Here is a 72,089-nt window from a genome sequence, read left to right on the forward strand (position 1 = left end):
GCCTGTATCTCTCTACGTCGTAGTTGGTATCGCCACTGAAATGAACAATGATTTTGGATCTGGTTACAACCATGAAATCAAACGAGGTGACCTTTAAAACGACGACGGAACCCTAGGCAGACCTTTAAACGATGGTGGCAGTGGTGGACATCGATAAAGACGGTGGTAGGAATGACAGGAGATAAAGGGGAGTTTGTAAAAGTTGATGAAGAAGAAATTAGGTTTGGTGCAAAAATATGTAAAGTAAATATCTTACAAAAGGGGGTCAAATTAGATTGCAAAATGTGAGGAACACTCTACTAATATGTCCTTTATCTTCAAATTTGGCATGTGACATATTCATACACAAGGTTTTTAAAGTTTGCACTTAAAAGAAGGTTTGCATTTAAGTCTTCTCCTATATGTATATATATCATGTAATTACGTACCATACACATGAATCATATGAACTTATCTCCTTCAAGTACATAGATAAAAAATTATTGCACATAAAATAATGAATATACGGTTTCGGATAAGCGCACATATTAGTTATTATATGAGGATATACATATTATATGGTGACTTAGTACTCTTTATATTCTAAACAAATAATGCACGTAACATATGTATAAGTATAGATCACAAATTTGAGGAATCTTAATATACTATTAAAGCAATACAAGGTTTTCACATGATATTCAACTAGCATGTTTGCATAGGCTTCCAATTCATCAATTTTTCATTTATATAATTTCCATATGTTAATTTGAACATTAATTTTAAACATTAACTCCTAAGTTGAAGAAAGTTTCAACATAAATTGTTATAATTATCATTTATTGAGTAATAAAGACAATTAATGGTTTTCGTTGTTATTTTTTTTAAAATTTGAGACTTGTAATTTTATTTTATTTTTTTGGATTTTGAGAAATTATTTATGAACGTTTGAACTGGATGTATGGATGTTTGGATTGAAATGGTGGTTTAAACCATGAGGTTTGGATTATATTGTTGCTTTATTAAACGCGCGATTTAATTAAAATATAATTAAATCTCATTGTTATATTCATATTTTTAGCACTTACAAGAGGCCTTATTCGCTAAACATACTTAGCGAATGAGCCTTTATACATTAACTGTAAAGACTAAGCTACCCCTATCCTGTTCGAACATTTGCGGACACCAAATATGTGCACTTACAAGAGGTAAGGCTTTCTACATTTTACCCTCCCCAGACCCTATAATAGCTTTGCTATTGGTGGGATTTACTGAGTACGATGATGATGATTAAGTTTAATATATTTTCCGTCCGTGTGTAACATGGGATCTAACCTAGTCTCACAATAATGATCTTAGTCTTTAAGAGAATTAAGTATTAAGTGTTGGGGATATGATTCACTTGATCAAGATGGGTATGCTTGATAAGAATTGAGGAACACTGTTGCTAGAAAATGATAGTTATGAAGACTTTTGGTATAATTAGTGCACATAAGTATTATTGGGAAATGATGATACAAAACCAAATTATTGCTATTGAAGATAAAATGACGATGAAAAATACGTAATATTAAAGTGTCGCTTTTGGTATGAACTGGGTGTAGAAGTAATAGATGTTGACCAAAACATTTATAGAAGAAACTAAATTTGTAAATGAATTTGTTGAAGTTGACAACGATATAATTAGGAATTGTAGGAGATATTTAAGAAGCTAAAATGATATAAAGACAATTTGAATTGCAAAGAAATCAGTTGTAAATCATTTGCTATAAAAAAAACTCTAATCTAGGCTTATATTATAAATGTTATATTAAAGTTTGACGTCGCATGTGTCATCGTATTATAACCAAAGCCAAATAGTCTTAAAAGCATATCTTATGTTTCTAAACCAAATTTTTTTAGTTTTTTCCGGCCGCATAAATTTATTGACAATCATTTAAACACATCGCTTAACGACTAATTAAATTACCCGCCAACTGTTATTTACACAACGAGCCCTCAACTATTACCAATTTGAGGAACAAGAACCATAGTGAAAATGAAAAAATAAAGTAAAAAGCTTTAAAAAGAAATAAAGAAAAGATGAAAATGAAAATAAAAAAGAGGAGGGAGGGAAGGCCTGCTTTCAAAGTAGTCTCATTTCGTCTGCTTCAAATTCAAGCTGTCTTTTTTTTTTTTTAAATATTATTATTATATATTACTTATATATATACAACTTATTATTATCTCTCTCTTTGTTCTAGAATCTGTATATACCGTCATCTCCTCTTGCTCCCCCACTTTAGGGTTGGTTGGTTTGTTGTTTCGTTCTTCATTCACCGGCGTTAGGGTTTTACACTCTCCGATGGCGGCGGAGAAGCTTTGGGATTTAACTCAACCGATTGACGTTGCTCTGCTTGACGCAACCGTTGCCGCCTTCTACGGCACCGGATCTAAAGATGAGGTTTCTTCTCTCTCTCTCTCTCTCTTGCTCTATTCATACAAATTCAGAGCAATGTGAAGCCATTACGCTGTTTTTTACTTGTTATTTCTGTCAATTGCTTCTTGTTTGACCCGTATGTGTTGATACTGTTAGCGGATGTGTCGATGATGTTCGTACGCCTGTTTGCTTCGTTAGATTGGTTGTAACTTCATGTGCTGTATCAAGGATTGATAGTTGGAAGTGGTTTAGAGTAAACCTAGGGTTTGATTGTGGTTGTGATAGTTGCAAATGGCTCAATTCGGTTTTTGGTTAAGTTTTTTTTTTCATTTGTCTTTTTTTTTTTTTGTGAAATTATGGTGCTATGTACTGATTGCTGGTTGGTATCTTAAGATTTGCACTGTCTAAATAAGTAGCTATTGAAATTATTGATTTGCTGATGATTTAAACTGCTTGCTAATTGTTTATTGCAAGGTTTTGATTATTTGAGTTGCTAATATATGTTAATCTGAGGTGTTATCGTATGTTTTGACGGTGTACGTACATGATTTGTTTCATTAGATTGCTTATAAGTTCACGTATTGCATGAAGGATTGATAGTAGGAAGTGGTTACGAGCAAACTTAAGGTCTGATTGTAGTTTTAATAGTGTAAATGGCTCAATTCGGTGTCAGGTTGAGGTTTTATATTTTGCATATCACTTTGTAGTTGAATTAGGTTTGCGTATATTTTTTAAATTTATGGTTTTATCTCAAGATTTGCACTCTCTAAATTAGTGAAATTACTGATTTACTGATTACAGCTGGTTATACAGCAAATTTGAACTGCTTGCTAATTAGTTATTGCAAGGTTTTGATTATTTAAGTTGCTAATGTTTAGATTTGTCGATTTTACTGAGTAGATTGCTTGAATCTGAAGCACAACATATAAAAATATGAAAAAACATATAAAAAAGAGATGTGGTGGATTAAGTTTTCTAAATTGTGTCACTTAGTTGACTGGTTTGGTTTTGAGGTTAGGCTACATATAAAAAAGAGGCGGTGGATTAAGTTTTCTAAATGGTGTCACTTAGTTGACTGGTTTGGTTTTGAGGATAGGTTACATAAAATGTTCAAACCGTCAAGAATTGTATATTTGTAATTTTGGAAGGAGCAAGCATACCAAAAGCTTAGTAGAGAACTTATAGTTGTGTTTAATACTTTAATAAAAATGAGGAGATCAGCTAAATTGTGATGTCATGAAAGGTGGATTCCCAAGACTTTATAAAAAGCTTATAGCAGATGAATGTGTGTGAAACTAATGGGTCTATATAATCTCTATTTGTGATGATGTCTCATTGTTTTACTTGATCAAGTTCTGTTCACATTTTTCTCACTGTGTTTTAATGTTTGTATGCTAATATTATAGAGGACTGCGGCTGATCATATATTGCGGGAGTTACAAAACAATCCAGATATGTGGCTACAAGTGGTTCACATTCTGTCTAACACACAGAGCTTGAACACCAAGTTTTTTGCTTTGCAGGTAATTATTTTTATCTTCTGTGATCTCTTAGTCACATATACATGCGTGCATTACAAATGTCAACAAACATTTGAGAAGTTGTGGCTTCCCAAGTTGTTGTTTTTTGTATGTTTTCAAAGGAGTTTGCTTGATGATCAACTATAGTGTTTGATACATAATTTTTTATTCTCACTTTGTAGCTGTAATGTCAGATAGAATTGACTAGTTTTCTGTTTTACAGGTTCTAGAGGGTGTTATCAAATATAGATGGAATGTATTGCCTGTTGAACAACGGGACGGAATGAAAAACTACATATCTGATGTTATTGTAAATGTATGAAACTATGGATTGCCATCATGTTTTTCAAGATTCTTATTTCTTATGTTTAAAATATTTAACACGTTTATTAATATTTCATGTCTTTAGCTTTCAAGTAATGAAGCTTCTTTTCGACAAGAAAGGCTGTATGTCAACAAACTCAATGTTATACTAGTTCAGGTGAGTTGTTTGTTTTTTCTTCCCATGTTTTTTTTTCTGTCAGTTCATTTTTTATTTGGAAACTTTATTGAAATGACTGCAGGTTTTGAAACATGAGTGGCCTGCCAGGTGGCGAAGCTTCATCCCTGACCTGGTTACTGCAGCAAAAACTAGTGAAACATTATGTGAGAACTGTATGGCAATACTGAAAGTATGTCTAAATTCTTTTTTACTTGTATCTTACTGTATTGTTCTTGCTTGCATGGTTTAAATGTTGATTTGCTTATTTGCAGCTTCTAAGTGAAGAAGTATTTGATTTTTCAAGGGGTGAAATGACCCAACAGAAGATCAAGGAGCTTAAGCAATCTCTGAACAGGTAATGATAACTGTGATAAGTTTAAGAACATATGTGAGAACATATCTTTGAACATATAGCTTTTGTTGGTAACAGCGAGTTTCAACTCATACACGAGTTGTGTTTATATGTTCTATCCGCATCTCAAAGAACAGAGCTAATTAGGGCTACGCTGGCCACATTACATGCTTTTCTTTCATGGATTCCTTTGGGCTATATTTTCGAATCTCCACTGGTGTGTTCTTTCTTTTTCATTGAAACTACAAGTGTAAATTAAATTATGCTGTTTCATGCAAAGGTCGTGTAATTGAATCAATGTTGCTTTGTGTAACAGTTGGAGACACTTCTTAAATTCTTTCCTGTGCCATCATACCGTAATCTGACCCTTCAGTGCTTGACAGAGGTAACACTTACTACTTTTTTTGAGTATGATTGCAACTAACACTCACGTGCCATTTATTCATTGTCACAGATTGCATCCCTGAATTTTGGGGATTTTTACAACGTGCAGTATGCTAAAATGTATACAATCTTCATGGTTCAGTTGCAGGTATGTGAGAATTTCATTGATAGTGATATATTAAACTTCTACTAGTTGAGTGCCCGCACGATGTAGCTGGGAATAACATTTTAAGGTTGTTAGTGAGCCAAGGCTAGCTCGACTCGAACTTTACACCAAGCCGACTCAGCTCAGCTCCAAATTAAAGCTTCGTCTTGATTATTTTGATATTTATATAATTTGAATACTATTAATCATATTTTTGTAAACATATAAAATGAAAAAAAAAAGAATAGAGTTGAGTAATATTTGGATATACACAAGGGCTCAAAGTTTTACATTAAGGTAGTGTTTGGTATGAAGTAATGATAGGTGGAATGGAATGAATCATTCCAAAGGAATGAAATAAAACAAGTTTGGTTGTCATTCATCAATGGAATGAATCATTCCTAAGGAATGCAATTCCTTCCATATATAGCATTTTTGATTCCTTAGTAAAAGGTGGTTTTTCTTTCATTCCTTCAAGGAATGGAATGAAAAATGATCAACAATTATTATTATTATTACTTTTATCATCATCATTATTATTTTATTATAGTATTAAGTATTATTAAATTATAATAATTATTATATTTTTATTATTATATCGTATCATGTTATTATTAATGATGAAAATATTATGTATGTATAGTTTACTATTTAAGAAAAAAATAATAACAAAGTTATGATTCATTTATTATTATATTATATCGTATCATGTTATTATTAATGATAAAAATATTATGTATGTATAGTTTACTATTTAATAAAAAAATAATAACAAAGTTATGATTCATTTCATTCCTACGTGGTAACCAAACAAGACAATGAAATGGTAATGATTCATTTCATTCCTTTTTCCATTCCATTCCCTTGTTCATTCCATTCATCCGTTCATTCCATTACCCTATACCAAACAGACCCTAAATAGTATAATGTATTGATAAGTATCAATTATATGACATCGTGGAAACTTTTTTAATTGTAACAAGTTTATTTATGTTTTTTTAACAAATAGATAAGGGGTTAGATATGTAACTAATGGGGATATGTAACTAATGGGAACATCAAATTGTAAATATTTATCATTTAAAAAACTTGTACATTCATGCAGTAATAACTTGTACATTTCAAACCGTCCATCTGATTTGAAAAAAATTTATATTGAAACGTCGGCAAAAATAAACCCGTTTAAATTTGTAGGCTCGGATTTTTTTAATCATATTTTTGTAAAACATATACCATATACGATTAAAATGAAAAAGGATAAAGTGAGTTAAAAGTGGGTTAATATGAGGGGTCAAAGTTGTAACTATTTCTTAAATTAACAAAATTTGAGTAAAGTTGAGGTACCATAATTGTAATTATATATGTTGAAATCAAATAAACGTGGGTGGATTATGTTTAAAAGACCACTTTGTCCCTTTATACACATGTTCCTTAATGCATTGGAAATTGTAAATCCCTTAAAAGAAACTTCTTAATTTGCCCTTTACTTATGTATTATATATAGATAGTTATATCCTATATTCTGCCATTAATGCTTTTTCTAAATTTGTGTTTGTTATTTTAGACGGTGCTTCCGACTAGTACAAATATACCAGATGCATATGGAAATGGCTCTAGCGAAGAACAGGTGATTGTAGGGGAAAAAAGTGAATGTTATGTGGTTTTAAGCAAACTTAAAACTTTGACTCTTATTTTTTTTTCTTTTATCTGCTTACAGGCATTTATTCAGAACCTGGCATTGTTTTTCACTTCATTTTACAAGGCAAGTTGTATTTTTCTTTTCATGGCTATTGTTTCTCTGTATGTCTAGTTAATGCCTAAGTATGCCTATGCTATCTACTTCTAAAATTAAATAGAAAGTTGTATACTTAACAAATTTAACAAGAAATAAAATCAACTTGTTGACCAAAATCAATGTTACAAATATCTAACAATGTTTATTCGTTGGTGACGAAATGCTGCTTCTTTTTGGCCAACGAAAATTGTAGAAAATTGTTTTTTAGTTTTTCCTTTCCAGGATTAAGAGAATAATTAATCTAATAAATATCAGATAATTATTATGTTTAATCTGATGTAAACGCTCTTGATGCAGTTTCATGTTCGCATTCTTGAATCCTCACAAGAGAACGTTGCTGCACTTTTGATGGGCCTTGAGTATCTCTTGAACATTTCGTATGTGGATGATACAGAAGTTTTTAAGGTTTGATGTATTAACTTTGTTTCTTTCTCTTTCCAAATGGAATATTATACTTCTGTTTTATATATCATTGTTTATTAATATACGTGAACAGGTTTGCTTGGATTATTGGAATTCTTTAGTGTTAGAGCTTTTTGAGGCTAACCACAATCTTGATAATCCTGCAGCAACTGCAAGCATGATGGGACTGCAGGTAGATTATGCTTTACAATGACAATTTTTGTACAATTATGGTCTTAATCTTGACTTTTGTTTCTGTTAAAAAACCTAGACTCAAATGATTCCTGGTATGATTGATGGTCATAATTCACAATTGATGCAAAGACGACAACTCTATTCTGCACCAATGTCAAAATTAAGAGCGCTCATGATATCCCGCATGGCAAAACCTGAAGAAGTTTTGATTGTTGAAGATGAAAATGGGAATATTGTTCGTGAAACCTTGAAAGACAATGATGTCCTTGTTCAGTATAAGGTAATGATATTCATACTCATATATATGGTAAGATAAATACTTGAAAAGTCCAGTGAGATTTTTTATCGCTAATTATGTATGTTGTTGCAGATAATGAGAGAAACGCTTGTCTACTTGTGCCATCTTGACCATAATGACACTGAAAAGCAGGTATTGTTTTTTGTTGAAACCTTAACAGTTGTATTCACATCTTCTTTCAGTTTGTTGTATTAGTTTCTAAATGCAATTTTGTATTTTTTTTTATAATTACAGATGCTGAAGAAACTAAGCAAACAACTAAATGGCGAGGATTGGACATGGAACAACTTGAACACTCTGTGTTGGGCAATAGGGTCAATATCCGGGTCAATGATGGAAGATCAGGTAATCATACTTGTGGACAGCATATAATTTTATGTTTCACTTTTTATTAACGTCATCATATTTGTTTTTTTTGAGCAGGAGAATAGATTTCTTGTGATGGTTATTCGTGATCTATTAAATCTCTGTGAAATTACTAAAGGAAAGGACAACAAAGCTGTTATTGCAAGCAACATCATGTATGTTTGTCTGATGCTCTACTATGTTTACCAGCAGTTCAAGCTTCTGTCATACATTAGTTAGTTAACTTTAGTGTTCTACAGGTATGTTGTTGGACAATATCCAAGATTTCTAAGAGCCCATTGGAAGTTCTTGAAAACCGTTGTAAACAAATTGTTTGAGTTTATGCATGAAACACACCCTGGGGTTCAGGATATGGCATGCGACACATTCTTGAAAATTGTTCAGAAATGCAAGCGCAAATTCGTCATATTACAGGTAATGTTGTAATACATAATTTGGTTTATTTATAGGTTCCACAGTTTGATATCATTATACATTTAAATATAAAACGAACATTTTTGTTTCGTTGCAGGTTGGTGAGAGTGAGCCTTTTGTCTCAGAACTGCTTACCACTCTTCCAACAACCATTGCAGACCTAGAACCACATCAGATACATACATTCTATGAATCTGTAGGTTAAACTGCCCTATTACTTGATAATTGATACTAATGCAATTGTTTAGAATAGAATTTTGTTTTATGTCTACAACATGTTGTTGGAATATATTGTTTTGGTAGGTTGGTTGTATGGTTCAGGCAGAATCCGAGGCAGCAAAGCGTGAGGAATATTTACAGAGGCTAATGAGTCTTCCCAATCAGGTAGTATTTTTTTTGAAGGATGTAACTTAGTACAACCAGAATATTATGTTATATGTTAACCTTTTTATGCAGAAATGGGCTGAGATTATAGGACATGCACACGGTAGTGTGGATTTTCTGAAGGATCCAGATGTGATTAGGACTGTGCTTAATATATTGCAGGTTTGCACCTGTACTGAATGTTTGAATTTCTTTTTTACTCATTATCAAGATTAGTTGCGGTTATGTGTAATATTATGTACGAGCACTTTACTAATTTACATGGATGGTCTCTGTGGTTTGGTCCTAATTTTGGTTTTCGTTCTTAAAAGTTATAGATTTAGTTCTCAGTCACCTGGTTTGCTTTTATAATTGGTCCCTCATCAGGCACAATTACTATTTTGCCCTTTTAAAAGTTACATGCTAAATTCTTCACTTATTTACTTGTTTAGAAGTCACAGTTTAACCCCTGATTTTGGTTATTAAAAGAGTAAACAAGTAAAGGGGCTAAAATGTAACTTCTAAAAGCCCAAAAAAGTAATCTTACTTGACCCATGGACCATTTATGAAAGCAAACTAGGTGGTCGGGGACTAAATCCAAATTTATACCAAACCACAGGGACCATTCGTTTAATTTACTCTGTCCTGTCATTTTTTGTTTACTATTTTGTTTTCTGCAGACAAATACAAGTGCTGCAAGTGCACTCGGGACACATTTTTTGTCACAAATAACCCTCATCTTTTTGGACATGCTTAATGTCTACAAGTATGTTTCAAATTTTCATCACCTTTTTTACAACACAATCCATTGTTTCAACACAGCTAAAATACTTCATGAATTTATCATGCTTTAATCAGAATGTACAGTGAGCTTATATCATCAACTATAGCTGAAGGTGGGCCCTATGCATCTAGGACTTCTTATGTAAAACTTCTGAGGTACAAATGTTTATATCATTATATTAATATTTAATTACATGTTGGATTGTCTTTACTTATGTATCCATTTGTATCAAAGCAGATCTGTTAAACGGGAAACCCTGAAGCTCATTGAGACATTTTTAGACAAGGCTGAAGATCAACCGCAAATAGGAAAGCAATTTGTGCCCCCGATGATGGATCATGTGCTTGGCGATTATGCTAGAAATTTGCCCGATGCTCGAGAGTCTGAAGTTTTGTCTCTCTTTGCCACGATTATTAACAAGTAGGCTCTGGGTTCACAACATTTGTTATTTTTCTCATCATGGTCAAATGGGTCAGCAGTTAACCTTAACCCAATCGACCCATATTTTTTGTTTCAAATCTAGGTATAAAGCTGCAATGATAGACGATGTTCCTCGTATATTTGAAGCTGTTTTCCAGTGCACCCTGGAGGTTAGAACAGTTTGATTTATTGATAACTAGTGTTTTTCCCGGTGCGCTGCGCCGGGCAGGTCAGTAAAAGCCGGGCGGTGGTAAAACCCAAGCGTTGATATGGTAAGTCGACGCGAATTCGGTCGGTTTCGGTTCCATGCGTTATTGTATCGGAACTAAGACAAAAATAAAATTAATAAAATTATAAAAATTGGGGTGGACCAATGGTGTGGCGTCGGTCGGTACAACTCGATCGTTGGTAAAACCCGACCGTTATCGATACCCAAATTTGGTCCGGTTTCCGTCGCGCTCGGCATGGTACAGTAACTAAAAACAAAATAACAAAAAAAAGAAAACAAAATTCACATTCGGTAGGTTTTCATTACGTTCATTACGGGCCGAAACCATAAAGAAACGAAAAACAAAAACAAAAACAAAAACAAAAACAAAAACAAAAAAAATTACTGCCAATAGTGTGCCGCGAAGTGGCCCAATATGGGATTTGCGGCACCAAACTTGTAAATTGTTATATATAATATTAATATAATTATTGTTTTTATTTATTCATATTTAAAATTAGTTGAATTTGTGGCACATACAGATGATTACAAAGAATTTTGAAGATTACCCTGAACATCGGCTTAAGTTTTTTTCATTACTTCGGGCCATTGCTACCTATTGTTTTGGAGCTTTAATTCTTTTGTCGCCCGAGGTTTGTGTTTGGAAATTTGTTATCTAAATTAATTTCTTGTTTAACATGTATTATGTTTTAACTCGTTTTTACATATCAGCAATTAAAGCTTGTTATGGATTCGGTCATGTGGGCTTTCCGACACACTGAGAGAAACATAGCTGAAACGGGCCTTAATTTATTATTAGAAATGCTTAAAAACTTCCAGGTCGGTGGATTTCTAAAACTTTTATTATTTTATTTTTATGTTTATTTTAAAATCCTTATTTTCTAATGTGACAGACTTCTGAGTTCCGTAATCAGTTCTACCGGTCTTACTTTGTGCTGATTGTGCAAGAAATATTCGCTGTTTTAACAGACACATTCCATAAACCTGGTTTCAAGCTGCATGTTTTAGTGCTGCAGCATTTATTCTGTCTGGTAATACTTATTTTATTTTTTGCAGAAAATATAAGAATTTAAAATGCTAAACAGTGAGAGTTTCAGGTGGAATCTGGTGCATTGACTGAACCCTTATGGGATGCTTCTACTGTTTCATATTCTTACCCTAATAATGGAGCATTTGTTAGAGAGTACACGATTAAGCTTTTGTGTGGTTCTTTTCCCAACATTCCAGCATCAGAGGTAATAAGGAGAATTATATATTAGATGTAGATATATAGAGAAAGCAAGAATCATGAGAAAATTTAAAAGATACAAAAATACCATTTTCAAACAGTTTTTTTCTTTCATTTGTATATTTTTTCATTCTTTTTATATCAGATTAATCTTTGCCAAAAAAAATAAAAAATATAAAAAAATTGTGTAGTTAGCAATGCATATATGTACCTCATATAAGATACATATATTTAGCTTTGTGAGCTATATATTTTTCTTTATTTTTTTAATATATTATACATACTAATTGTAAAGAACTAAAAAAATTGATTGGCTGGTAGTAGTTTGCTTGTAATTTCTCATGAACCCTTCCATATATACGATTTTGAGGGTAGTCTTCGTTTATAATATGTATTATGATTACACATATGTAATTTGGTTATTATGCATATGTAAACTTGTGATTACGTATATATTATCACAAAATTACATATAGTAAATGACAAAATGACTTTCAATATGATTGTTAGGAGTTTTTTTTGACTTAAATTATTTAGAGTTCTAAAGAGATCCAAATCCTGTATATATATTAAAATCTTGAATACGTCATATTTACCCAACCTAAAATCCATATTATAAAATATTCCATTTTGACATAAATATCCTTCTCATGTAAAAATGCCGTTTACAAGAGAATGAGAAGGGTATATTGGTCATTTTGTATAATATATTTAATAAAGTAAGTAAATAAGAATTTTGAAGTGCTTTGAATGCTTATTATATATATGATATTAATTTTTTATTCAAGTTTGATTTAATAGGCATTAATAGTTGATTTGATGGTTTACTTGCTTTTACAGGTGACAAAGTTTGTTAATGGATTGTTTGAGTCAAGAGCTGATCTTTATACATTTAAGAACCACATAAGGGACTTCCTTGTGCAGTCTAAAGAGTTTTCAACACAAGTAAGCAACTTACAGTTTGAGCAAATTATGAATTTTAACAAGTTAATAAAATCAAATATTAATACAATAAATGTTTATGTTGTGCAGGATAACAAGGATCTTTATGCAGAAGAAGCAGCGGCTCAGAAAGAAAAAGAGTGGCAACAAATGCTTAGCATACCCGGGCTAATTGCACCCAATGAAATACAAGACGAGATGGTTGACTCATAAATTGTTATCCCGCTTGGCGATTTTGAAGCTCAAGTTTTTTTTTCTTTTTCTTTTGGGATAGTATTGATGCGTGTGGGGGTGGGTAGTTGGGTCACTGGGTGTAGAGTAATATGATAGATTTTTTAATGTGGTGACTGTTTGTGGTTCATCTTTTGACTTTGTAAATGGATGATAGAGAAAGTTACTTCTCTGGTTCTCTTATGGGATTTCGAATAGGTGTAATTATATCAAGTTTTCGGCAAATTTATTATAAACGCAATCGTTTGAAAACTAATGATCAAACAAAACTTTTTAAGGGGTTAAAATCAACCTGGTCTTCTGATACATGAGATTAGTTTGGCAAAAGTTCGAACTAAGCCTAATGAACCCGAACCTTGAGTAAAGGATTTACATATTTGGTATAAAATTTGTGCATGTTATTGTTATGTTTTTGGTCTCTGAATTGTATTGCCATGCTTCCGGTTTTCAGACTGGACGGGCGTTATAAGAGCATTCATGAACCAGCATATTAATGTTACATCATATTCTAAACTTTTTGTAGAAACGACCCTTTACTTTCTTTCATAATATCAAACATTTACAAACGTCATTAAAAAATTATTAAGGTTATATATATATATATGTTTGTGTATGAGAGAGATATGGCACCCACTTCTTTGTTTGAAGGTTTACAGAGACAAACCTCACTTATAAACAACCTCCACATTGCTAAAATTCACCCTTTCATTTGTTCCATGCCACCTCAACGAACCTTGCATTCTGGGAGCTATAACGTCAAAAAAAATTTATCTTTTCACCATGTATATGAAAAATAAACTTGATTTCTTATTTGCTTATAACCTTTTGAGAAATTAGATGTTCAATCTAATGGTTGTGTTCGTCTCAAAAAATGAAATGGATTTTTTTTGTTTAATGCTTTTGATATATATATATATATATATATATATGATAAAACAAGTATCAAATGATGTTAATATATAAAAAAAGTTAAAAAAATATTTGGTTTTTAAAAGTTCCTAAAAGTTCTTTAACTTTTTTTGAGTTCTTAAATGAAACTAACCCTATATATATATATATATATATATATATATATATATATATATATATATATCAGGATCACGTGAGAACTTTTTAGTAATTGAGAACTATGATAACCATTTTAAACGACAAAAAAACCCAAAAATAAAAAGAAATCATAAAACAAAAAAAAAACAAAAAAATAAAAGAAGTATAAAAACCAAAATTCTTATTTATCATCCCAGTTTCTTAAAAAAAACGTAAAAAAAAAAATTCTCGTTTTAGCTAAATTATGCATATATATATAATATGTACACACATGTTTTTTTCCTATATACGTATGTATAATTGTAAATGATAATGTACATATGTGTACATTACGTAACTAGAGATTAAATGAAAGTATACATATGTGTATAGGTATAATTCGAATTTAAAAGAAAAAAAATGGGTTTTTTTATTATGCATATATGTATAATATGTACACACATGTTTTTTTTCTTACAAACATGTATAATTTAAGGTAAATGATAATGTACATATGTGTACATTACGTAACTAGAGATTAAATGAAAGTATACATATGTGTATAGGTATAATAAGAATTAAAAAGAAAAAAACAATTTCGGTTTTTTTTAATGAAACCGGAATGAAATATAAGAATTTTGGTTTTTTTACTTTTTTAAAATTTTTGTTTTTTTTTGTTTTATAATTTTTTAAATATTTTTTAGATGTTTTTTTTAGTAGTCCAAAATGGTTCTCAAAGTTCTCAATTTGCCAAGGGTTCTCTTAGGATCCTTACCCTATACACACACACACACACACACATATATATATATATATCATCAATTTAACACAAAATGATCAAATTACAATAGAGAGGTGGGTAAGCGGGCAACAAGCCGCGCCTTCACCCCTTTTGAATGACAAACCCAATCCTACTAAAAACAAAATTATGGTTCTTTGGCGACGATTAGTTACCGTGCACGACCCGTTGCACTCTTTTCAGAAACGTAATAGCTTCGGAGGGGCAAGAGATCAAAATGCATCAAATGCAAAAGGAATGAATACGTGTTGATTCTCGGCACATGCTTTCTCATGCTTAGCATTTTTTCCTTTTTTTTTCCTTCAACACAACCTGCCTAACAATAAACCCAGTATCCCTAAGCCCGACAAGGGATGATACTCCAGTAAGGTCTATACAAACGTGCTTCCCCTGCCCATCCAAACACAAGAACGTCGACTCGGTATCCCTAGCCTCCATTGAAAATCCCCAAGAAATGGACCCCCATATACCACAATATCCTCGATTTCCTCTTGTAACCCGTTGTAAAAAACAGAGACGACATCCTTAACAAAGTTAACAAACATAGGCGCCAATGTTCGGAGACCGAATAACAATTTAGCAACCCCCATACAGGAGCGAAGCAAGAGGAGCTCACATTGAGGGTCACGCAGACGAGTAAGACATCTCAATAGGAATTGAAATTGGAAGGAATTGAAATCCAATTCCATTCTTGATGTGTTCATTTAACAAACGAGTTGGAATCTATCACCATGAATACCACCGCATCTCTAACCAACCCCACCGCGTTCAAGTCAAGAACCCGGGTCGCGTTCGGGTCAACATTTTGTTCGCGTTTGAGTCAACCAGCCGAGTCTATGGTTCGGGTCTACGTTTTGTGTAGTGTCACGTTCGGCCTTTTGTTCTTCGTATATGTTATTTTGACACAAATATTTTTGGTTCTTAAAAAGAAGCAATTCGAGAAGGTTCAATTGTCCGAAATGAATTTCTAAACATGTGCATTTATCGACGACATCAAGTTTTTTAAAAAGAACCAAATTCTTTTTAGTAATTATGATATAAAAGGAAATTATAAAAGCCTTTTTTTATACTATTTTTCTACGAGATGCCGATAATTCAACATCAAATTTTTAAAAAGAGCCAAATTCTTTTTAGTAATTATGATATGAAAAAGAAATTATAAAAGCCTTTTTTATACTATTTTTCTACGAGATGCCGATAATTCAACATCAAATTTTTAAAAAGAGCCAAATTCTTTTTAGTAATTACGATATAAAAAAAGAAATTATAAAAGCCTTTTTTATACTATTTTTCTACGAGATGCCGATAATTCAACAACAAATTTTTAAAAAGAGCCAAATTCTTTTTAGTAATTATGATATAAAAAAGAAATTATGAAAGCCTTTTTTATACTATTTTTCTAATAAATGCCGATAATTCACTATCAAAGTTTAAAAAAGAGCCAATTTTTTTATAAAATTATGATATAAAAAAGAAATTATAGAAGCCTTTTTTATACTATATCTCTACGAGATGCTGACAATTCGATATCAAGTTTTTAAAAATAACCAAATTCTTTTTTATAATTATGATATAAACAAGAAATTATAGAATCCTTTTTATATACTATTTTTCTACGAGATGCTGATAATTCCTTGTACAGTATTCCTAGCCATCTATGCTCCGTGTCGCATTTAGGCCGACGTTCCGGGTTGACGGTCTGGATGTATTCGGGTCGACGCTCTTGAACGCTTCCGGGTCGACGAATCGAGTCACATTCGGGACAGCGTTCCGGGGTCGCGTTTGGGTCGGTGATCTGGATCGCGTTCGATTTTACGGTCGGTAGTGTGTTCAGGTCATGTTCGTGTTGATGGAACGGGTCGCATTCGAGTCGACAGTTGAATCCAATGCGCTTTGACGCAGAGCATGGAATCCAAATTGACCCGGAGCGTCGAACCAAACACCAAATGACCCGGACTGTCGAACCGAACATGAACTCACCCGAATTCTCATACCGAACGCGAACTCACCCGAATTATCATATAGAACGCGAACTCACCCGTAACGTCGAACTTAACGCGAACTGACCTGGAACATCGAACCGAACAAGAACTGACCTGGAGTGTTGAACCATAGCGAAAGCGTTGAACCGAACCTTTAAAAGTTCTCTGTTTACTCCTCACCTCCTTTCAAGCCATCTGATTGCTTTATTTGTAAATGGAGACTTCTCATACATTTGACCCGAATTCATGGGTATGGGTCTCACCAAACCCACATAATACTTAAAAGGGTTATAACATCTCATCATATTAAAAATTAATCTCACCAAATATTTGATATGTAAATCCTTTATAAAATAGGGATATACTAAATATTAATTTCCTTTTTTTTAAAAAGATATTATATATAGTTAAGAAATAATTTTATAGTAAAAATTAAGCGGGCCATAGGTCTTATAAAATCCAGATATTTTTTAAACGAATTATAACATCTCATTTATTTGTGAAACTCTTTTATTATCAAACCCTGAGTATATTATTAAACTCCTTACAATAAATAAAACTAAAATCCAAAAAAAAGATATATAAATATTATAAACGAAAAATGTAAAACAATCCCGTAATACGGAGGATAAAAGCTAGTAAACTTAGAATTGTGAATAGGGGTGTTCAAGAAATCCAAAATACGAAAAAAACCGAAATTCGAACCGAAACCGAAACCCAAATAATATTCGGATCGATCCGAATATCTAATTCGGATATGGATTTCAAAAAATTTCGGATAGTTCGGACTATTCGGATATCCGAATAACTCGAAAATTTAACATGTTATTAGTGTATATAGCCAAGTCCATTAACATTTATAATAATTTTATAACCATAACTTCATTATTCATTCAATCAACCTAACCAAACACACCATAGATAAAAATGTCATAACACTTCATCGTTCGTTATACTTTCTAACACTACTTAACTTCCTTATTCTTGTATTGTTTTGTTTTATTTTCCAGTTTTATATGTTTATTTAACAAAACTTAAGTTTGTATATTTGTTATACGGATCATTCGGATAATTTCGGATGATCCGAATCCATCCGATTTCAATTCGGATCGAATTTCGGATAAGGTTCCAAAATTTTCAAATCCGAACAATCCGAACCAAATAACCCGTTATCTAATCCGATAAACACCCCTAATTGTGAATACTTATAAAATAATTAAATATGCTAAAAAAAACAAGAAAAGAAAATTACAGCTAGTTAAAACAAGAATGAAAACTAAAGAGATTTGAAGCAGAGTATATATAAATAAATATTCCCAGCAAGGTGATGTTTTAATAGAATGTCATTCGCAAATAACCGCAATGTAGAGATAATTTCTGTCGACATAATAACACATACATACTACGAATGTCACATCCTAAGACAGATTAAAAACTGTCATTCACCAACAGCAATGATTGGCAATCCCCTGGCAACACAAACAGTTTTGAGTGACATCAGTCAAAAAATAATTTACAGCATGCTGACCATTTTATAAAACAATTACCATCCTCCACGTCTTGAAAAATAATCATTGTCCAATGATACCGCGAGCGCCACGGTTACAGCTCTCTCCCACAGGGTTAACGGGCGCGCCACTTCAAATTCTTCAACCTAAAAAGCCATAATATCTATCAAACATACCCTAAATTTAAACACAAAATAAAACTCACCAATCAGACATACCTCTCTAGAAAGTTCTGTTACGCCTTCGTTAGCACTAGCACTCCCGAATCGGATTACATATTGACCCGCATCAGTAAACACCTGAATCGTTCACAAGTTGTTTTTTAAATATTATTATGTTCATAAAAATATTTGAAAACATCATAGTTGGTAAAAGGTAGGAACATATGACCTCAAAACCGAAACCTCGCCAGTCGCGATTAATCTCAGCCAGCACCTCATTGTTTATGCCCTTTAAGATAAATTCCCAGTGCCAAAACCCGGGATTATCGACCTCTGCAAATTGCTCGTTACTGCAAAAAAAATATATATATATAACTTTTCAAAATAGACATAATCGACAGAAATAATGAAAATAAATTTACCCCAAGTACAAATCATATCTCCTCCTCCATAGATGCCATCTTCTATGAACCACACCAACTACCTGAAATTCAATCGTATTATGAATTTGGTTTCCGGTTAGGTTCTTAACCGTATCCAAATTGTGAACCCGGTTTTCCATTCTATGAATCTCGCTTAGTATGGATAACCAAACGGAATTCAATTGAATAAACTGTATAATAACCAGCTTAATCGGATAACTGAAGCGAATAAAAATGGGTTTAATTGATTGCATTCAGTTCAGTTCGACACACTTCTAATTCAGATTGGTTCGGTTATCAGCTCCACAAATCTTGCTTATTTGGATAACTGAACCGAGTTCAATCGGATAAACTGAATAGTAAACGGTTTAATCAGATAACCAAACCGAAAAATCGATTTAATTGGCTGAATTCCGTTCGGTTACACACATACTCAATTTGGATTGGTTCGGTTATCGGTTAAAGCCAGAAATTCAAAACCGAATAGCCTAATGAACACCCCTAGTTTTACATGTATGATTATTTTAATCTCAATCTGCTATATTATATTGGCATACCTTTCCACCTACTTCTGCATAGATCGAGCTTGTTATCCACCAAAAGGGCCTTCGTACCTGGCAAAATGGGCATATCAGGTTGGTTCAAACAGGTTCTGGCAAAATGGGCAGATCAGATTGGTTCAAACGGGTACCGTCAAAATGGGCTCGGGTTAAAACGAGTCGTTTTAGAAAGGAAGTATCAAAACTGGTTCACCCGTTAGATTTGTTTTTATCAAGGCCAAGGCGACATAATACATTAATAATCAAAGAAATCTAAATAATACACACAAAGACATAGTAAAGCCAATAGAATAATGTATAATAAGCAACATAGAATAAAAGAATATATGCCTAATAGTCTTACCCTAAAAAGCTCGTTACCATACGCATCGGTTACAGTCACAACAAAAGGTCGCCTCAAACGAAGCAACTGAAAACAAATCAAGAGATTCATCAAATAATCATAATTAGCAACCAATATGCCCGTAAATGAACCGACCGTTCAATGAACCGTTCAGAGGGAAGTTTGTTTAATAACCAAGCAAACCTGAACAAAACTTTTTCATTTAGTTAAACAAACGAACATGAACACATGCCTTGTTCGTTCATTTATGTTCGCGAACGTTCATTTACATTCGTTTGTTTAATTTCATTTCTGTCTGTTAGTTTAAGTTCGTTAATATATTGATTTTAAGATTTTAGGCCCCTTAGAAATTAGTCCAGTTTTAATAACATTTTAGGCCAACACAATAATTGGTTTTTATCTCAGTTATGTTTGTTCATCAATTTTCGTTCGTTTACGTTTGAAAACCTTTCATTTATACTGGTAATGAACGAACAGAAAGGAACACGAACACACTCATTTTCTTAATGAATGAAGAACACGAACACACTCATTTTCTTAATGAATGAACGAACACAAACACGAAAACCGCGTTCGTTTAGTTGTTCGTGTTCAACTGTTTATTTGGTTTGGTTAAAAATAAACGAATGAACATAATTAGCAACCGATATGCAGATATATAACATACTTGTCTGGCAATGACATTGCTCTGCTCACGGATATAGCCTGCAGGCTGAAATGATAATATTATACACGCACGTTTCAAATTTACGTACTACAAAAAATAAAATGGATAAGGAAAATACCACTTGTGGGTTGCTGACATCAACTATTGCATATCTATTCTCCTGCAATGTAACACACAATCATTTTATACATATAAAGTACAAAACGATAAACAAAAATGCCATATTCTGATTATCTGTAACACAATGCTTTTACCTGCTCAAAACCAAATGTGAGATTAGCCCATTCTATGTCCCGAGTAATAAGCAAATTAGATCTTGACAGTAGAGGCGCAATCCAAGACTGAAAGAATAAATAAACGAAAATCATTCATATAGGCTTGTAAACAAATCAACGAACATGAACGGAGCATGTTTGTGTTTTGTGCGTTTAACATTAGCTGAACAAATGATTGAACACAGACAATTGGTAAAGAAAATGAATGTGTTTGTGTTTGTTCGTTAACAGTATAAACGAACGAACATGAATAGTAGAACAAACATCGGTTTCTTGCTCGCGTTCGTTCGTTAACAGTAAAAATGAACGAACATGAATATAAAACAAACATGGGTTTCTTGCTCTTGTTTGTTAAGAAAATTACGTGTTCGTGTTATTTCGTTAATGGTATAAACAAACGGTTCACGAACGTAAACAAACGAACATTGATGAACGGACCTAACTGAGATAAAACCATTTAAAGGTAAATGTGTACAACAATATGTTGGGCCTAAAAAGTTTATTAAAACTAGACTAAATTGTAATAGGCCTTAAAGTTCAAATGAATATATTAACGAACGTAAACAAACGAAATTTAAACAAGCCTGAAGTAACGAACATAAATGGATGCAAACGAATAGCCATAATAGATTATAAATGAACATACGAGACATGTGTTCATGTTTGTTTGTTGATTCATTTGAATAAACAAACTTCCCACCAAACGGTTTATGAACACTTGGTTAATTTACAGACCTAGTCCTAAATGCAAAGACCGAAAAGTTTCCTCAACTTACTTCTTCTGGTGAAGCATACTTCACCGACTCGGTAACAACGTGCCTGTAATCATAAGCTCCATTGTCAGTTACATGTAAACCTTCCAACGGTTGGTGTTTGGGCAGAGGGTCAACGGATTTTTGCTTCGTCTTCTCACGGGCCCTTATAATCTTGTGATCTTGAAGCCACAAGTGCACTCGAAAGTCTCTAGTCAAGTCGGGAGGCGTGTGGTCAAAAATCAAAGACGAGTTCACATAAGGGTAAGCGTTTGGTGGATGCAACAATGACCCGAGTGAGAGATTGGAAGTTGTTCTTTATCCAATTCATCGTTGAATTTGCTTCATTCAGTTTAGTTTAAAAGCAACATAAAAATGATAGATTCCGATTTTAGTTTTTGATCGAAGAAAGGAAGTCTGGTTCAATTGATTCAACCCAAGCAAGGGTGGGACATGTGTGAGTGAATGCATAGATTTTAAATTGGTGGAAACCAAGACTTAATAATGTCGTCGATGAGTTTTTAAGAGTTAGGGTTTTGGAAATACTGAATGAAGAAAAAGAAACCCTCCCTCCCTCCCTCCCCTCAAACTCAAAGCAAAGGCTGGCAGAAAGAAAGAATTGACCCACAGACAATACGAGCTATTAAATAAAAATGAGAAACAAACAAAGAATAGCTTGGTTTGATTTTTTTTTTAAGAGGATGGATATATTATTTTTATTACTATAATATAAACGACTGGATTGGATTACTTGATGAATTTTTATTTTTTAGTTCAGTTATCATAATAAACTTAATGTGAACCAATTGAACGCTAATTTTTTTTTGTTTTAATTTCGGTAACATAACAAACCTGAAAGAAACCGACCGAGTTCGCGCAGATTGCGGCCTTTTTTAAATCACATGACCGACAACACTCGGGTTTTACCAATGCTAAAGTTTACCGACCCCCCCCCCCTTAAATAAATAAAAAAAATTGGTCGTTGGTCCACCTCAATTTTTATACTTTTTTCGTTTTTTAGTTCCGGTACCATAATGCGCGTAACCAAAACCGACAGAATTCGTGTCACGTTACCTCCTCAATGCTCGGGACCACAACGCTTGGGTTTTACCACCGCCCCGGTTTGCCAATCAAATAAACATCGTCTTAAATATTTTGTTTTCTTATATGTTAATTTGACGAATTAATTTTTTGGATGTTAACGCTCAAATTTTACCAATGATATCTATATCGTGTAAGAAAAAATAATTGGATATGTATATTTATATATGGCCATCATTATCATTTATATAATAATAGATCATAATAATTAAATTATACCTTATTATTATATTAACTAGGAATTGTTGATGAACCATATTACCCTTTCTTGTTAATCAAGGGTTTCCTCTTGGGTGTATATAAATATATGGAGAAACTTATTAACATCATAAGAAAAACCTTAAACCTCACATAATAAATTCGTGACCCCTTTTATCTTCATATTTTCGGTTTCTCAAGAACTCTAATCCCCATCACTAATATACATCCCAATAGGGAACTCGACTAAGCTGACAATCATGTCGTCTGGATCATTATCATCAGCCGTGGCTACTCTCTCTGCTGTAACAGGTATGTTTTAGTTATAGGTTTATCATAACATTCATGTTTTCTATTACATACGTGAAGAACTGATCAACATGTCGTATCAGAGAGATGTTGATTAATCAGTAATTTATATTTTCCCTAAATCTGGATCTAAACCGGAAAACATAAACTAAAATCTGATAAACCCTAATTCTGCTTTTCATTATCATTAAATTTTTGAACTTATTGAAATCTGGTTGTATATAAACTGTTTAAAAATCTTATAACCAATTTCACATTAAAACCTGGTAAAAACTTAATGGTTTTTCAGTGGTGTTCTTTGTGTTCATCATGGGTTATTTGAAAATATTACATATTTTGGTTAAAATTCGGATTATTATTGTGTTTTTCATAAAATAATTGAATAAACAAAATCTTATTTTGTAAATTTTGAATAATTGTTGAGAATATAAATTTCAAAATTAAACAAATCTTGGAGATAAAATTAATCTCTAAGAATTTGAAACAAAATATTATTACCCTAAATAATTTGGATTTGAGTGCCCACCGAAATCTTGGTCAAACCAAGATCTCATAAAACCGAAATCTCATTAAAACCAAGATCTCATTAAAAACCGAAAACCCAATAAAAAAATCGAAAACTCAAGTGTTAACCGAGAACTCGTAATTTTTGATCCGCGTTAACAGTTGGTTTGTATTAATTAATTAATGTTTTTTAAGACACTTAAAATATAAATATATATTAATTAATTTTACAAAACATAGAAATGCTTAAACTTGAATAAATTGTTGATGTAAACTTCTGCCCAAAGGTATTACATCTAACATATCATTCAAGTTTTAATACAAGCCGTGTTAATTTAGTCTAACATGATTTAAATGCATCGCTTCTACCCAAAGGTGTAACATCTCGAGAAATACCCTATTTAAGTTTCGGATTAAAAACAACAATTTTGAAAATTAAAGGGGTTGGAAATAAAAATTTTAGTTTTCTAGACCCACCGCGCTACGCGATGGGTAGGATATGTTTAGCATCGCGCTACGTGATGATGTTTTCCAGAAAGTTACAAAAAGGGGGCGTCGCGCTGCGCGATGGTCCAGAAGGAAAGGGGTATCGCGCTACGCGATGACCCGGTTTAGTAACCTTGGAAGGGGGTTGTACGATTTGGCAAGTAAGAAAAATTAAGTCCACGTTTTATGGGACCATTTGAAGTGTTAGAACGAATCGATACTATAGCTTATCGCTTACGTTTATCAGAAGAAATGAAAAGTATACATGATACATTTCATGTTTCTAACTTACACAAGTGACTAGTCGATGAAACTTTAGCTATGCTTTTAAAAGATGATTGAATTAACAAAAAAAAATAATAAAATTTACGGAACAACCCTTACAAGTTGAGGATTTTCAAGCTAAGAAACTTAAACAACGGAAGCTAAAGTTAGTTAAGCCGATATGGAATTTCCAAAGAGGACCAGAATTTAATTGGGAGTTAGAATCGAAAATTACAAAGAAGTATCCACATCTGATCTAGCGAATCTCGAGGACGAGATTCATTTCAAGGTGGGGAGGATGTAACATCTCGAGAAATACCCTATTTAAGTTTCAGATTAAAAACAACAATTTTGAAAATTAAAGGGGCTGAAAATAAAAATTTTAGTTTTCTAGACCCATCGCGCTACGCGATGGGTAGGATATGTTTAGCATCGCGCTAAGCAATGATGTTTTCCAGAAAGTTACAAAAAGGGGGCGTCGCGCTGCGCGATGGTCCAGAAGGAAAGGGGGTATCACGCTACGCGATGACCCAGTTAAGTAACCCAGTCCACGTGTCCAACCACGTGTCAACATGTGGCACAATCTTACGTATTGCGGCGTCGCGCTACGCGATGGCCTATGGAAAGGCCCATCGCGCCACGCGATGGTGGGCAAAACTTTGCCTATAAAAGGGGGCTACGGGTTTGAAGCATTCACATCCCAAAAACACCTTTCTTCACACATACACAACCTTGGGAGGTGTGCCCGACCATTATAAGGTTCCGTGGTCCTGATTTCTCGTAATTCGTGCAAGAACTGGAGTTTTAACGATCCGTAGATGTGTTAAGCGAGCTGGAAGCGAGATCCTGACGATTTAGGTTTCAATAAGTGATAAGGGAGTAGAAATGCTGCCCGTGCAAAACTTAGGCAATTAAAATACCCGCATGAGGTAGGTGTTCTGCTTAAGTTATTATTTTATAAAGGCTTAGACTATGGTCGGAAGTATAGCCTGAACCTTGATTACTGATAACCTTGATTACTGATAAGCATAGTATACCTTTTTATAAGTAAAGGTTATAGTCAAAGTATTGTTTTCTTTGTGATTAAGAAATGTGAGGAATAAAATAATATTTCTCTATGATTAAGAAATGTATGCAAAGGTTATAGTTAAAATAAAGTTTCTTCTTGAAGAAGAAACCCAATATAGATGTTTCTTCCTGGAGAAGAAACATAGTATATGATTAATGAATAGACAAATGGACTAAAGGTCCAAATGTTTTAAAGAAATGATTGTCAAGGTTAAGCTATACGAAACAGACTATAGGTTTGAAGCTAGATCATTGATCTAGGTATTTATACAAAGGTTGTTCTCGTACTATAGGTCCGAGATAGAAAGAATGCATAAATCAGAAAGATACACTGATCAAGAACAAAGGTGAATACGTCCAAACCTTTTTATAGCGTGAAATATGTTATGACGTGAATACGTCCAAACCTTTTTATAGCGTGAAATATGTTATGACGTGAATACGTCCAAACCTTTTTTATAGTGTGAAATGTTTTATGACGTGAATACGTCTATGTACTGTATATTTTGAAAAGATATTTACTCTTTGAAACTATGGACTGTTATCCATATGTAAAAGAGTTATGGAAATATTTGCATGAGGGTTGGTTCAAATCCTCTAAAACGTTTTGATACAAGCTAAACACTCAGACTAAAATACACATGTGTCTGGATCCATACATATATGATTTGTAGTGGGCACACTACAAATATACTGACCATGAGGCAAGTGACTGTCTCTAGGGCGAGTGAAGTCCGATTATGTGGTCTATTGGTATTTTTATTTCCGATGAGATGGGATGAGGCCCACTGAGTCATTGAACACTATTGGTGTTATATCATAACGAAGGTGATTTTGTATATGATTATATTATGATGAATTATGGAAATCTTTTTATTGAGTCAGCGTTATTTACCAGCACATAGCTGACGTATTTTTCCCCCACATTTCAGGGAAACAGTAAAGTTAGAACAGACAAGCAAGCCAAATTAAAAGATTGGGGACATAGTCATTAGAGGTGATCTGATGGCTCATATGTTTTAATTAAAATTTTTGTGAAGAATCATATTTTAAAATGGCAGGTATTTGAAATATCAAAACGGGTAATAAATTCCCGAGATTTCATTATAATAATATTTTATGACTTCCGCTAAAAGAACGTAACTCTGATATATTTGCAAAACAGGTACCAACTATTGGTCATACGCCTAGGCCCTAGGCCGGGGTGTGACAAAAGGTGACGTGTTACATTTAAATCAAGCAAAACTAACTTGTGCATAAGTAAATTGATTGTTTCACTTCTGCCCAAAGGTAATGTGTTACAATTGTTTTGCACATATATTTAAATAAAATTTAATTCTGCTCAAAGGTGATTTATTTTTTATTTAAGTAGAACTTTTAACTAAAGTAGTCTATCAGTTTGATGTTAATAATAGACATATCACCTCTTCAATAAAACATAATGATCATCACATTAATGATCCTTCATTAATCAATGATCATAAAATTTAATCTGTCTTACTTAATTATCCCATAACATTACTTACTATGATTTCCTTCTATAAATTAGTATCGCATCCAAAGCATCCACTATAATCTTAAAACACAATATTAGTTTTGCCTCATAAAGAGTTTCAATAGCATTTAGCTCTTCTCAATTTTATTATCTCTCAAGACATTATATGACTATCTTACTGTTCTTTCTAATAACAATTATTCTATTGAAAACTAGAGCATAACATATGGAATGAGTCAATCATAATGTCTTTTATGATAATCAAGAACTTATTTAAATAAATGCTATCACAAAAGTTATTCAGATTTAGTATTTCCTAAGACTAATCTATTTTCTGTGAAATAATCAAATAACTTCTTAGAAAATAACTTCTTAGATACATGCAGTCCTTAAAATTCTAACTATAGGGTTAAATGGCATTACTGAATACATCATAATATACAATATCATGACATGAACCATAAAATTAAGGGCTCACACATAAGTACAATTTTCCAGTACATTAAATACTAAAATTTTTCAATAGTACAATTTGGTGCCTTAAGAATCAACTATAACACTCAAAAGTACCAAAGGAAAATGAGTGTGTTGATTAGCAACATATGTACAAGAAAAGAAATATCTAGTACTGGAAAGTAAGATTTTATTCAACTCACTACCACTAAAACCTGAAAGAGGATAATTCTAAGGTTCTGTTTTGGTTAAAAATCGGGCTAAGGATCAATGAACCAAATTCGTATGTGAGGATTGGTGCAAAAGTCAACAGAATAACCAAAGTAACGATTATAGGTAATGAACACGAAGATTTATACGAGGAAAAACCCTTGGTAACTAGTATCCCGCCGGCACAAAAACCTCGGGTAGTGAAAACTATCACTACCAATTATATTGAACTAAAAAAGATTACAAATGGTGGAACAATAGCTGATCGTGATTACAGGGTGTTTTTGCTAAGAGTTCTAAGTGTGCTTGAGTGTTGTGTATTGTGTTTGATCAGCTAGGGTTCAGTATATAAATACAAAGATCATAACGTAAACTAACTAACTAACTCCTATAATTCCGGCCACGTTTGTTTACTCCTTCAACCTGACCGTTTACGAGCTTGGACGAGAGGGGAGGACCAGGTAAAACACTTCGTCCGTAAGAATAGGAGTTTCCAGTAGTCACGTGTTTTATCTGCAAAAAATAGATTAGAATATAATTGAAATTGAGTGATGAGGATCCTTGAACCACTAAGGATCCTTAGTCCCGCTGATTGTTGCTTATGACACTTAATTTCCGAGGATCAAAGATCCTGGTCCCAACAGGTTCATAGACAAAGTACAAGTATAACTTTTAGCTTTAAGTTCTCTAAGTAGAAGCCTCACTGCAAATACATGTCATTATACTAGGCTTAAGCAACGAGATTTTCCACAATTGAAAAGAACTGTTGGCTAAAATCAGTAGTCACATATTCATGATATTTAAGTCTACTAATCCTAATATTCCAATTAACACATGTGAGTCTAGTTCTATACATTTTCCTTACAAAAATCAACAATTAACGAACATGAGTGTTATTGACAAATGTAAATGTTAAGGCTATTACATCCATAATAAACTGTCCTCTGCTTACGGTTTATGATACCTTACAAAATTCTGGAGATTATTCAGAACTCAGTATGTATACTTAAGCTACATTATGATAGTTGTGAGATTTGCCTAGCTAACAAAAGGTCACCCTTATCTTAAACTCTCATATTATTTGTTATCAATATTTGGATAGAACTAGATGATACTATACACTTTCACAACTTTTGTTATCATGCAAATGTGAACTTAACAAAAGACAAATGAGACCAGTAAATGTCATCCATTGAAACCAAAATTTCATGAGAAATCATGACATGGTTGACGAGGCTGATTTTTCATCTAATTTCATTCTAAGTGATTTGAAAATCATGCGTTAGATGACTTAAACATCACTAGGCTTAAGGAATACGTATGGGTCCACCGGAAGTTATATTTCAGTGACATTCGTGGAACTTATTCCAAATGGAATATTTAGACATAATTTATCATTTAACGATTGTTTGCTTGTATCTAATCTATCTTCTATGGTCCACGGTCTTATAGAGATCTATTCATATATACTTAATTTAATATGATTTCTTCTAAATATGTCCCTAAGTTTCTTATGACATATGGACGCTAAGGAAATCAAATCAATTCTAACGTATGAATGAAAAGTTCCTACGTCATGTACATCATTGAAACTTCTCATGTAGCTTTCCAAGAGATTCGAAGATTAGTGGGAGCATTAAGTGTCTTAATCATAACTTGCAAGATTTGCAAAAGGTGGAGAGTGAAAACTTGATATTAACTCAATTACACCTCTTGTATAAGACATTGCTCCATCACAAAACTGTTTCATCATAACTTATCTCCTTAGAATTCAATACTACTCTTACAGAAAGTTTCATTGTTACTTAAATTTAGGCATATTCAGATTTCTTACTAAACTAATCCTCACCAAGAGAAACTGCAACCATTTATATTATTAACTTGTTTCTTTATTAGAATCTATTGGTCTTTAAATATTGACCTTAAGCATGCCAATTTCCTAAAGGTTTCTAAGGTCAGTGGGAGAAGTAAAAGCCCTTATAATGACTTGTCAGAGGTATAAGAGGCAGGGGGAGGAGAGTCACTAAATTTTACTCCGAATTTAACTCCTATTACACCTCTTGTACACCATACTGCACCAACTCTTACACACTTAGAATCCTGAAAATGAAAGCAACCTAAACAAGAGCTAATCCATAAAACTGAAACTTCTAATAAACCCAATAATTAATTTAGGGGGTCATCTAGGTTTTAAAAACCTGCTGACTTTGATGATTATATAACCTTCTTAACTAAATTTGAAATAGATTATGAAAGTTTACTGATCCTACATTTTCTAATTAAACCATTAATATCAATCAATCTTCTGAATAGAATAAAGCTATTATTAGATATCTAAATTAAATTTTATAAGTCAGAATAATGTTTGGGATTTGGTTGAATCACCTAAGAGTGTTCATAACTAAACTAAATCCTAATATAACGTTAAGACACTAAGAAGCATGATTGATCATTAAAGGTTATATTCAAGAGGGAATAATCATCAAAGAATCTTCTTACCCATATTACAAAAGATTTTTTTGAGGATTATCATTGTTCAAGTAGCTTATAACATTTAAAAGCTACATTACATGAACATTGAAACAACTATTCCTAACTACTGACTTGCATATTTACATGTTCATAAAGCAACTTGAAGTTCTCAACTGAAGGTAAAAGAACACTTGGTCTGTAAGTCAATATAATCCATGTATGGGTTAATTCAAACATCAAAATGTGATGAAACCTTTATACAATAATTTTCATCAACAACTAAGTGGATCAATGTACCTACCTCAAGATGAGTGGGAGCAACTAAAAACAAACTTGTCCTTATATAGATGACATTCTTTTGTCAAACATATGTTACATAAGTCTAAGTATTGTTTATACATACTTTGATATGATAGATGTAACATCCACAAAATTTCGGTCCAAATTTGACAAATTATAAAGATGAAGGATGACACGAGGTCGAAGACTCGCGCAAAAATAAACCAAATACAACTAATTAGATAGTGTAAATGGGTGTCGAACATGAAGAGTTTGTGGAATATGCGTTACTGAGTAGCTTAAAATTAAACTAATATAAATGTAAATGACAGGAAGTAATTTTCAAGTTGGTTTTTTTATTAGATTTTAAGAACTAAATTAGCTAATACGAAAGTTGTAAACAATTGATCGAACAAGTATTTCTCTTGGAATTCGGGTTATCACGCAACACTCTTGATAAGGTTCAATGGATAAATCATAATATCTTGATTTTTTGTAAATGTGATTATTTGTGATTAATCAAGAACTAAGTACTCGGATTACTAGAACGCGAGGTTGTTACTTGTTAATCAATCAATATGTTCTTAACCCTAATTCCTTCTACTAAATCTCAATTGTCAATGACACCAAGAACGTATAGAACGAAACTAGGTTTAACATCAACAATTAGATAACCAATCCAATTCAAGAACAATATACATAAGTGTATCGTGAATAACCTTACATCCAAGAGAAACACCAAAGGATTTAGCCACACATGATTGACATCATTGATTCAATCTTTAATCCAAAAGCAATCAAAGATTATAGTGTTAATCTTCAATTAAAATCACCCAAAATATTGTTTTTCAAGGCACCAAAATCACCCACACAAATGTCTAGATCGGAATATCTTGAAAAGGATCTCAAATGCCCATTATAACATCAAATTGGAGTTGTAACCGTCACCAGCGTGCAGGCCCCACCGTAAGCTACGGTGGCCACCGTAGCTTACGGTGGATTTGAAAACCACTACGGTAGGTTCTAACTGTTTACGGTAGGAAGCTACGGTGGAACCCTACCGTAGCTTACGGTGGCTACCATAAGCTACGGTAGCCTCAGCTCCAACACACTTGATCTTCTTTGACTTGTTGACTGCCATCGCCAACTCTCGAGTCCTTTGCTCCTCTCCATCATAGTTCACTTGAATCGCCATTTTTAGAACTTGTACCTACAAACGCACGACATAGTGTAGTAATCCAAATTCATGAAATTAAACATAAACACATACGTTTTAACTAGAAATACTACGCTTAAGGGTGGTTCTACAATCCACCCCGTCACATTCCCACACTTCAATGTTGCTTGCCCTCAAGCAACTCATCAAACCAATTGTTTTTAAAACACCACCTCCACACAAACCACAAGCCCGGCTCGATCAAGGTCCTGAGTCATACCCTATTCCCACATAATCAGAGGTTTGCACTAGCTTACTTGATATTATATTTTAAAACATAGAATTCTAGTCAACCTTAATGTGCTTTCGGTCTTTACTCGCACATAACACACCGTCACTCATTAACTCACTTATCGGTGACCGTTCCAAATATCACAATCATACTCTATTCTCATCGCATACGCTTGTACCACCGTCAAATCTCCACCTAATCATGCTTTAACATAAATGCAAATCAAGAGGTCTTAAACGGGTTGTAATGAGGCTAGGGGTAAAGGTGTGGAATGTGGATATTGGAAGTGGCTCAAATGATCCGACCTGGCTTGTTACATCAAAACTAAATTAAACAGTAAAACACACTACTATATACATAACAGTTTTCATCACTAACTCGAACCACAAGGCTTTGAACAATGCCTCAACTTTTCCTTGTCTTTTTTTTTTTCATCAATTTTTTTTTCAAACTTGCATAAACAATTAACCACTACTCTCTATTGATTACTGACAAAACAACTACAATTACAAAGAACAACCTACTAAGCCGGATCGTCTCACTAATACATCGGGGTTAGATCAAATAAAAGAATAGGTCCAATAAAGTTTTCCAAAGGAACCAACCCCCCTCCCCTCTCATTATCCACGCTCATATATGTAATTTATGAGGCCCAACCCCCAAAACCCACACTCACACTCACCCGAGACGAGGTTTTAACCTAAGTGCCTCAATCACTTTTACATTTATGCTAAGCTAAGGTCTTGAGGTGCATTGGTGGCACAAGTTCTAACGGAGAATAACCATTCCGTCACCGCTCTTCGTTTTCCCAATACCCCAGTGACTGTGGGCATGTTATGTGATTAGATAAACCGAAAGCATGCTAACCTTGCCTAGATTACTACTCGACCACACTTTTAACATAGCTAAGCAAACTTGATTTTTAGGGGAATTATGACCATGACAGGGAACTAAAACTTTGCCCCAACAATCTTACCACTTTTTCGGTGTTTTTTTTTCAATTTTTTTTATTATATTATTATTTTTTATTTTCATCCTTCCTTCCCACACTTGAGATACATTGTCCTCAATGTAGGGTATTTAGGGTAACAAAAACACCACCACAAGCACGACCCTTAAATTCCAACTTGTCATTACTCCACCCAACCTCCCAAGAGCCAAACATAAACAGAAAAATATGATACAAAAATGTACAAGAGGACACCCGATTTGTTGCCGACGCAGCTCAATAGTAACGTGGTTGCGGTGGTCCAAAGATGGACGTCATCACGTCCGTGAATTCACCGAAACCAAATGCCCCCTGATCCTCTCCACCAGCTTGACCTTCTCCTTGAGTTTGATGCGGGTTCACCCATTTGGAATGATGCAATGGCGGCATGGGATAATTCACCATATCGTCGTATGGTGGCAATGTGGTGTAGTCGACGATCGGTGGGTCAGCCACCACAGGTTGACCAGAATGCCACGCTTCATGCATTCTCCTTTGACGGTCATCCTCATACCGATGATTAATTTCTCTTTGCTCAGCACAAGCGTGGGTCCGGTTCCACACTTCTTGGTGATCATACATTTTCTTTTGGGCCCGTTCCATGCTCGCGCCCATGAAATTTTGGTGATCAAATAATGTCTGAGTTGTCTCGGCCCAATTATAGTAGTGTGTTGGATTGGTGTTGAATATTACATCCTGCATGCTGCCATGGTGTGCCCAATTTGGGTCGAATGTTTGCCTCGAATAATCAAATGGTAAGGCACTTCCCCGTCCCCGTCCTTGCGCACTTGAATTACCACCTACTCCTTCACTTTCCATCGCAACCCGCTCACCTGGTTCATCATCATAATCATCCTCTCCACTCTCTCCCTCTTCATCATCACTCTCACTTTCATCTTCTTCTCCCGGTTGCAAAGGTCGCGCATCAACCTTCAATGCCCTCCATCTCTGTCCCTCACTTTTCAACATATGGTACCTGTCACTTGCTCGGTATTCCCAACCAACCCCCAACTTTGTCACATCGAATGACTTGTGTTTCTTCCCAAATCCAATATCATTATCTCCAATAACACCAAACCGCATCAACAATGCGGTAATCAACCGATAATGTGGAATAATCTTCCTACTCACATTATTCCGGCTTATCCAAATATTGTTAAGTACTATTTACCGGAATGAAACAAGTGGTCCTCCATGCATCAAAGAATATAGAATCGGGACATCGGGATACCGAACTTCTTGCATATCCCTTCTTCTTGGCATGACATTGTGTAAAAAAATGATGAGCAACATCTTTGGCTCAATCTTCAAATTCTTCCTCAATAACTTCCCGTCATAAGTGCCGGGTAAAAACAATGCTTCCAACATAATTCTCCACGTTGGATGCCTGTCGGGTTGATAATACAAGTCATTCAAATCCGGATATACGTAGTTGCTTTGAGGCTTACTGTCAAATCGTGCAATTTGCCTCAATGTTTCAAATGACATAGTGACCTCGATGTTGTTAACAGTTCCAACAAGCTTCATCCCCGAGGGTTTATTAAACGAAGGACATCTCAACGTTGCCATCCATTCCTCAATTTCATCGATGAAAACATACTTCTCGTTTCGATCATAACACTTGAGGGCTGCTTCCCAACCCAATGCCTTGAATCGATCAAAAACATCGAACGGACCAAACTCACGTTCCGGGACCACTTTCTCACAAATAAATGCGTCGTACTTCTTTGTCAATGTATTCATTTTCTCATGAAACAAATCTGGTTGCCATCTCAAGTCATGACCTGTTAGTGGTCCATGAGTCCAATCTGGTTTAACATACTCCACCTCTTCTTCCCGTTCTTGTTGTTGTTCTAACCTCCGCTTTTTTGTTTGTTCGGCAGCAGAGTTGCTAGATGAAACCGCAATCCCTTTTCCTTTATCCTTAGCAGAACGTCCCATCTAAACAATGACAAACATTAACCACGTTAGTATTCATCTCTATATACATTCCCACACTTGCTTGTTTCTATGGTTGTGAATAAACGAAAGTCATAAACCATTTTTCACAAAATTTTGACAGCATTTCGTTTAAATATAGAACATATCCCATTTTCAACTTTTGTCAAACTATCATTTTCCATACCATATTCACAAAAATAGCACAATTTCAAACTAACATCAAACTTTCTCACATTTAACAAGCAAGTGTAAGCAATGTACAACATGTAATCTTAACTAATGAGTTTTGTAGCAAACGAGTGAAGAGAAACATACCTTTAAGTCGAATTAAACCCTCAAATAACTCTAATCACTAGTCACTTGCAAAACCCACTTGTTGTTCAAAATTTTCGGACCAAAAACGTCCAAAATTGAACCCCAAAAAGTTAAGATTGATGGAAACCAAGCAAAGAATGTGATTCCTTACGAAAATCTAGTCAATTTAGACCCGAAAATCGTTGATTTTGATTAAGATTTGAAGAAGTTATGAATTGGGGATTAGGGTTTGGTAGAGAGGATATTAGGATGAAGATGATGAATGAATGAGGAGAAGAAGAAGGTAATTAAAAGATGTGGGTGGAGATTTTTCGGTTTTATTAAAATAATTTTTTTTAATAACCTGCAGGAGCCCGTCGCCCTATCACAACCACCGTAAGCTACGGTGGCTACCGTAGCTTACGGTAGGTCCTAGCGTGAGAAACCCAGCGTAAACAGAAGCTAGCCGACGTAGGGATTATCAAGTCCACCGTAGCCTTTGGTGGACACTGTAAGCTACGGTGGCACCTGATGGAAAACTTATTATTATTATTATTATTATTATTATTATTATTATTTTTAAATCAAACAAAATCATGAAAAAGTAAATAAAAAAAACTAGAAATTACCCTACCCCCCATGAAAAACCCGAGTTGTCCTCAACACGGTCAAGAGATTCCTGAGATTTCCTCACACTTGATTTGGACAAACTCGTAATGAGAAAGGTAATTTTGAAGACCAAATTTGAACAAAAACTAAACTAAATTATACAACAAACCTGGACCGTTTAATTGGTTATATCCTCAAGCGACCGCAACAGGTAGCCCACCTTGTCCACTTCACACATGTTAATATCCTCCAAGTATGGTTTAAGTCGGTGTTCGTTCACAGTTTGTCTTACTTGATTTTGCAAATGTTCAATTTCCACATCACCAAACTTACCCACTCTTGTTATCACGTATGGGCCCATCCATTTGCTTTTCAATTTTTCGAGAAAAAGCTTAAGCCGTGAATTATATAACCAAACCTTTTGCCCTTCTTCAAAAACCCGCTTCCTCAACTTGGCATCATGAACCTTTTTCAACTTATCTTTGTATGCCGATGCACATTCATATGCTTCATCCCTTATCTCTTCCAATTCCGCCAACTTCAACTTTCTCAACCCACCGGCTTCATTATAATCCATGTTCACACTCTTAATAGCCCACAATGCTCGATGAGCCAACTCTATAGGCAAATGACATCCTTTCCCATAAACCAACCGGTAAGGAGTTGTTCCTATGGGCGTTTTATAAGCGGTTCGATACGCCCATAGTGCATCATCCAACTTCACCGACCAATCCTTCCTATCAACCTGCACCGTTTTCATCAATATTTCTTTAATTTGTCGGTTGGACACTTCAACTTGTCCACTTGTTTGCGGGTGATACGGAGTAGCAATTTGATGATTCACATTATACTGCTTTAACAATTTCCCGAAATTGAAATTCTTGAAGTGCGTTCCCCCATCACTTATAATCACTCTCGGAATTCCAAATCTTGCAAAAATATTGGATTGAACAAACTTACATACCACGGTGTTATCATTAGTTCTTGTTGCTATGGCCTCGACCCACTTTGAAACGTAATCCACCGCCACCAAATATATAAGTACCCGCAAGAATTTGGAAACGGGCCCATAAAGTCATGCCCCATACATCGAAAATGTCAACCACCAATATGGGTTGTAACGGCATCTCATCCCGTTTTGAAATTCCACCCATCTTTTGACAATTAACACAATGGCGGGCATATTCACTTGCATCTTTAAAAATAGTGGGTCAATAAAACCCACTTGTAAGAACCCGATAACCCGTCTTTTGCCCACTAAAATGACCACCACAAGCGGACGAATGAGCATGTGTCAAAATCTCTTTAGCTTCCGATTCGGGAATGCAACGCCGAATGATTTGATCGGCACCAATTTTGAACAACTCGGGCTCATCCCAAATATATTGCTTGACTTGGGAGAGAAATTGTTGTCTCCTTTTCTTGGCCCAATGTTTCGGTATCTCACCCTTGGCCAGATAATTGACAAAATGCGCATACCATGGTGTAGTGGAAACGGCTAACAATTGTTCATCCACAAATTTCTCATTGATTTCATGTGAATCATCCACACCTTCCAAAGGAATCCTCGATAAGTGATCCGCCACCACATTTTCACACCCCTTCTTATCTCGGATCTCCAAATCGAACTCTTGTAACAATAAGACCCAACGAATCAAATAGGGTTTTGCATCTTTCTTCTCCATGAGGTAACGAACCGCACCATGATCCGAATAGACCACAACCTTACTTCCCCATATGTATGACCGAAACTTATCCAAGGCGTACACCACCGCGAGTAATTCTTTTTCAGTAGTGGTGTAATTCAATTGTGCCTCGGATAACGTTTTGCTTGCATAGTAAATCACCACCGGATTCTTATTAATTCTTTGACCCAAAACTGCTCCAATCGTGGTATCACTTGGATCACACATAATCTCAAAAGGCTTCGTCCAATCCGGCGGTTGCAAAATCGATGCTTGCACGAATTTTTCCTTCCAAACATCAAATGCTTGCAAGCAGTCATTAGTAAAATCAAATGCAACATCTTTTAGAAACAAATTGCATACAGGTTTAGTAATCACACTAAAACCTTTAATAAATCGCCGGTAAAACCCGGCATGCCCCAAAAACGACCTTACCCCTTTTACATTTTTCGGTGGTGGTAACGAAGAAATAACCTTAATTTTTGCTTTATCCATCACCATTCCCCGACTTGAAACTACATGCCCCAACACAATACCCTCTTGTACCATGAAAATGACTTTTCTTCCAACTTAAAACCAAATTAGTCTCGATGCAACGTTTTAAAACTTTTTCCAATTCATCAAGACATCTTTCAAAAGTTGACCCAAAAATGGAAAAGTCATCCATAAATACCTCAAGTGAATCCCCAACCATGTCCGAAAAAATACTCATCATACATCGTTGGAACGTGGTCGGGGCATTACACAATCCAAATGGCATTCGCCTAAAGGCAAAAGTGCCATATGGATATGTGAATGTGGTTTTGTGTTGCTCGTCAAGATGGATTGCAATTTGATTATATCCCGAGTACCCATCCAAAAAACAATAGAACCCAAAAACTTTTCAATAATTTGGTCAATAACAGGTAATGGAAAATGGTCTTTTGAAGTAGCCGCATTTAAGTTCCTATAATCAATGCACACTCGCCACCCGGTTACTGGTCGGGTGGCGATTTGTTCACCACTTTCATCTTTAATTACCTGAATGCCGGCTTTCTTTGGGACTACCTGTGTTGAACTTACCCATGCACTGTCTGAAATGGGATAGATGATTCCCGCATCCAACCTTTTGATAACTTCCTTTTTCACCACCTCTCGCAAATTAGGATTCAACCTTTTTTGAGTTTCCCGAGTAGGCTTTGCATCATCCGTGGTGATGATTTTGTGCATGACTATAGATGGACTAATACCCTTCAAATCGGCTATAGTCCGCCCAATCGCCGCTTTGTGAGCCTTCAAAACATCCAACAATCCCTCTTCTTGAGCCTCATTCAAGTTAGAGGCAATGATAACCGGCAACGTCTCACCTTCTCCCAAGAACACATACTTGAGATGACTTGGCAATTCTTTCCATTCTACCTTGGGAGGACAAATCAACGAAGGTTTGGTATCAGAATTGATCTCTGTTGGTAAACTCTCAACCTGATGAGTCCATGGTGGTCTTCCATCTTGCAATGCCAATACCTCTTGTTTCTTTTCCTCTAACTCCAATGCACAAATGTGAACCTGTTTAGAATCATCACAAACACAAACATCCAACATACCTTCCTCATACTCGTGTGGTACACACCCATCTATGATATCTGTCATAAAACATTCTTTACTAGCCAATGAATAAGCAACATTAGTAAACACATTTAAACGCATTTTTATATTTCCAAAGGCCATGTCAACTGTACCAAACCGGCAGTCAATAATAGCATGAGCAGTATTTAAAAATGGTCGACCCAAATTAACGTTTTGTTGTTGTGTTGGGTCAACCGACGAGTAATCCAGAACCAAAAAGTCAACAGGATAATAAAATTCCTCTACTTTAACAATAACATCCCGCACAATCCCGCGAGGAAGTTTGTGAGACAAATTAGCCAATACAACTGTGGTCTCAACTCGTTTAAGTGGACCAAAATCGTATTGGTCATACAAACCCCCCGGTAGGATACTCACACCCGGTCCAAAATCCAATAGTGCCCGTGACATTTGAAAGTCACCCACTTGAATGTTAATCAAGGGCGCTCCCGGGTCTTGAAGATTAGGTGGAAGATTACCCTTTAGAATTTCACTCACTCGTTCAGTTAAATCAACCCGTTTAGGAACCTTTTGTTGTCTAGTCTGAGTACACAATTCTTTTAAAAATTTTGCATATGCGAGTACTTGTTTTATTGCCTCAAGTAAAGGAAGATTAACTTTAACCTGTTTAAATACCTCCCACATCTCCTCCTTTTGAGGACCCCGTTTTAAAATCACGTTTTTCTTACCCGGATCGATCAAAGTTGAAGGAAATGGAATTGGAACCTCTCCCACTTCCTTACTTTTATCATTTAAAAGTTCATTTTGATCCGACTCTTTGCTTGAAAACGTGGATGGCTTAGGGGGTTGAATGGGTGAAGATTGTTCATCTTCACTTTCTACTCCCGTCACATCCTCTACCACACCTTCAACTAATTCCGGTGTAGTATTGATTTTATACTCCTTACCACTTCTTAAAACACTTACCTGATTAATCGGCACATTGCGAGAAGTAGTGTGAGTAGGGTTCACCTTGGTGTCACTCGGGAGTTGACCTTTGTTCTTCTTCAAATTGGATACTTTACTTGCAAGTTGGCCCATTTGAGTTGTTAATGATTGAATGGCCTTGTCACGAATTTCATCCTTTTGTACACGAGCTTCATCCAACTGATTCCTCTTTTGCATCTCTTGCTGCATCGACTTTGACATGTCCATCACTTCATTCCCACTTGATGAACCTTGACCCGAAGACCCACTTTGATTACCACCCGTTACTTGAAATTGACCTTGATTTCCTTGATTGAAGTATTGTTGACGGGGGATAAAGGTGGTTTGAGAAGTCCCTTGGAAATTCGGATTGAGTTGAGTTGCTTGATTTCCATAACGGAAATTTGGATGATTTCTCAACCCGGGGTGGTAAGTTTTGAGTTCATGTTGAAATTCCGATTACCACCCCCTTGACCTTGAAGTGCATTCACCTCTTCGACTTGTGCTTGCCCTACCGTACACACATCAGCCCCATGACCCAACTCATTATAATTGGTACAAACATCAATTCTTTGATTAGTAGTTTGTACCCTCACATCTTCCACGTCATGAACTTGCGGTCTTCCAATTGCCGGTCTCGCTCTTCTTGCAGTTTGAGCTTTTCTCTTTGAAGTGACCGACATCTGCTCCAAGAATGCCCAATCATCTTGTTCATAATTGGTACCAAATGTACCATTTGTGATTGACATTAAATCCCTCTCATCTTGTTCATTCAACCCCTCATGAAAAGCATTTAACAACTCTCAAAGAGCTATACCATGGTGTGGACAATTCTTGATCATCATGGTGAACCTTTCGAATGCTTTATGAAACATTTCACCCGATTGTTGTTGGAAAGACCTCAAACTTCGTCTCGCATCATTAGTCTTTTGGGCCGTATAAAATTCTTCCAAAAACCTTTGTTGCATTTTGGCCCAAGTGTAAATTGATGCGGATGGTAATGTGTAGAACCATCTTTTCGCCTTATCCTCCAACGAAAATTGAAACAAAACCAATTTCACCTCATCCGGTGAGGAACCTTGACCCCCAATCGTGTTGCAAATAGAGTCATATGCCTCCAAATGAAAATAGGGTTCTTCCGTTGCTAAACCCTTATACTTCGGTAAACTTTGGAGCGCATTGGTTCTCACTTCAAATGTTCTTCCTTGGTGGTTTTGAGGAATAACCACCGGAGATGGGTTATTGGTGATAATTGGTCGAAAATGAGCCTCTATTCCCCTAACAATTTCCCTTGCATGTCTTCTTGGTACCCCCAATGGTACTCTTGGTTGACCCATTTGTCAGTAAACAGGCCTTTGTTGCATATTCTGTTGAACTTGTGGTTAGGGATTTGGTTGTTGGAATTGAGGTTATTGATAATGCGGTTGTTGTGGAACTTGTTGCAATGGTTGTGGTTGTTGTATTTGATTGACATGTGGTCCACCCCATTACTGCACTTGTTGTTGCGGTTGAAAGTTGGATCCATACCCAAACTGCCTTTGAATCCTCAACTGATTCCCATCAACCCCACTTGCATATCCTTCTTCGTACTCTTCATACCCTTCATTGCCATCACCATACCGTGGCCCACCAAACAAATGCGGGCCCAATCTTTGACCCGGTGAAGTATGGATTATGGGTGGGTCTTGGGTAAACGTGTATGGTTGTTGATAAGGTGGATTTCGTTGAGATTGGAAGGATGATTGTTGTGGTGAGTTTGATGATTGTCCTTGAATAGGCATGACATTTGTCAAGGGTGGGAGGTCAGCTGGTGGCTGAAAGCTAAACGCAGCTGAAGTAGGTTCACTTGTGGAATTGGTGGTGGTAATGGGTACATTAGATGGTGGGTTTAGTGAATTAATGGGTGGTGGCATCTGCGGTAAGGTTTGTTCTGAAGCCATGATTGTAGTGTCAGTTTCTCGACTATTTGTGCTTGGAGACCCAATAACCTTGTTTTCCCTCTATAGAATCCGGTTCTGACTAAAGGTTCTCTCGATTTCAGGATCAAACGCTAACGGTGATGAAGACCGAGAGCGTCTTGTATGCATATACCTGTAAGTACCTGCACACTAGCACAACCCGCGTAAAACTGACAATAACAATTTAAACAAAAACTACAAAATTAACACACGTTTTGCACTACTCCCCGGCAACGGCACCAAAATTTGACACGAGGTCGAAGACTCGCGTAAAAATAAACCAAATACAACTAATTAGATAGTGGTAAATGGGTGTCGAACACGAAGAGTTTGTGGAATATGCGTTACTGAGTAGCTTAAAATTAAACTAATATAAATGTAAATGACATGAAGTAATTTTCAAGTTGGTTTTTTTATTAGATTTTAAGAACTAAATTAGCTAATACGGAAGTTGTAAACAATTGATCGAACAAGTATTTCTCTTGGAATTCGGGTTATCACGCAACACTCTTGATAAGGTTCAATGGATAAATCATAATATCTTGATTTTTTGTAAATGTGATTATTTGTGATTAATCAAGAACTAAGTACTCAGATTACTAGAACGCGAGGTTGTTACTTGTTAATCAATCAATATGTTCTTAACCCTAATTCCTTCTACTAAATCTCAATTGTCAATGACACCAAGAACGTATAGAACGAAACTAGGTTTAACATCAACAATTAGATAACCAATCCAATTCAAGAACAATAAACATAAGTGTATCGTGAATAACCTTACATCCAAGAGAAACACCAAAGGGTTTAGCCACACATGATTGACATCATTGATTCAATCTTTAATCCAAAAGCAATCAAAGATTATAGTGTTAATATTCAATTAAAATCACCCAAAATATTGTTTCAAGGCACCAAAATCACCCCACACAAATGTCTAGATCGGAATATCCTGAAAAGGATCTCAAAAGCCCATTATAACATCAAATTGGAGTTGTAACCGTCACCAGCGTGCAGGCCCCACCATAAGCTACGGTGGCCACCGTAGCTTACGGTGGCTTTGAAAACCACTACGGTAGGTTCTAACTGTTTACGATAGGAAGCTACGGTGGAACCCTACCGTAGGTTACGGTGGCTACCATAAGCTACGGTAGCCTCAGCTCCAACACACTTGATCTTCTTTGACTTGTTGACTGCCATCGCCAACTCTCGAGTCCTTTGCTCCTCTCCATCATAGTTCACTTGAATCGCCATTTTTAGCACTTGTACCTACAAACACACGACATAGTGTAGTAATCCAAATTCGTGAAATTAAACATGAACGCATACGTTTTAACGAGAAATACTACACTTAAGGGTGGTTATACAATCCACCCGTCAAAGGACCAAAAGTATTTATGAAATAAGTAATGGGAAAATAAGATAAAGAAATGAAGGCATTTTTATGCTAAGGAAATAGGTATGGAAATTCCATCCCACATGGAAAGTGGTAAAGAAAATAAAGCACTTTATAAGGAGAGAACATTTCATGGTAATGTTCTTGTATGGCTAACCACTCTCACTAGTCCTAACGGAGGGTGCGAAGCACCCGACGCGCACGTGCACGGACACGGACTCGGAGGATGGGCGTAATGTGGCGTTTTGATGGCGCACTTTGCACTTCGCACGCTTGCATCGCCGCGAGCCGCCTTTGTATTTTTGGATGGTGAGACGAAATCAAGATATGGCAAGTTACCAAAAGATCAGGGACTAAAAATGAACAGATTGGAAATTTTGCATCTTCGCGATACGCGAAGAATCTTAGTTGCATCTTCGCGATACGTGATGATGCAGGACAAATCATGGGACACGTGGTAGGCCGAAGTGACACATGGCGACACGTGGCAGCCTACGCGATGACTCACCTAAGCTAGTGCACCTTCGCGATACGCGAAGATGCACAAATTCAGGCTATAAATAGGCAGCCATGGGGATGAAGTCTCCATCACATCACCCACACTTTACCTCGATTTTCGTGCCATTACCCCAACAATTCCGATGCGTTAGTTGTCTAGAAGTACGTACAAGTAGAAGTGCTACCCACCCAAAGTTTAATCATTTCGTAGACAAGCCATACAAGGTTGGGGTTCTGCCCGATTATTTTATTATATATGGCTTAGACCCTAGTCGAGGGTATAGTCTATACCTTGATCAGATATTAAGTGAAATATAGCTTTCATAAGATAAGATTATGAATAAAATATTATTCTTTATAATAAAGATATTTCTTATGAATAAAGGAATGGGATATATATACGTTTCTTCATGATAAAGAAACGTAGTATATATATATGTTTTATAAAATGAAATGAATATCAAGGTAAAGGTTATGGAAATAGACTTAAGGTCAGTAGCTAGATTGTAGATCTAGTTATTTATATAATGCTACTCTCGTACTATAGGTCCAAGATAAAGATCAGACATCTGTTGGTGAGAAATCTTGAAATCAACAAAAGGTGAATACGTCCAAACCTTTTTATAGTATGAAATGTTTTATGACGTGAATACGTCTATGTACTGTCTTTTTGGAAAGATTATTACTCTTATAAACTATGGACTGCTATCCATATGTAAAGAGTTATGAAAATATTTACATGAGGGTTGATTCAAATCCTCTAAAACGTTTTGATATAAGGTAGTACTAAACACTCAGGCTAAAATACACATGTGCCTGGATCCTTACATATATGTACTGTAGTGGGCACACTACAGACATACTAACCATGAGGCAAGTGACTGTCTCTAGGGCGAGTGAGGTCCGATTATGTGGTTTGTGCGTATATTTAGTTCCGATGAGATGGGATTGAGACCCACTGAGTCGTTGAACGCTATTGGTGTTGTGTCTTAACGAATTGTGAAAACATTTTTGAGTCAACGTGTTCACCAGCATATAGCTGACGTATTTTGAAATTGTTTTCAGGTAACCAGGAATAAGGAATAGTGATGGATATGCCAGTGGAGATAGAAGAACGCTAGGCATAGTATACAGTTGGTGACTCAGCTAATTTTGTAATGATGCCTATGTAAAACTTGTTTTTTTTTAAATAAGTAATTTTGTAAAACAATCAAGGGTATTTAATTCCCTATGTTATGAAAGTAAATATTTTAAAATAACATTTTCCGCTGCAAACTTTGATAAACTGACAGAAACGGTACCAGCTGTGAGTCACACGCCTTGGCCCGAAGGCAGGGTGTGACAATAGATCATAAGAGATATCCCTTACGTGATAGATATTATAACATACTGAGATAGACCTGAAGAGACATTAGTTTTGTTCTATAAGTATTAACTTAAAAGGGTCTTTATACATGTAACACACAATAATGCTCTCCTTCAGAGGATAATAGGATCATTGAGATTATTTCCTTGTGCTTCATTAAGTAGTAGCCTTATGTAGGTACAAGTCTATACTCGTTCAGATATTACTCAAATTGCAATACACTAGATATGTCTAGATTAATGCGAAACATCTAAAAGAATATTGAAATCTCTTAAAAGGAAACGAGGGGCTATAATTTAAAAGGATAAGTGAGAATTCAAACCGGTTGATTACTCTAAACTTCGTCATATTCAAAAAATAAGAAAATGTAATTTTCGGGATATATTCTTATGTCAAAAGGTAATCTATCTCATGGAGGAATCATAATGAACTGATAACAACAATCTAAATTTTAGCGACATAATATGTTGATTAAATCTCAACGCAATTGTCAATAAATGCTATTGAAAATTTATCATTAGACTCATAAGTTTATTAACTCCATATAAAGTATATATTGAAGACTTATTGTGATAAAGTCAGCTACCATGTTTTCTCAAATAGTAATAGGTCGAGAGGTGTTGCGTTAAATTTTGATATGAAATAAATTATTCGTTTACGAACGAATTGAGGAAACTAAATTCTCATATCGAATACATTCATGATATGCTTAAGGATCCTATAACTAAAGGTCCATTACCCATAAGTCTTATGAAAGCGCTCATATCGAATAATATATCGTTATATGAATGACTAATTTTAATTGACTAATTATTAATTTTCCTCATCAGTTTTGATTTTATATGTCTCTTAATATGTTCTGCATGCATAATGACATATAGACAAATTAGTATACAAATAAAATATTTTGAAGGGCTTACTTGAAAATTTTGATCATAACTACTTAGATTTTAAATAAGTACTGCAGTATGATTAATGGGGGTCTTGAGCTGATGTTCAATTCAATGACTGTATTTCTCTGCTCCAGTTTGACTTTAAAGCTAAAGTGAGTGTTCAAGTCTGCAGACTAATCTAATGCTCATAATAAATGATTATTCTGCCAAGTGTGAGAATGTAAGAATAAATATATGGATATGTATATTTATATATGGCCATCATTATCATTTATATAATAATAGATCAAAATAATTAAATTATACCTTATTATTATATTAGCTAAGTAATTGTTGATGGACCATATTACCCTTTCTTGCTAATCAAGAGTTTCCCCTTGGGTGTGTATAAATATATGGAGAAACTTAAAACATTATAAGAAAAACTTAAACCTCACATAATAAATTCGTGACCCCTTTTCTCTCCATATTTTCGGTTTCTCAAGAACCCTAATCCCCATCACTAATATACATCTTAAAGGGGAACGCGACCAAGCTGACAATTATGTTGTCTGGATCATTCTCATCAGCCGTGGCTACTCTCTCTGCTATAACAGGTATGTTTTAGTTATAGGTTTATCATAACATTCATGTTTTCTATTACATACGTGAAGAACTGATCAACATATCGTAACAAACGCAGCCGATACTGATCAAATTCGTGTCGACTAATCGTCGTAACGCTCGGGTTTTACCAATGCCCATATTTCAACGCTGGGGTTGTGCCAGTTGTCCGACGCAACGCGTCAGGTAGAAAAACTAGTTACATACATATTTGGTATTCAGTATCCATTCAAACTTAACAAAACTTACTTTTAAAAAATAACCTATATACTCTTTACCAAAATGGAATTGGAATAGCTTTGACTGATCAATGGGGCGAACAAGGTAGGTTTCGGGTGAGATTAGGATTGTTAGAGGAAGGGTGTTGCGTTTTTGTTGACACGACTTAGTGAAAAAGGACCAACTTTGTTGCCTGTGAGCAAACTGTAAGATCTAAGTGTAACATCCTCATCCCGATAGTAATACAATTTATTTTAGTTATTGTGTCGTGAGACGCCATTTAGACTAATGAAATATTTAAAGAAAGGTTAATGGACTTGAGAGTGGTTATGGGCCTAAAAGCCTTTGGGCTTGCCTATTTAAACCCCTAAACCCTAATTTCCATCCTTATCCTCATCATTCCATCATCATTTTCATTCAATCCTAGATTTTAGAAGATTCGTTTAAAGGTTTAATTAGTCGAGATTTAATCAAATCCGTAAGGTAAACATTATAAGCATTCATTTTCATTTCATTCTCTTTTGTTACGATTAATAACAAACGAGCCTATAAACCGAGCTCAAACGGCTCTCATGAACCTTAAATGGACCATCCACGGACCAATCAACCTAAGACAAACCGTAATCGAACCTGAATCAAGCCATCTTAAACAAGGACCAATCAACCTAAGACAAACCGTAATCGAACCTGAATCAAGCCATCTTAAACAAGCACCGATTAAAAACGAAATCCTGTTTAAACGAACAGGATATAGATATATATAAATATACACATGTGCATACAAATATGAACAAACAGATACATGTGTGGCATAAACAGAAACTGAAGTGAAAACCCAACTTGAAACGGGATCTAAGTTCCGACAAGGGAGGGTCTCCGGTGAATGGAAAAATATAAACAGGACCCGAGATGGACCCAAACTTCAAACAACGGAACCTTAATGAAACCAGATCCAAACCCCACTGAACCTTTGCGACATAACCGGATCCAGTCGCACGTGCTCTGATGCGACTCAAACACATCATTCGCGTGACATGCGAATCATTCAGATGTGAAAACCTTAAAGCGAATGGATTAAGTTCGCATCCCGTGCGAAATCCGGGTATGCGAATGAACCCGTGCGAAATCCGGGTATGCGAATGAACTCGTGCGAATCCCGACACGAATGGAATGGTGCGAGATGATGTGACTTCTGTGGTGGCTGGAGGCAGTGGGGGAGACAGCGGTGTAGTGCCGTGAGTAAGTAAGAAAAGTGAATAAGGTGAATTAAAAGGATGAGGGTGGTGCTCAACTCAGCCTCCTGTGCCCCTGTTCCGTCGATATTATGGCCGGAAGGTGTGGCGGCGGCGGCGGTGAGGCGATGGGTATGAGGGAAGAAGAAGATGATTGAGAAGGAAGAAGGGAGGGGGGTATGCAGGTCATGTTTAAAGTGATTAGGGTTGGGGGGTGTTATTATTATTATAATAATAATAATAATAATAATAAATTTAAAGAATAATAATAATAATAATAGTAACAAAAATAGTAAAGATATTATATATGGAGATGAGGACTTGGACAAACCCGAACCCGAGACCCGTAACCCGCCTCAAATAAAGAAAGGAGATAATAAATAAGGTTAGCTTATAAGGAACGAATAAGAACCTAACCGAGCATGAGTCAAATGTGAACCCGGAATGAAGCCGAACTCGTTTAAGGAAATGTTAACCCTTAAACGCGTTAAGGATGTGAATCAATAATAAAGGAATAAGCATAACAATACATATATAAATATAATTATAAAATAATAATAAGAGATCCTTAAGAATGCAAACTAATGAAGTCGGTTCGCGAGTAAAATAAGGTTAAAGTATACTAAATTATTAAGATTGGTTTAAGAAGGCCACATGCCAGTTTGGTTAACTTAAAAGTTAACTTAAGAGAATGATTAATAAACAAATAAAGGAAATTAATATGTGTGTATTATTAACAGTTAGTCGTGCTCAGTTGAAGAAAGGAATTACTATTAATTCAAAAAAAGGAATCGTCTCCAGGTGAGTTCTAGCCCCTTTTTTCCTTTAAAACGTTTTTGGGGCTGTATGCATACTCGTATGTGAAAGAATAGACATGTGTAACTTTAGTTAAAGAAGTATATCTTGTAAGAACGTGTTTATATATTAATTTGCTAATATATATTTGAATGTTTGAATGATAGCTGATAGAATTGAAAGAGTTAGGGAGCAAGCCCTACTAATACTTGTGTAGAGTGTATGGACGGAAAAGCACATGCACGAACACAATAAAGGACTAAAAGCCTATACTGTGTTCGGGCACGTGTTGTGATAGTAATGTGGTCTAGTTACGGATACAATGAATAGGTGGTCTAGTTATGGATACAATGAATAGGTGGTCCAGTTATGGATACAATGAATAGCTGGTCCAGTTATGGATACAATGAATAGGTGGTCCAGTTATGGATACAATGAATGGCTGGTCCAGTTATGGATACAATGAATAGGTGGTCCAGTTATGGATACTAAGTACAGTAGCTATTAATTATGTGTGAACATGTAGTACGATTGCATGGCATGATAATTTTAAATGCATAGATATATGTTGTGTAAATGTATGGTCCAGCTATGGATACTAATTGTATGGGTAAAAGTCAATGGATAGAACAGAAAGAAGGTAGGGGACAAGTCCTATCAAATACACGCATAGAATAATAATATGGATATTAATGGGAATGAATGATTGCATGTTCATGCGTAGAGCCTTCGGGCCTCATGCACACGCAACAAGTTAGGATGGTAAATCCATTTTAGTTTGATATAGGTTGATTACGAGTAAGAATAGAATGTTTGATTATGAGCAAGTACGTATGAGACTAGTTATAGACGAGTGTTACATTGCGCATGAATAAAGAATGTGAGTTAATTATAATTCAAAATTTTATGAAAAAAAAGAATGTTAGAACTCACTCAGCGTGTATCTTACTTTTAGTATGCATGCATGTATTATTGATGACGTAGCAGGCTTGGGGCGCATACGAGGCTATCCATATTGAAGACTAGATAGAGAAAGAAGTTGTTTTATAAATGTTTTAAATGTCCACTGCGATTTGTATAGACTTCTGCTGTAACAAACTGAGTTTATGAGTAAATCCAACACCGAATGTAAGGCTACCGGGATCAGGACCTTACACTAAGGGTGTAGTTTCTCATACTTAAGAACAAAATCTATGAAAATGATACTACGTTTTAAATTATTCTTGTAAGAGGCAAGCCTAATTGTAACGAGGAACACAATTTTGAGTAGTGGAAATAGCCTCTTTAATGAAAGTGTAGGGATGCCTACATCAGGCCCAAATTGGTCCAGAAAATCCCACCATGTATTCGGATACTTGCGTACTGATTTTACCTATTTTATTATTAAACTAGGAATTGAACTAGGATAGAGACTGTGTGATACACGGGTGGTTAAAAAAATAAAACAAAAAAATTAACTTTAATAATATACATAATAGCATATCTTGTGAATCTATACTAATTAAGAAAAAAATAAGTTTAACATCAATTCATCAGTAAGAAAAATAAAACCCATAGGTGTCTTCTTGAGAAGGGTCAAGGGTCCTGTTCGGGTTTTCTTTTAAGTGTCTATTTTACGATCCCGGTCTATAACTAAATATTTTCCCGGTTAATTAACAACGAAATTTAGGGGATTCTAGCCTATGTAGTTTTCTCATCATCATCTGATTTAATCAACAAACTTGTGCTTTCGTTTAGTTTACTTGTTTCTTAAATTAGTTTTTAATAATAATTTTAAATTAGTATTTTAATTAAAAACCCCATTAAACAAATATAAATAAATAAGTCGTGTCTGTAGTTGTGTCTAATTAGCTAATAAACGTAGTTTAAAGAGTCTCGTGGTTCGATATCCGGACTTATTTAGCTTTACAAGAGTCGATCAGTTCACTTGCCTATTAGTAGTTTAGTCGAGTTTTAGAGAGTCTAGAGTATTACTTAGTGTCTAGATTAGCGTAATTTAGTTAATAATTATTAGACTACTTTTAGCACATCAAGTTTTTGACGCCGTTACCGGGGACTCTTGGCGATTGCGTTCATTAGCTTTGATTAGACTTGCTTGATACATACGTGCTATTTGTATTTTGTTTGTTTTTGAGTCATAAGAGTTAGGTTAATATAGTTTAATTTAATTGTTAGTTTTATTTAGGAGTCTTTTTGTAGAGTCTATATTCATTTTATGTAGGTTCCCTGGACGGATCACACGAGATATCTCGGTCTACTCAGGTGCGGAATCCCTGCGTAGATCGTTACGAGCGTAGAAAGCAAATCAAACAAACACACACGAATAAACCGAAACACGTTATATATTAATAACCGAACTCACGTGATATGAATCACTGATACAGACTCTCGTCAACTCGATCGACTCAAACGACTAACTTCTTAACCCCCACAAAACAAGCCGTAACCTATATATAAATACACGACAACTTCGCCTGATATGTTCAGGCGAAGTTGTCCATAACTTCGCTTGTTCAACAAGTTCGCCTAGGCGAACTTGTTAACAACTTCGCTTAAACAAAAACATAAATAACATTACAGACTCGATTACAGACACTAGACTATGAACTACTGACATTTATGCACCAACAGACTCCCCCTTGGCAGTAGCTTCATATCTTGATCTTTAAGCACTTGTCTCGTAATCTTCACGCATGCACTCCTTCTCTAACACATACTGTGACTACTCGCTGATACTTCCTCGCTTCGTCTTTCCAAGCAGGAATATAGAATATCTTCTTTTCATTCAACACTTGCAGATCAGCTTTCGATAAGTTAACAAGATGCATCGGATCATACACCCTCAGCACTTCTTGTTCGTCTTCGTCTTCCATCACGGCTTCAGCAGTCTGGCAATCAACATACCACCATTTAAGATTCTTCAACACATCTTGAGGCATAATCTTCATTGGAACCTCCTTAATGCATCGAATCGGTTTGTACTTCATTACCATCCATGGCTTGCCATCTGCTCTCATTCCCCTTTCTTTATCTTCCACTAGCTTTCCCTTCTGTGGCTTTAATAACTCAAACTTCTTCTCTTTTATGCTTTCTTTCCACACGATCTTCCCAATAACCCTTGCCATGTTGTCGTCGCTTCTATTGATCAGCCCCAATCTAGCCAAATCCTTCACCTCACATTCCGGCAATGTATTGAGAGATCTCAACGTTCTTTTAAAATACTGAATCCCATCAAAACGTTTCACCACAAACAACTTTATCTGTTCATCATATAGCCAACAAATAATTCCTTTCTTCGACTCAGCATAGCCTTTGATATTATAACTCTTCTTGAACATGGTTGGAACAGCAGGCTTCTTAGTTTTAATAAACCAATGAGCACAGCCTTCCTTCCACCTAGGCTGCTCCTCCCACTCAGTCTCATCATTTTCCATCTCAGTACCCATATCTGCTTTCTCAACATCTGGGATCTCGTGTTCAACATTTTCTTCAATTATTTCACCTTCTTCAATCTCATCTTCAATCACAATCTGTGCTCCAATCTTCTCAATCTCCTCAATAGGCAGCACATCATCATCAAACATCACATCATCCTCTAGCATATCATCATCTAATTCTTTCAAAGCATCAATCACATTATCTTCATCATCAACCATCACCACCTCATCACCACCAACTGCACCTGCAGACTCCCCCTGAGCTGTGGAAGTCCCAAGAGCTTGAGTAGTTCTTGGCAACTCACCACCTGCACCTTTCGGTGCATTGGGATCATCGTCTCTGTCATTTCTCTTCTTCGTCCTTAACTCGTCGCCTCTACAGCCTGTCTCCCCCTGAGATGCCAAGAACTCCTTCATAGCATCTATAATTCGCCCATGTTCAACCAAGAGGGACGACTGTAGTTGATTCTCTGCTACAAGGCGCTGAATAGCCTGGTTCTGGATGAAGTTTATCCTCGATTGCTCTGCCACGACCCGTTCAAGTGCAGCTATTCTCTCCGAGTCTGAGAGGGTTGCATCGAAATCAAACCTCATGTTAGATATGTCTTGAGTATACTCAGCAGGGATCTCGAATGTAACCGGGACATCAGAAGCAGTTGTGGACGTAACCGCAGGTGGTAGACTCTACAAATTGTGCCACCACCTCTGAATGAGTAAGCGTTGGAGGTGGTAACGACACAATCTCCAGAGTCTTCGTCTGTAGTGTGATGGATGGGATGCCGACAGCTGACGTAGCCACCACGGGAACATCCGCGGCGCTTGTAACCTGTACAGAAGTAGGAACAATCGACATACCTGACAGTGCGGATGGAGCGAAACGTACAACCCTTGAAGTCTCTCCAGCTCCCATACCTGCACCTGTCCTTTCACGTCTCGAACGTCTAATCAACTTGTGAATATCCTCTTCTTCTTCTTCTGACTCAGTATCATCAACTGTCCTCTTTCTCTTCCCAATCGTCCTTTCTCGTCTCACCAACATCCTTCTCGCCTCATCCATAACGTCATCAAGATCTGAGTCAGCCACCGTCGTAGCTGCTCTAGTAACATTCACTTCCCGAACCTGTGAAGCAGAAACCTGCACCTCTTCTTGTGGATCAAAACGGTCCATGTCGAAGAATCCTTGGCCGCCAAATGCAGCATCAAGGTCTACATCCTCCTCAGCCGACAACACAGGCACAGTAGGTACATCTCGAGTTGCTCCTACCTGTTGTGGTTGAGGGTCTCTGAACTCATCCCCCCGAGCTGGCACATACCCCGGGTTTATTAAGAACCCAAAGAGTGGAGTATGCCTTGGACGACGTTCAGGCTTGCTCCTCGCACTCGAAGTACGGCATTGAGCAAAGATACGTTTGCTCACACTCTCCACGTATCGTATTGGGCGTCGTTGTGGCAAATTTGGAGCCACATGGTTCAAGATCATCTGGATGAATCTTGGATACATTATGAACCGCTCACGAGCCATCGCCCTCCTCTGTCTGTCGATCTCATAAAAGACCATCTGACTAAAGCTATAACGTTTGTTATAAGTCAGAGCAGTCATTGCTGACTGCATGGTCGCACCCATTTCGTCAGTACCCGCCTTCCTCCCAGACATACACACAATCATGACGTGCATGAGGAAGCGCCACTGATCGAGCAGGAACCCCTTCCGTCTCTGGGTATCGCCCAAGGGACCAGAATATCCCATTCGTAGGAATGCTCCATCACGAAACGGAGCCACAAACTCTGTAGGGTCATTCCTAGTCTCCTCACCGAACCGTAAAGCCACCCGTATTTGTTCAGACGAGAACTGAACTTCTTGGTTGTTGACGGTTGCTCGCATAACCGGGGGCTCAACATGGCAATCGTATTCCACCGTCTGCCAGAAATCCTCGATATTGGGTAAGGATATTGGTAGAGTCGTCGTGATTGCGTGGAATATCCTCGAGCGAAGGAGGAATGTGATTATCTCGCGGTAATCCTCCACACCACTCGCTTCCGGGTCTAAGGTGATGAACATGTTGTGACCCGGGAAGAATTGTCTCTGATTATCTCCATCGTCACCTCCAGCACCTGCTATTGCAGCCATATCTCAAACAAACGAACCAGGTTAGATATACGTTAAGGTTTAACACAAGTTCGCCTATTACCATGAGCGAAGTTGTGATAACTTCTGTATAGGCGAAGTTAAAGTTGGGGCGAAGTTGGGAACAACTTCGCTTCATCTTTAAGTTCGTCTAATAATTAAAAAATTAAAAGGTCCAGGCGAAGTTAATGTTAACTTCGCCTCACCACAACATCGCCTCAGGCGAAGTTTAGACTCAGGCGAAGTTACGGATAACTTCGCCTAAACCTTAAGTTCGCCTGAATCTGAATCGGCGACAGTGAGATCGATTCAAACATCGAAAATCTGGTGTTTCGGCCAATTTAGACGATTAAGGAGACTAAAACACATGATAGTAAAGTAATCCGGACGATCAGTTTGTTCATGAACACGTAAAACAAGTTTTGAAATCGGGTATAGGTTTCGAACATCCGAGGTCGTTAACCGGGTGTCAAAACAACCTAGGATTAACAACATCGAACATCGAGTATAAGATATAGAAGCCAAACACACCTTGAATACTGATTGAAATCGGAAACAGATAATCGGATGAAAAACAGATTAAGTTCGCTGTGGTAATCGAGGATAAGTTCGCTGATATTTCAAATAATGAACTGATGACCTTTGAAAATCCTTATATAGGGGCGAAGTTATACAGGCGAAGTTACGGTTAACTTCGTCTAGGCGAAGTTATTCACAAGTTCGCCTGTTTAACAACATCGCCTATATTTACAAAATCAACCCTTATAATTTGAACATTTTGCAATTAACTTTTAAAACTTCCCTTTAAAAATTAAATAACACGATCAAGTCCAAGTAACCAGTTATAAAAGCATACAACTACATAAAAAGAAAACTTTAACAATTAAAGTATAAGGGATCAAATTTCAGTCTCGATAGGGACTACTATGTTTTAGAAAAGATCCGAACAGGAATCATACTAATTACGTGACTGTCACATAGATCCGTGTTTAGCTGTATTATGACATAAAGAGACAGGTTGTAAGCAGGTAAATAACTTAAGATGGTTTTCATCGTTTCTGTGATACGAGTTAGGTTCCATTATGCCTCAAAATTTAAGTGGGCAACAACTCAGAGATTATGATGCCTCCTATCTATTCTCAAAGCGTATTTGGCTTTTCCCAAGTCACCCCGAATTGACTTCGACCCTTAGTGTCTGATTAAGTTTGTAATTACTCTTCATCTCCTTCCCGTTCTCTTTCTTACTCCATGATTAAGAAGTCTTGATATGTTGAACTCTAAAATGTTTCAATAACTCATAAGTTGTTTTTTTTTTATGATAAACATTTACATAGACTTCAGAGTAGTAACCAACTGCAAGTCCCGAATCTGGATCACTGCAGTTTCTTGAAACGCTATCTTCACGGGAATCAGAACACTTACGGGCTCGTGTATGACTGGGTAATCGCTTTTCTGCCTATCATTCGGAAAGATATATATGAAGACATGCAAAACTCATAAAGAGTTTCCACGTAAAATCAAGTAGATTTAGTTTGTATCACATCTACTTTTACGCACCATAAAAAGTTACCATGACATACAATGACTGTCCTAAAGCCTTTTAAGCCTAATAACTTCACTAGTTAAGCACACAGAATCAGTATATCTATCATTTTCCAAGGTTGGATCAATTTTCTGTTAAACATAGCTAACGAACTTCTTACGAAGTAGTAGACTTGAAAAATAATTTCATTTCCCATAAAGAAAAATTTTTGACTTCAATCGCCCCGATCAAGTCAAGTCGTCAGGTTAACGGCTATCCCGAAGATCTAATGGATCAGCTGGACCGACCACATACTAGTATGTGTCCTTCTAACTAAGTACGATGATCGACTAATTTTAAGCGAAAGAATGAAAACTCATCATAAACCGCCCCGGTCACTTTCAGTCATCTGGTTAATGGCTATCCTCAAAATCTACAAGTAGAAAATGAGGACCAAAACATATCCGAAGACAAGTCCTTCAAACTGAGGTAACCGACATATTTTAAGCGATAGTGACGTTTTTTTTTTTTTAAAATATAACATGAAAAGCATGGTTACTCGGGATTGATCATCCCATTCAGCTCGATAAGGTTTTGAAATCTCGTTTTGTCAAACGCTTTAGTATATAAATCAGCGAAATTATCAAGCGTATCCACCTTTTCAAGCACAATCAGTTTCTTCTCAGCACAATCCCGTATAAAATGATGACGTATGTCAATATGTTTAGTTTTACTATGCTTCACGGGATTGTTAGTTACTGAGATAGCAGCTGTGTTATCAATGCAAATAGGTGTAAGTAAGAAATTCAGACCATAGTCGCGCAACTGTTGTTGAATCCAAAGAACCTGGGAGCAGCAGTTGGATGCTGCCATGTATTCTGCTTCACAGGTTGAAATTGCGACCGAAGTCTGTTTCTTGCATTGCCACGACACCAATCTGCCACCAAGAAACTCACATCCTCCAGTTGTTGACTTCCGACTCTGATTGCACCCTCCATAATCAGAATCTGTGTAAGCGACTAGCTCCAAGTCTCCTCCTCTCGGGTACCACAACCCCAGCTTCGGTTTGCCCTTGAGATACCGCAAGATCCTCTTCACACCCTTCATGTGAGATTCCTTTGGGTTTGCCTGAAAACGAGCACAAAGACAAACAGCAAACATTATATCAGGCCTAGAAGCAGTTAAGTACATTAAAGAACCTATAATAGCCCGATACTGAGTTGGGTCCACATCTGCATCACCGTCTGACTCAGCACCCAATTTGTGATTGACGCAGATTGGAGTGTCGAATGGAGTGCTGTCCTCCATCTTGAAGCGTTTGAGCACATCATGGACATACTTGGTCTGATGAATGAACATCCCATCCTTCTTCTGATCAACCTGCAATCCTAAAAAGAAAGTTAGTTCACCCATAGCACTCATTTCAAACCTTTTCTTCATGACGTCCTCAAACTCCTGACACATGGAGACTTTAGATGCAGCAAAGATAATGTCATCCAAGTAGACTTGCACCAGGAGGAAGTCGCTTCCTTCTCTCTTAACGAACAACGTGCTATCAATCTTCCCTCTTTCAAAACCATTTTCAAGCAAGTAATCTGATAAAGTTGAATACCAGGCACGAGGTGCCTGATGTAGTCCATACAATGCCTTGCTCAACTTGTACACGTGATCAGGAAAGTCTGGGTCAGGAAAACCCGGAGGTTGCTCAACATACACTACCTCATCAACTTTCCCATTCAGAAACGCACTCTTCACATCCAACTGAAATACCTTCATCTTCTTATAAGCAGCGAACGCCAAAAACAATCTAATGGCTTCCAACCTTGCGACAAGAGTGAACACTTCATTATAATCAATACCCTCTTGTTGATTAAATCCTTTCACAACTAGCCTCGCTTTGTTTCTTATGATAATCCCTTTCTCATCTCTCTTGCACTTAAACACCCATTTTGTGCCTATCGCATGCACATGCTTCGGTTTTTCAACCAAAGTCCAAACTTCCATTTTCTTGAATTGAGCCAACTCTTCTTGCATAGCTTCGACCCACGAGCTGTCCTTGAGAGCCATTTGATAATTCTTCGGCTCAATCTGGCTGATAAAGCAGGTGTACAAGCATTCGTTGATTATCCCTGTCTCCTTGATGCTTGTGTAAACACAGGTGTGCTCATTCAAGCTACGTCTTGTTTGTACACCGGAGGACACATCACCAATCACATTCTCCAAAGGGTGATCTTTATGAATTCTCGTGGTCGGAACAGAACCGACATGCAAATTGTCTTCCAAGTTAGAAGAGAGCTCGTCAATGGTTATTTCATGCTGAGAGTGAAATGGATTGAAAAATTCTTCTTCAGTCGAGGTAGCAGGGGTATCGACAGCATTTGATGAGGATGGTTGACATTTATCGATCAGCTGTCTTTGCAATAGGTTTTCTTCCTCATTAAGGATCATCTTCGTAGCAACTCTCTCTTCTTCTTCAGCAATATCCAAATACGGTATGTTAAAAGACTTAAAAAGTTTAACATAGTCGAAAAACTCAGCAGGTCCGTTGCTTGGTTTTGGCGGTTGGTAACTTGTGATATCGGTGTTACACACCACCTCAACCTTGCTGGTCGATGTATTGAAGACACGTCTGTTGGGAGTCCCAACAACATAACCGACTAAGATTCCTTCATCGGCTACTTCACCAAATTTAGAATTTGTCTTCAAAATCGAACAAGGGGACCCGAATGGTTCAAGACCACTCAAGTTGGGCTTTCTCCCATGCATAAGCTCATAACAAGTTTTACCAAGTCTTTTAACAGTTAAGACTCTATTCAGAACATAACAGGCTGTAGCAACAGCTTCAGCCCAAAACACCACAGGAAGCTTCGAATCAGCCAGCATTGTTCTGGCTCCTTCAATTAATGTTCTATTCTTCCTTTCAGCCACTCCATTCTGTTGCGGTGTATACGGAGCGCTGTATTGGTGTTCAATCCCTCTCTGAAGGCAGAAGATCTCCATCTCAAAATTCTTGAACTCCGTTCCATTGTCACTCCTGATGAACTTAACCCTTTTATCCATAACGTTCTCAACTTTGGTAATCAAATTCTTCACCATCTGAGCCGTTTCGTCTTTTGATTTCAGGAAATACACCCACGAATATCGTGAGTAGTCATCAGTGATCACCAAGCAATAAGAAGTTCCTCCTAGACTTTTTGCATTCACGGGACCGAAGAGATCCATGTGAAGCAACTCCAGAGTACTGGCAATTGAATTGACTTTCTTGGTGAGATGGGATTTCTTGTGCTGCTTTCCCTTCTTGTACGCTATACATTTATCTTCAAAATTGAAATTCTTCAAGGGAACGCCCAGCACAAGTCCATTCCTGACAATGTGGTTCATCTTCCGAAGATGAATGTGCCCCATTCTCCTATGCCGCAATTCGGACTCTGATTCACTCGCTTTTGTCATAAGGCATGATTCTGCCGTGGCCATTTCAGTTGATCTCATATCCATAATATATGTATTTCTTTCACGTGGAGCCTTCATCACAATCCACTCCTCTGGTATCTGAAAACCAGGTTTCAACACAATCGCCTCATTCTTTGTGAAATGAACGGTGTACTCCTTATCACAGATCTGCGACACACTCAGCAGATTGTGCTTCAATTCTTCTACAAAGTTAACCTTCTCCAAAGTCATCTTTCCGTTTGACACCGTTCCCATTCCAGTAATCTTGCCACCACTTTCACCGGCAAAGCTCACTCTCCCTCCTTGAACAGGTTTCAAATCGTGTAACAAGTATTTGTTACCCGTCATGTGCCGGGAACAGCCGCTATCTACAACCCAAAGATTGTTGGCAGCCCTGTTCAACTGTTCCTGCACAATAACTCAAAAGATTAGAATTTAGGGACCCAAGACCAATTGGTCTTGGATCTATACATCCCAAACTTTGGCTTTCCAAAGTTAGTATCTCGGTAATTCCTGTAAGTCCCATTAGGATATCTCATTGAAGATTGATTGTGAGGCCTTCCAAACCGTTGTGAATTGAAAGAATTATAGCTTGTGGTTTGGTTATTAGCAGTGTAAAACTGAGATTTGTTTCTATGAAAACCTGAATTAGTCACATTTTTTAATTTTAAATGGTTTTCATTTTTAGCAGCATGATAATAACTATTAGGCTTATTCTCAGTTTTAGTAGGCCTCACACCTCTGAATCGCTGCTTCAGAGGGCAATTTGCAACAAGATGTCCTAATTGATTACATCTAAAACAACACCTATGCTCAACTTTTTTATCAACCGGTGTTTTAGATGTCGAGGCTATATTACCGCCCGTTCGTCTCACATATGGTGGGACGTACGGGTTTAGTGGAGTACTCCTTTTATTTGTTTTATCTTTTTCTCCACTCTTGGGTAACACAACCTCCTCTTTTGCCTTACCAGACTCGGATGACTTATCCGAATCTGACGAGACTGGACTTTGATCAGAAATTTCAACACTTGAAACAGGCGAACTTGTTTCGCCTCTACTAACATTCGGTTCTTTAACAGTTACTTTAATTGGCACTGTCTGAGCTACCTCAAAATCAACAGATTTCTGAACACTAGGGTTAAAAGTGTAATTGTGATTATAAGGTGGTGGAACCTCATGATAACCGATTCCTCCTCTCTTAGCAGAGGAACCTTGATCACTAACAAGGTGATCAAGAATAGCAGAAGAATTTCTGAACTGTTCCAGTTTTCGATTCAGTTCCACCACTTTCACCTGGTGGTCAGCAATCTGTTTTTCTCTCTCAGCAATTAGTTTGGTCTTTTCTTCCAAAACTTCATAACTTAAATCAATCACTTCAATTTTTTCAGCAAGTTTTGTTTTTAGACTTTTAACATCTTTTTCACAAGCTTTTATTTTAATTTTATAATTATTTTCTCTTGATTTAATAAAGTGATGATCTTCTTTTAAGGTTTTAATTCAGCATCCAACCTAACATACTGATCGGTTATGGTTGCTAGTTGCTCAGACAAGTTCTCACATTTTGAACAAGTTGGTTTAGAACATACCTCGGAGAGCTGGTCATTAACGTCTGCCATTAGAGCTTTTTCCTCTCCGGTAACCTTCTCACTTTCTTCAGTTTCTACCTTTGCCAAATTTGCCTGCTCAAAAGTTTCTTTAGAAAGCAGGTTCCAGTTGTATTCACCATCTTCTCTAGACATCATGGCACTATAATCTTTTCTACCCTCACTTTGCTGTGGAAACCTACCCTGACTTCGTTCCACACGCTCATTCCTGCATTCTTTTGCAAAGTGACCGTTTTGTTGACAATTGTAGCATCTCACCTTTGTCTTGTCAAACCCCGGCTTTCCACCGACAAACTTCCTTCCCGTCTTTCTCATAAACCTTTTTACTCTTCTCACGATCATGGCCATTTGCCATTGTAAATCCATTTCTTCCATATCGTCAGCATCAATCTGATCGTAATCTTCATCCAACATAGCTGGATCAACAATCGTCCCTTGAATGTAGTTCTCATAGGAAGCAATGAAAGAAGCATAGAGACCAAACTGCCCTTCAGCAGACTTGACACTCATAGGCATCTTGGAGTAGTTGTTGCTGGGAGAACTTGGAGAGCAACTACTCTTGCTTACCTGGGGTTGAGAACCACTCGATCCAGCTGCTACATAGCAAACATCCCCATTTGTGTTAACTGACACATGCCCCTCATGTGATGAGTTGGGGCCCGACTCTCCCTTTGTGTAGTAGGCAGCAAATTTAGTCTTCGATCCTGAGCTAGTGTTGACTTTAGCTCCATACATACCTGGATCTTGAACCTGATCCATAGGTGTCTCTTTTCTGACCATGTTAAGCTCAAAGGTTCTGAGCTTGTTGACTGCCGTTTCAAGATCATATGTGGGAAAGTCCTTGTCTTCCCTCATCAGCACAGTGTACATCTCCCATTTTGGTGGGAGAGCATCTAGAAGCTTCTCAACTATTTCTTCTTCTCGGTAGGAAATTGAATAGTTGCTCAATTCAGTCATCAGATGGTAATATCGAGTGATAATATCATCTAAGGATTCATTCTTCAAATACTTGAAGACTGAGAACTGGGTTTTGAGCAATTTTATCTTTGAAGCACGGATTCCTACATTCCCTTCAAATCTGTTCTCAAGAGCTTCCCAAAGCTCTCTTGCTGACGTATACTTTCTGAACGTATGAATGATCTCTTGAGGAAGAGCCATAGTAATAGCAGCATGAGCCTTACTTTCGGCCTCATACGTCTTTTTCTCTTCTTCTTCCATTTTACTATACTTTTTAATTTGATCACGACCTTCATACTCCATAACTGGTGGAATATAACCATCCTGGATGCATACCCACATCTTCGCATCCTGGTATTTGACGTATTGTATGAACCGATCCTTCCATGCAACGAAATCGGTTCCCTTCAGCAATCTTGGGGCCTTGGTAGCTGACCCTGCTTCAACTTCCATCTTCACTAACTCAGAGATGTTGATTGACGACATCTTTCCCGAAAAGTAAGAAACCTGAAAAATTAAGAGTTTTTTTTTTTTTTTAAAGTACTGTAGGCGAAGTTACGGATAACTTCGCTTGAAGTAGGCGAAGTTGTAGAGAATTTCGCTGAAGAACTTCGCTGATAACACTGCTGATTAACTTCGCTGATTCTTAACTTCGCTTGAGGTAAGCGAACTTAAGAGGTAGGCGAAGTTGTAGAGAACTTCGCTTGAGTTAGGCGAACTTGAGAAGGTAGGCGAAGTTGTGAATAACTTCGCTTAACCTTATATCTTCGCCGAAACCCTACGAACAGTGACGGCAACTTCGCCTGATGAACACGAAGTTTCTGCAGATCTGTAAATCGGATTTTAACGAGGTTTTTGACGGTGTAAAGGCTTGAACACGATGGTAAGAGGTAAGAATGATCAAAAACACAGAAAACACGTCCCGCGAATAGTCGAAACGGGACGATTTCTACACCCGCGAGAATATCCCGAACCACACAATCGAGCAAATGCTCTGATACCAATTATAGGTTCCCTGGACGGATCACACGAGATATCTCGGTCTACTCAGGTGCGGAATCCCTGCGTAGATCGTTACGAGCGTAGAAAGCAAATCAAACAAACACACACGAATAAACCGAAACACGTTATATATTAATAACCGAACTCACGTGATATGAATCACTGATACAGACTCTCGTCAACTCGATCGACTCAAACGACTAACTTCTTAACCCCCACAAAACAAGCCGTAACCTATATATAAATACACGACAACTTCGCCTGATATGTTCAGGCGAAGTTGTCCATAACTTCGCTTGTTCAACAAGTTCGCCTAGGCGAACTTGTTAACAACTTCGCTTAAACAAAAACATAAATAACATTACAGACTCGATTACAGACACTAGACTATGAACTACTGACATTTATGCACCAACATTTTATTTTGTTTTGAGTCGTAGGAGTCTAATTGTCCGTGTCTTTTATTTCTTTTGAGTCTCGCAAATATGTTTGAGATATTTTACGCTTATATGTCTATAATATGTGGGGTGCTTGGCACATTATTATACTAACCCTCATGTGCAGCCGCAAAATAATATTTTGCAGGGGCCTCCTTTGTATTATTATGATGATTTGTATCTGCAGCCTCAGCATAATCAGGGTCAATTTGATGGTCAATATTCTAATAGCAACCTTATTGAGAGTAGTGTTTCCGAGAAGATAAAGAACTTAGAGAAGTTGGCTCAATATATGGCCTCAGATACCAAACAGAAGTTAGCTGAGCATGATATCATCTTGAAAAATCAACACAGTGTTCTTACAGATCTCCAACGTACAGTAGAAAACATTGCTAGGAGACTAGATGAAGAAGAGGAAAGAGAGAGATTGAAGTTATTGGAATATGTAGAATCAGATGAAAAGATTATTCAAGTAACGGAGATGAAAATGGATGATGAAGTCCCACCTCTGGTGTCACAAGTTACTATTGATAATTACCGGAGTTACTCTGATGATGAAATAAATGAAAAAGAGAGGGATGATTATCAAAAGTCGTTAGTGAAGAAAGAAGAGATAGAGGATGAAGTGGATTTGGGAGATTCACTTGAGTTGATGTTTGGTGTTGAGGAAGAGGTTGAGAATAAGTTGACTGAGGAGGATGAGTTTTTGGGTTTGGAGTTAGAAAGGTTACCTGAGTACGATGAAATAGGTGAGTTCGATTCATAGGGTGACTTAGCATTTTTTAAATCCCTACTAAAAGATATAGAAGTGGTGGTACTGGAAGAACATCATAGCTAGCCCGCGACACTTATAATAAATGTCGCTCATAAATTAAAACCACAGGAGAATGTGAAGAGAAGAGTATATGCAAACTGAAATAATTTGCAAGTTAGAAGATGGTCTACAGGAAAGATGAAGCCATTGAAGTTCAAGAACGACTAGTCTTCTCGATACATGTCATGCATCCGGTTCATGCCAGGTAAGTTTAAATTTTGGTGGTCTGACCCGTTAAAGAGTTTTAAGACATTTTTACATTCCACCGATGAAATTTTAATGTTTAACAAGTACCTGGTGAAACTGAACGGGTTAGGTAGGGTCCAAGTCAAAGAAAAACCTCATGGTTAAGTTTAGGTGTGGGGAGGTTCCACAGAGTTTGTATAATTGTCGAGTCACTAACGTAGTCTTTTGTAGTTTTTCTTTGTTTTTAAGTTTTGTAGGTTTTGAGCTAGAAGAGTATCCCTATAAAGTATAATGCAAAATTCAAGTGTGGGGATAGAGCAGCGGAGCCGTATACTTTTTGTTTATTTATTTGCTGTTGTTATTCATGTTTATATTTATTGGCTGGGTTGGTTGGGTTTGTGAATGTTTTTAATTGCATAAATATCTATCAAATGGTTGATTTTCTAAGATAAATTTTTAGATATTGTTTGTTTTGTCACTTCCGTTCGTATACGAGAGAAATGAGATATTGGTTGTTGAGGACATTCGGAGTTGAAGGGCATTAATAAAAGAAGACTTTGGCATCATATTTCATGCGCATATTACCAGTTAAGTCTTTTCCATTATCTAGCTTGTTTACTTTTTATTTTTAAGTTTTTGTATTTTGTAATCCGACTTTATTTTTATTTTTTGTCCTTATCCTTGCATTGAGGGCAATGCAAAATTTAAGTGTGGGGATAGGATACTTGAGTCATAGTTAATTGTTTGGTTTTATTATTAATTTTTTTTTTTTTTGAAAAATGTCTTTTGAAATTAGTTTTTTGCATTTAAATGAGAGATGGGGATACTTATCGAGAATCGGTTTTTCAAACTACTAATAATAAGATATAATTAAAGAGCCCGCACTTAACTTGGGATGTGTCGGTAGGCTCAGCCTTGAGAATGAAAGGACGGTTTGATAAGTTGGTTAAAACAATAAAATATGATTTTTAGTGGGATACATGTTAAGTATGTGGAAAATACGAGATGAAAGGTCGGGCTATACTCAAGCCTCATTTTTAGTTTGATTGTAGAAAAATTATAAATTTTATAGAAATTTGAATACGTTATTATACGATGCTTGGGTAGGTTTAACGTTAGAGTATGCCATGTAGCCGGTGATATAAACTAAAATCTTGCACTTCTAGTTTTAGTGGTTAATACTTCATAGGCGTATGGTTTTATAGCCTTAAATTCTGTATTGATGGGATGCTTTGGGGTTTCGGAGACCATTGGTCTATATGCGGTTTATTATCTGGGTATTCATATTTCCTAAGTGGATTTATGGATATTAAAAAGTCTAAAAAGAGCAAACCCGCAGTTTATCTGCCAAATTATAAGTCATAAAACATGATCACTATGTGCTTTAAAAGTACAAATTCACTACTGACTTGATCATACACGCTGTTAATCATATGAGGTCCTCGTGCTCGCGTCTCATTACCATTAAGAAACGGATCACACGGGACACGTCATATGTAAGCCCTACAGATGAATTTGTGCATACTCACCTATGGAGATGGAGTTTGGGGTGTTGCTTGATAACGGGGGTATGTCATGTAGTGGAGAACACTAGCTAGTTAGTTGAATAATTAAACCTTAATCGTATCTAATGGCTGCTTGGTAGACTTTAATGCTTAAACTTAGGTGGATAAACATATCCTTGATCATCTTAGCTATGCATGAAAAATGTGCAACAAAGTTTTAATCTGCTATTTATGAGGTTTCAGTCAAGTTAGGGTGGTTTGATTCGGTAAAATCTAAAATAAAACAGGTCTTGACTGTGGATTCCACTATATTATATAATAATAATAATAATAATAATAATAATAATAATAATAATAATAATAATAATGGCTGGATCTTACTTGTCCCGGAAAGACAAAGACATGGGTTTAAGTGGACAACAATATCAGTGATCGCAGTTTTTGCGTTTTTCTAAAATGAACCTAATATGTTTTTAAAACTTTATTTTTCCGATTTTGATTCCATTGCAATTAGACTTTTTTAGGAACGAAAAAAGATAAGTGTGAGGATATTTAATATAATGCTAAATATATAGAAATCCCTTGTATATTTTATATAATATTTTATTAGTTTTCGTTCGGTTTTTATTAGAATTTGTATACTACTAACATATTTGAATAATGTAGGTCCCGGGATTTGTTCGTGGTTAAAAGGGGCGAAAAACAAGCTAAAACAAGCCAAACCGAAGCATTAGAATTGAATCGGACCGCATCAGGAAACGAACCGGACCGCATCAGAATTGAACAGGACCAGATCGGTCAGCCTCCAACCCCTAGCCCGTAGCGCCGCGCGACCAGAAGGGAAAAACGCCGCCGCGGGGCGCTCCGGACACCCAGATTCTAGAATATTTTTTGCGTTTTTACCAGTTTTGGGCCTAGGAAACCTATATAAACACCCCTAAACTTAACCCTAAGCATACTCTGCGAACCAGAGCCGAATTTGGAGTTTCCTGAAGCTTAGGTTTGCATATTTTGGCAGGTTTGAAGGCAAGGAATCAGCCGGTGAAGTGCCAATTAATCAAGAATAAAGACTACGGGTTTTATCGCCTTTAATATTTCGTTTACATTATTTTTCACCATGATTTCCTTTGTTATTGTTTTGTTTGATTTTATGATGCTAGGCTAAACTTTATAGACTGCTTAGGCTTATGATAAACCTATTTTGACTTGGGATTTATTTATCGTTATGGTTTTTATAATTTAGTAAAAGATTTAATTATATTAAATTGATGCATATGGATGCTTAGAATTGTTTGATGAGTTTTATTCCATAGTTTCCTTGATTACTGTTTGTCATATGATAGGTTACTATTAGGTCAATTACTTTGTGTTCTTGATTATTTTATGATTGATTTGCAATAAGATCATAGGAATAATATTATCAAATAAGCTTACGTGTGCTGCTAACCTAAATATCTATAAGATGCTAGGTTATTGATAGATCTTTATTATTTAATCTTGCTAGATTTAGTTATTCGTAAGGAGTCCGTCTAGGTTGATTATTTAATATTGTCTATTGAATCAATTAAATATATTAAATTGTCTTTGATTTCCGCGATGTAAAGTAGGATTTCGTATAAAGGAACTTAGTCATAATTAATTAGGTGACCGTAAGGAAACTTGATTTTTAATACTGGTGTGCGTTAAAACTTATTAGAAACCCATATGTGTCTTCTTGAGAAGGGTCAGGGGTCCAGCCGGGTCCTGTTCGGGTTTTCTTTTAAGTGTCTATTTTACGATCCCAGTCCATAACTAAATATTTTCCCTGTTAATTAACAACTGAAATTTAGGAGATTCAACCTAGATAGTTTTCTCATCATCATCAGATTTAATCAACAAATTTGTGCTTTCGTTTAGTTTACTTGTTTCTTAAATTAGTTTTAAATTAGTATTTTAATTAAAACCCCCTTAAACAAATATAAATAAATAAGTCGTGTCTGTAGTTGAGTTTAATTAGCTAATAAACGTAGGTTAAAGAGTTTTTGGTGGATTCGATATCCGGACTTATTTAGCTTTACAGGAGTCGATCGGTTCACTTGCCGATTAGTAGTTTAGTCGAGTTTTAGAGAGTTTAGAGTATTACTTAGTGTCTAGATTAATGTAATTTAGTCAATAATTATTAGACTACTTTTAGCACATCAATAAGTGATGATCTATATTTGTGTATTTGTTTTATCGATGATACGTTAATTTATCATTAAAATCATAACGATTACAATAAAGTGGCAGACAAACGGGCAACAAGCTGCGTATTATGATCTTTATTTGGTTGAAGATTAGTTTGTATTATGATCGTGTTTGAATAATGAAAGTCGAAACATAACTTCTCACATTTAACGCGTGTATTATAATTTATGAATGTAAGGTTTTGTGTTACACTCACCAGCCAAAACAAAACATATTATTCAAAATGAATGTTGATCACTGAAGACCATAAACAAGCAATGCTCCAACTCCGGCAAGACCAATCACAAGTCCAATAATCACACCGATGGGAGGCAATGTCCCGCCAATTGGTTTTCCGGTTTCTGGATCGTACCTTGTGAACCTCTTCTTTGGTGCTCTACATTGCGGACACAAGTAGCCATCCGGCTGCAAATTTCCAAGCCAAAATCACCAACTTTTGTTAGTTAAAATTTGAAGTTACTTATAAGATGATAATTAAAACGAGTGTCGAAAGCTTGCCTGCTCCTCAAAAGGCTTCGATAACGTGTATATGTATCCACAATCCAAACAAATATGAGTTGCGCGAGCCTAGAACACAACAAAATATTATATTAAACGGATTAAACAAGTCAAAATCATTGAAGTTGTATTCAAACGAGCCGAAACAAAATGCATAGATGACAAACCTTTTGAGCATCAGTTAATTTGCGTCCAAAACGAGGGGGAGCGGGTCGTTTTGGCAGTCGTTTAACATCCACGTCAGCACCCCTACATCAAATCATCATCTTTTACATTCAAATATTTATAGGGGTATGTTAAACTGAACCGCCAGAAGACAATGATATATTTAGCAAACCCCTTTCAATAAAACTACAAGATTTCAAAACCATTTTACATAGGAGTGTGCATGAAACCGGAATAACCAAACCCAAATAAAAACCAACGGTTTGGTTTTATATTCCCGTAAAATCGAATTTTCACTTCGGTTTAGCTTTTGCATGAAACTAAAATCAAAAGACAGAACCAAACTAAATTTAAGGATTTTCACTTTATTATTTGAAGTAATTTATAAAATTTTAAGTGTAACCATATATTTAGCGCAAATGCATAATAAAGTAAATATTGATTAACAAAAAGACTTAGGCACAAACTTATTAATTTGGGCCCATTTTTTTGTTGAACCAAAAATTAAATCCCAAATCATAGAAACAAAAAACCTAACCAAACCCAGAAAAAAAATAACAATTTTAAACACAAAAATACTGAATTTTGGTTTTCAGCCCAAAACCAACCCACCTACACCCGTAACATTACAAGATAATCAGCATCTTAGACTAGTCACTACCTGCTAACCACAAAGTAAACCGAATCCGGAACCGCCTGAATGGCGGTTTTGGTGAAGCCAAGCTTATCAGCCGGCCAAAGTTCATCACCAAAGAAACTACTGGTGTATATCACTTGATCTCCAACTTTCAAGCCCGCTTTCGCAGCATTTCCGCCACCATCAACTCCCTATATTCACGACTCACACAAAAAAAATTAATAATAAAAGAAAAAAGATTGCAGATAAATAAATAAACATAATTCAAGAGATGGAAAAACTAACAGTGATAATAACACCACCACCGGCACCGGGCTTGGGGCCCAAAGTGAGACCCAAAGGCTTATCAACTTCAACCTCAATTTGGCCCCCGGCAGTTTTTCTTGCTTTGATTTCGAATACTCCTCTGTTTCCTTTAGAAACGAGTGGTGCATTGGATTTGATGAAGGAAACAGAGACACCCCTTTTGGCGTCTTGAAGTGATACTCCTAGAAATATGGTTTTCTGATAGACTCAAAATAATGAATGTTGGTTGTTATTATTATTATTATTTACGATCGATCAGAGTGAAAATAATAAGTTGTTTGTTACCTGTGGAAGTGGTGGTGAGTGTGGGTTTCTGGTTGAGAAGGCAGTGGCCGGACCGGTGCTTGCGGTGGTGGTCGTAGACATTTTGGTGTGGTGTGGTGTGGTGTGGGGTGGCACAAGACAGACAGACGTTGATAAAGGGAAAACTAAAGGAGTCTGTGTGTGGATGTGATTGGTCAGTCTCACTACCGGATAACTTACACTTGTTGCCACACGCTCAAATCCCTTTTATTTATTTATATTGTGAAATTTTGTCATGTTTTCTCGTCCCTTCTATAACAAACGAGATTATTGACGCTATATTTTAACTTACAATAGCTAGAGGTCGGCTAGAATGACTCGTTAATTGTTATTAATTAAATTGTTTATATTATTTTTATTATTTTCATCTTCATCTAATTTAAGAAAACTATAAACGAGCCTAAGCTCGGCTCAAACTTGTGTACACAATCATAAGCAAGTCAAAACTCGGCTATGCAATGGGAAATTCACACACAAAAGCACAAAAGATTAAAAACTTAAAAATACACTAAGCTTAAGGCTCAACAAGTTTTATCCATCTTCGCATACAAGGCTCAAGCTTGCCTTATTTCAAGCTTTTTATCAAGCTGAACTCAAACAGCTTGCAAGTTTACCTCTCAAATTCAGCTATTTTTTTTTTGCGTGTAACACCTTTTGGTATGTTGGAGTTGGTAAGAGTGGTTGGTAACGTTGGTAGCCCATAATATTTTTCAACAAAGAAGCATAAGTTGCAATGTAAATACTAGCAAAGAGGTAATTGTAAACTGTAAGTTACAGTTTCTACCTATGCTGGTACTGGGTCAGGACTATAAATGTTTGTAATGCAAATCACCAAAATCTCAAAACATTTCCATTTGATTAAACCAATGCTATTAAGATTGATTTCATATTTGACCTGACACAATGTTCACTAAAGAGGTGCACAAACCGGGTATTCTCAGAAACCGGGTCTGGGTAGGAACCGGTTCCGAGTATAATCAGGTATTTGACCGGTTCCATCGGGTTTTCTTCGAGTTTCGGGTAGGGTCGGATCAGGTTTTGACCGGGTATTGGCAGAACCGATTCCACCGGGTCTGGAACGGTTCAGGTTCCAGGTACAGTTTCAGGGGGAAACCTCAAGCCCAGTCCATGCCCACGGGTAAGGTAGGGTCGAGTCCGGTTCCGGGTAGGAACCACCGGGTTGGGTCCGGAACCGGGCCTTTTGGCACCTCTAAACCTCTCTAAAAAGAGGTGCATTCTCCAGAACCCAAAACAGTCTTTTTGGGTACCACTTATATGCTCTGCTAGAAACAATGGGATGTCACACAACCTCAATTCTTTTGTGTCCAACAATCAGGTCCTCAAAAACAATATAAAAACATGATGGTAGAAAGTAAGCTTTTAAACTCAATAAAGAGAATTATAGTTACATAACCATATTTATCACTCCTAAAAAAGGCAAACAAAATAGACATACATCAACAAGTGGTTTGATTTTGTTTACTACTAGTATTTATGGATCATCTGTTCACTTCTCTTCAAACTCAACATCTATTATCTTGGGATCAGATCTTGAAGACGACGAAGGGCGGGCCCCACCTTTAGAAAAGAAGTCTCCTTTCGGCTGCCAAACAATGTTTCCACACCCAGCACATCGCACCATCTGGTTTTTGTAACCGACAAACTGTCTCTTACAAGCAGGACACGCGCCCTGTGGAATTCAATAGTAAAATAATAAGTTCAAATAAAAACATATTGTGTTTAGAGGTTGCATAAAACCGATATAACTGAAAGAACAGACGTCGCCAAACCGATAAAAAACCGACAGTTCTGTTTTATGTTTTCTTAAAAACAGATTTTTCAGTTCGGTTTTGGGTTTCCATCAACCAAAAACCGAAAATATCAAACCGAACCCCAAACCGAAAAAGACGACTTAAGTAATTAATTTATAAAAAAAAATAACAAACATTGTAAACCAAGGACATTTAGGTTCATTGTTCAAATGTGTAATGATCAATTAATCATTACTAGAAAAGATGACTCAAAATTTTCAAGCTCATATTGATCCTGGGCCATTTCATTCTCGGCCGAAAATTTTCAAGCCCAAATGAAAAAACCGACCGTTGTGGGAACCAAAAACTGAAAAACTGAAGCACAACGATTTTAAAAACCCAAAAACTAACTAGCGCACACCCCTAG

At 36.3% G+C, this 72,089-nt stretch overlaps 5 protein-coding genes across 5 annotated transcripts in view; 1 reads left to right on the forward strand and 4 right to left on the reverse strand.

Moving 5' to 3' along the window:
• Nucleotides 1-2,310: 2,310 nt before the first annotated feature.
• LOC143609629 (protein EXPORTIN 1A-like) lies at nucleotides 2,311-12,966 on the forward strand. The gene is made up of 31 exons (XM_077084335.1): nucleotides 2,311-2,422; nucleotides 3,805-3,921; nucleotides 4,142-4,234; nucleotides 4,328-4,399; nucleotides 4,482-4,589; nucleotides 4,672-4,754; nucleotides 4,830-4,968; nucleotides 5,068-5,136; nucleotides 5,206-5,283; nucleotides 6,845-6,907; nucleotides 6,998-7,042; nucleotides 7,373-7,480; nucleotides 7,572-7,670; nucleotides 7,749-7,952; nucleotides 8,043-8,102; nucleotides 8,205-8,315; nucleotides 8,394-8,491; nucleotides 8,576-8,750; nucleotides 8,848-8,946; nucleotides 9,054-9,134; nucleotides 9,207-9,296; nucleotides 9,794-9,879; nucleotides 9,972-10,052; nucleotides 10,135-10,317; nucleotides 10,421-10,487; nucleotides 11,068-11,178; nucleotides 11,258-11,365; nucleotides 11,440-11,577; nucleotides 11,644-11,781; nucleotides 12,615-12,719; nucleotides 12,807-12,966. The coding sequence occupies exons 1-31, from the start codon at nucleotides 2,324-2,326 to the stop codon at nucleotides 12,927-12,929; spliced, it is 3,231 nt and encodes a 1,076-aa protein (XP_076940450.1). The 5' UTR covers nucleotides 2,311-2,323; the 3' UTR covers nucleotides 12,930-12,966.
• Nucleotides 12,967-18,192: 5,226 nt separating this feature from the next.
• Nucleotides 18,193-31,476, reverse strand: LOC143609622 (altered inheritance rate of mitochondria protein 25-like). The gene is made up of 13 exons (XM_077084330.1): nucleotides 31,353-31,476; nucleotides 22,969-23,044; nucleotides 21,467-21,758; nucleotides 20,670-20,756; nucleotides 20,534-20,575; nucleotides 20,416-20,460; nucleotides 19,749-19,814; nucleotides 19,403-19,459; nucleotides 18,846-18,907; nucleotides 18,653-18,773; nucleotides 18,481-18,561; nucleotides 18,302-18,408; nucleotides 18,193-18,223 (listed from the first exon to the last, which is right to left on the reverse strand). The coding sequence occupies exons 1-13, from the start codon at nucleotides 31,474-31,476 to the stop codon at nucleotides 18,193-18,195; spliced, it is 1,191 nt and encodes a 396-aa protein (XP_076940445.1).
• A 5,296-nt stretch (nucleotides 31,477-36,772) lies between these two features.
• LOC143609623 (uncharacterized) lies at nucleotides 36,773-40,461 on the reverse strand. The gene is made up of 4 exons (XM_077084331.1): nucleotides 40,254-40,461; nucleotides 39,779-40,161; nucleotides 38,267-39,394; nucleotides 36,773-37,534 (listed from the first exon to the last, which is right to left on the reverse strand). Exons 1-4 carry the CDS (start codon nucleotides 40,459-40,461, stop codon nucleotides 36,773-36,775), a joined length of 2,481 nt encoding a protein of 826 aa, XP_076940446.1.
• Nucleotides 40,462-68,209: 27,748 nt separating this feature from the next.
• Nucleotides 68,210-69,974, reverse strand: LOC143609624 (uncharacterized). The gene is made up of 6 exons (XM_077084332.1): nucleotides 69,894-69,974; nucleotides 69,588-69,806; nucleotides 69,327-69,493; nucleotides 68,668-68,749; nucleotides 68,501-68,569; nucleotides 68,210-68,407 (listed from the first exon to the last, which is right to left on the reverse strand). Exons 1-6 carry the CDS (start codon nucleotides 69,972-69,974, stop codon nucleotides 68,237-68,239), a joined length of 789 nt encoding a protein of 262 aa, XP_076940447.1. The 3' UTR covers nucleotides 68,210-68,236.
• Nucleotides 69,975-71,409: 1,435 nt separating this feature from the next.
• LOC143609625 (uncharacterized) overlaps nucleotides 71,410-72,089 on the reverse strand; it is a 2,431-nt gene continuing 1,751 nt past the window's right edge. The window contains exon 4 of the mRNA XM_077084333.1: nucleotides 71,410-71,601. Within this exon, the coding sequence (XP_076940448.1) occupies nucleotides 71,419-71,601 (183 nt within the window). The 3' untranslated portion in view covers nucleotides 71,410-71,418. The remainder of the gene's footprint in view (nucleotides 71,602-72,089) is intronic.

Source organism: Bidens hawaiensis, unplaced genomic scaffold, assembly GCF_021521415.1.
Source record: "Bidens hawaiensis isolate Kalapana, Puna unplaced genomic scaffold, B.hawaiensis_p1.1 tig00006688_1, whole genome shotgun sequence".
NCBI classification, from domain to species: Eukaryota; Viridiplantae; Streptophyta; class Magnoliopsida; order Asterales; family Asteraceae; genus Bidens; species Bidens hawaiensis.

Coding starts and splice junctions, on each gene's coding strand:
- LOC143609629 (XM_077084335.1), top strand. CDS start 2,324: ATGGCGGCGGAGAAGCTTTGGGATTTAACTCAACCGATTGACGTTGCT. Junction 4,235..4,327: donor TATCTGATGTTATTGTAAAT/GTATGAAACTAT, acceptor TCATGTCTTTAG/CTTTCAAGTAATGAAGCTTC. Junction 11,179..11,257: donor TAATTCTTTTGTCGCCCGAG/GTTTGTGTTTGG, acceptor TTTACATATCAG/CAATTAAAGCTTGTTATGGA.
- LOC143609622 (XM_077084330.1), bottom strand. CDS start 31,476: ATGGCGATTCAAGTGAACTATGATGGAGAGGAGCAAAGGACTCGAGAG. Junction 18,908..19,402: donor ATGCAGAAGTAGGTGGAAAG/GTATGCCAATAT, acceptor ATTGAATTTCAG/GTAGTTGGTGTGGTTCATAG. Junction 18,562..18,652: donor GGCGAGGTTTCGGTTTTGAG/GTCATATGTTCC, acceptor TGAACGATTCAG/GTGTTTACTGATGCGGGTCA.
- LOC143609623 (XM_077084331.1), bottom strand. CDS start 40,461: ATGTCGGTCACTTCAAAGAGAAAAGCTCAAACTGCAAGAAGAGCGAGA. Junction 40,162..40,253: donor AGAGGTGAATGCACTTCAAG/GTCAAGGGGGTG, acceptor ATGGAAATCAAG/CAACTCAACTCAATCCGAAT. Junction 39,395..39,778: donor GCAATGTGCCGATTAATCAG/GTAAGTGTTTTA, acceptor TTGTGTACTCAG/ACTAGACAACAAAAGGTTCC.
- LOC143609624 (XM_077084332.1), bottom strand. CDS start 69,974: ATGTCTACGACCACCACCGCAAGCACCGGTCCGGCCACTGCCTTCTCA. Junction 69,807..69,893: donor ACTCACCACCACTTCCACAG/GTAACAAACAAC, acceptor TGAGTCTATCAG/AAAACCATATTTCTAGGAGT. Junction 68,408..68,500: donor CGAAGCCTTTTGAGGAGCAG/GCAAGCTTTCGA, acceptor GGAAATTTGCAG/CCGGATGGCTACTTGTGTCC.